At 36.4% G+C, this 72089-nt stretch overlaps 2 protein-coding genes and 1 pseudogene across 2 annotated transcripts; 1 reads left to right on the top strand and 2 right to left on the bottom strand.

The window, feature by feature from the left end:
* Positions 1–12966: 12966 nt before the first annotated feature.
* On the bottom strand, positions 12967–13064 carry LOC132310796 (small nucleolar RNA R71; annotated as a pseudogene).
* Positions 13065–28631: 15567 nt separating this feature from the next.
* Positions 28632–43991, top strand: LOC132306342 (methyl-CpG-binding domain-containing protein 11-like). Its single transcript, XM_059803700.1, has 3 exons — positions 28632–28874; positions 42549–42705; positions 42843–43991. Exons 1-3 carry the CDS (start codon positions 28770–28772, stop codon positions 43691–43693), a joined length of 1113 nt encoding a protein of 370 aa, XP_059659683.1. The 5' UTR covers positions 28632–28769; the 3' UTR covers positions 43694–43991.
* Positions 43992–45385: 1394 nt separating this feature from the next.
* On the bottom strand, positions 45386–48426 carry LOC132306341 (dnaJ protein homolog). The gene is made up of 6 exons (XM_059803699.1): positions 47923–48426; positions 46942–47107; positions 46671–46812; positions 46288–46564; positions 45989–46187; positions 45386–45879 (listed from the first exon to the last, which is right to left on the bottom strand). Exons 1-6 carry the CDS (start codon positions 48070–48072, stop codon positions 45560–45562), a joined length of 1254 nt encoding a protein of 417 aa, XP_059659682.1. The 5' UTR covers positions 48073–48426; the 3' UTR covers positions 45386–45559.
* Between the last annotated feature and the right edge of the window lie 23663 nt (positions 48427–72089).

Below are 72089 nucleotides of genomic sequence, written 5' to 3'. Positions count from 1 at the left end.
ATCATCCTTTTCCTCTTGGAATAAAGGTGTATCCTCTTCCTCTTGGAACAAAGGTGTCTACTGCCTCTCTACAGCTTGTCGATGTCGCAAACAATTCTTATGCTTACGCTCCGCCTTCCTTTGTTGCCTCTCCCATCTTCTTCCAGCGTTAACCATTCGGTTAACATAGAAAGATAGACGTCAATACGATTTAAGCGAACCGTAAAGGAATACAATAAATCCTAAACTTAAGCTCTAAATAAAAGAATATGCTACACGGAAGTCAAATAACGATAGATCCCTAGAGACACTTGAACCTAGAGTGCTCTACTACCAACTGTGATACCCCTCGATTCTAGAGCCATGGGTGATCAAGTCCGAGCACAGAACTGAAGGATACAAAAAACAATTAGGTAATTTAACAAGTATAGAATACAAAAGAAATAAGAATAAATAAAGAAGCTGAAAGAAACTAATTAATAAAATCCTCCATTAATAAATCCAATAAAATAATTCTCCAAACAGATCCTTATCCTCTGATAACAGTAACCTTATAGATTACAACTCGAGAATCCATCATGTGGACCCCTTATCCATCACCCAACTAAAACTAAAATAAAATAGAATCCAAATACTAAAACATAAAAAAGAAATCCTATGTGGAATCGAAAGAGTGAATAAACTCTCTGCTCAGCATGAACAATGTCTAAGTTTGGAACTGACGAACACCTGTAAAATAATGGTGGGTTAGGCCCACAAACAAGTTCTAATCTATTACATCGCAAATAGAGACCCGATACACGTATACATCCTAGTTAACTTAACAATAACTAATATAGTCTGTATATATATACACACACACATACACACTAAGAAACCACACTAGACTATATGGTTGCCTTAACCTGAATAGTAGGCAACATGTAAAATGAACATATAGTGGGCATGAGTACCTAGACCTACCAGGGCACACAACTATGCACTATATCTAGGTACACATCCCTGGCAATATACGCACCCTAACTACTAATCCTGAGGCTCAAACTCATATCATGGTATATAACTATATACATATATAATGTCCATCCTATCCAAACATAAATTAAACTATCCAACCATATATTTCAATAGTATGTCATCCAACTATTATGTTGACCTGACAAGAAAAAGTAGGACTTAACTCTATGGTTAATCCGTTCCCTTATAAGTATAAATAGGTAAGATTTAACTTATAAGTTAATCTGTCCCTAATATGTCCCCATCCTATAATGGTGCATTAATCCATAACATAACCAAATAAAGGTTCCCAATCCAAGAATGATGCAAATAATATTTACATCTAATAATTCAAAATAAACATGATATAAATATTATATACATCATTTGCATTTAATTGAGCTAAAATAACAATTCTAAGTAGCATGCATTTAATTTATATCATAAATAATTAACATGCATCTTAATCAAATTGTTCACCTCCATACTCTGATTAAATTCATTTAAATCTAAACAATTGATCAAAATAATTTAATCCAACCATATTCAACCATTAAATTAATCTTTTAAATTAATTAAATTCCATACCTAGCATATAAACTTTAAATCATGCATTTAAATCATCCATGAATCTAATTAAACAATTTAAAATATGTAATAACAGATTCAAAGCTTTAATTCAACATCTCAGAATGTCCCAACAATGACAATACAATATATAAACATGATGTCAACATTGTAGAACCCAATTCATGCATCAATTCATTAAATCATGCAAAAATTACACAAACCCATTAACATATAATCATACTTTATAAATCTGATTTTTACATGTAATTAGGTTTATTAATTAAATTTAAAAATCCTAGAATTCATTTAGACATTTATAGAATACGAATCATAGGAGAAGAGTTCGAAAAGAACTTACCTTATGATTTTCAGATTGAAAACCTAAGCCTCCTTCTTCCTTGTTTTAGCCTCCTTCTTTTCCAAAACCTTCTTTTTTCTCTCTCTAAAACTCCTTCTAATATTTTGTACGTGAAAAAAGTTTTCTAACCTTTTTACAAACCCCCAATACCCATATATATAGATAACTATAAAATCCTATTCCCATTCTAACTTATAAAATATAAAATTATATTTACAATCCAACTTTTCTTAATTAAAATAAAGGAAAAGGAAAATATAAAATCCAATTCCCAATCCAACTTACCTTAATTAAAATAAAGGAAAAGGGAAATAGAAAATATAAATATAAATATACCAAATCTGTTACATATATGTATATAATATATTTAATTATAGTACATATAATTCTAACTTTCCATAAAAATAATAATAACAACACATATAATTCTAACTTTCCATAAATACAATAATAACAATACATATAATTCTAACTTTCCATAAAAATAATAATAAGAATAGTAATTCTTAAAACTATATATATATATATATTATCATAAATATATAAATACAACTATTCATGGGTAAATATTCATACCCATTAAATCTCCTATCCAAATAGTCCAGGGGACCCAAATGGTTGGTCCATTACTACTATCCATATCCAACTCCTTTTAAAATAAATTAAAATTAAACAAATAATTTAAATACAAATAAACACATAGCATGTAAACAAATAAATACACATCATCACTTAGCATTTAAACAAATCAATTCATACCAAGAATTAATTAAAATAACATTTAAGCAGATAAATTAATTTAAACAAATAATTCAATTAAAAACACATAAACAAATAGTCACGTAATCAAATAAATTATTTAATCAATTAAAAATGTAATAAAATAATAAATTAAATACAGAGACTATCTTTTTAAAATTAGAGGTATTACAGGTACCGTCTCTATCCAATCATCGATCGGAAGATCTACACCGGCACTTCTAATTCGGACAAAAATTGGAAGAAAAATCCTATTGTCATTAGGGGCAATTGGAAGTCACCTCAGACCCCCCTGCCTATCATACCTAGAGAGTTTGGGATGAGTGCCCTTCCAACCTTCACTCCTTACAAAACACATACCTATGAATGCATATGTGAAGAGTGTCTTCCACACTTTTGTGGTTTTCTTACCCATCACTTGGGATTTTCTTCTAACTTCTTTGATTTCGAGATTTGCAGAGCAAAGCTTAGGATTCTACGGTCGTCCGTTTGGAACAACATTCCTAAAGCCTCCACTCTCTTAACAGAAGAAGCTTTAAGGAGAATTGCAGTTGCAACAGGCCCAATCTTACCAATGGAAGATACTTCAATTCCTACCTTTAGTAGAGCATGGAGAATGAAAGGCTTGCACTCATTAACCTGAATGGCTTTCCTACCCTCCATCTCTTCCTGCATCCACCCACACCACCTCTACTTCGGCTACCGTCCCTCCTTCTGCCATTTCTAATAAAGCCCTGGGCAAGAGGGTTGCTGAAGGAGATGTGAGGGGTGATGACAGAGGGCCAACCCAAAGGTAGAGGGGGAGTCAAGAGACAGTGATAAGAGAGAGCCGTTCGAACGAACCCCCTCGAGATCCCAATGTCGTCTATCCCAACAACCAAACTTTGAGGATAATGTTTTTAATGTCATCGAATAATGTCGTGTTATGAAACTCTCATTTGGCAATATGTCAGTCGCGCTTAATGTTTTTAACATCATCCAATAATTACCAGACTCTGAGGATACGTATGATGTAAATGTAATAGAGAGTCTAGATCAGGATACTTGTATCGATGCAACATATAAGGACCAAATGATGGAAACTAGTGACAAAAGTATTCTTTAGAAAACTTTTTCACCTGGTCAAAAAGTCCTCCTTAATAATTCTTGATTGAAGTTATTCCCAAGTAAGTTGAAATCTCAATGGTCTAATCCATTCATTGCTTATGTTAATCTTTATGGGGCCATTGATATTAAAAATCAGAAATATGGTGAGGACTTTAAAGTGAATGGTCAGAATTTAAAACCGTTTTTGGAGGTACACTCCCCAGAAGGAGCAATCCTTTTGGGAGATCTTAGTTAACTTATTTGGTCATTGGTGTACATTAGTAGTTTTAGGATTTCTTTTTCTTGAGTCTTTTTATTTTTAGTTTGTGTCAGTCATTTTTCTTTACATTTTTTTCCAAAAGGAACAATCCTTTTGGGAGATCCTAGTTGACTTATTTGGTCATTGGTGTACATTAGTAATTTTAGGATTTCTTTTTCTTGAGTCTTTTTACTTTTAGTTTGTGCCAGTCCTTTTTCTTTACATTTTTTTCATACTTCATATTGAACTTCCTGTGTGGTTACTAACGATTCATTTTGATTTGATGAAGTGTGTTAGACCAAGAGGGGGAGGGGGTGAATTGGTCTAAGTGAATTCTCTTCCTTTTTCACTTAAGTACAAACATGTTGAATATAGGAAATATCAACAATAAAGTTAACCAAACCACAGGAACACAAGGTATATAAGGAAACCCTCTCAATAAGGAAAAACCTTGGTTTTTGGCCTTAGCCAATAAAAGCTCCAGTAGCTGTATGCAAGTAGTTACACACTCAGTTGTCTCACACTCTTCAGACACCCTTATACAATTTGAAACGCTGGTTTTCACAGCCTCTACGCACACACAAGCTCAACACAGTGCACTCATGCACTCCTCATGTCCTAAGCAACCTTGCTTGGACTCAATAAGCTCTCATAGCTCTCTCAACAAAAGAATAAAGGTGTCAACATACCAAGTACAACTTACTTAAGTTATTACACAATATAAGATTGAATACACAGCTCTAAGTACACACAGTATGAAACCCTAGTTTACACATCTCTGCAATAAGTGGGATATAACTGTCAAATACCAGTGCAGCTTTAATTATAGCTCAAACTAGGTTTCCACAACCTTATCTCAATTAAATACACTTACTTGAATGGAGTACAAAATCAAATAAGCAAGGTAGTACAGTGTTAGTACACAGAAGGCTTAAACTCCAAAACTGAGGGCAAAATAGTCAATTCACAATAAAGCTTCAATTCAGACCAGCAATTGACTTCCACAGCCTTGTATCACAAAATTACACTTGCTCAATTGATAAGGATAATTCAAATAGCAAGGTATAACAATATAACCCCTAATTAGGCTTGAACCCCAATAAACCTTAGCTTTCAAGCTCTGATCGGTAAAAATGTAATGTAGCTTCAATGGGAACCCAAACTTCACATTCACAGTCTTGTATAGCCTAGATACACTTACTTAATAGATAAACTCAGTATAACCAGCAAGGTATAACAATGTAAGTACTTAACAGCCTTGAGTTCTTCCAAAACCCTAGTTTCAGCCTCTTAAGGTTAAAACTGGAATTTCACCAGAAATTAAGGTAGAACTTGATTATCACAGTCTTGATTCAGTTTTATAATCTTGCTCAATAAATAATAAACATGAATATAGCAAATTATGAACATATGAGTGCAAATCAACAATTAAAAACTAAACCCTAGCTTTTCAAGGTAAAACAAGCACAGCCTTGTACAGCTTCAAAATCTTTTCAATCAATTACTCCCACAGCTTCAGTTCAATGATTATCACTTACTCAAATGAATAATCAAGATACATAGACAAGGATAGAACAATATAGCTTAAAACAAAAACCAAATGCGCACTGCAGGTTCTGTATTGCTGCAACTGAAATAGCTCTGGGTATAAATGTAATTCTGCAATGTCTCAGGCTTGAACAATGCTCTCACAGTTTTGAAACATCATTATACAGATGCTCAGATGTCAAGTACAATGATGTAAACATGATATATCAAGTTCAGTTCTCAAATCACTTAAATTAGGCTCAAAACCCTAATTAGTGAGGTTCACTATACCAGAAATTGAAATGGTCACTTTCTTGGTCAAGTCTCAGCTTGATTAGCTTCAAATCATTGAATCAAATATGCTCAGATGATGGACAGCCAATGTATAGCATGTTTCTAACAAGGTATGCTTAGATTCAAAGACTTAAACTAGAAAATCAGTTTATACTAGAGGTTTGAGATATGAAAATTGAGACCAGTTTCAATGTGCAGTTTTAGGCACCTTATGTAGTTGTGAAATAAATGAATACACTTGCTCAAACCTTGCTCCAACTCCAAAAGAGACCACAGCAACTTTGGACCTCCTTAACCTCCCTTTGCACCAGAAAATTAAAATTTGTAAACTCCACATGATCTGTCAAGACAAAGATCTTCAATACAAGTAATCTGAGATGGATGATAAGCTTCAAATCAACAATAAGAGCTCAGATTTACTTGGCTCGTTCTTCCCGCTCATAGCCTTTACATATTGCAACTTAATTTTTACTCTAGAGGCTTTTTTTTTGTGCACACCTTTTACAGCAGTTATAGCAGTATATTTATATTGCAGTCTTGTTGCCCTAGTGTGGATAAGTATGAGTCATCATCAACCAATCATCATATGGAAATAATTTTACATTCCAAAAGGTGAATTAACCAAAGTACCCCTATATAGCTTTTAGAAACTGTCCTTTGTGGACTGCCTTTACGTACATTGACAACTCACTCACAGTTGGATAATATCATAAATATATTGCTTTATTTGACCAAAGCAATACACACAAGACCTCACTCATCATTTCAGGACCACATAGCCACATGTCAGTGCACTATTCATTAGACTAACTAGACCAAAATGCCCTTATAGTGAATATATCAGAAAGTATTTACTACGGCTTGTATAAGAGCAATTTAACATTGAGTATGAGCACTGAAGAGTAATGTAGTACTCTAAGCATATTGATGAGCGCTGAAAAATGTGCATATAAACCCCTTAAGCTTAGATATTCTAGGACCTATATCTATCTTATTTTCCCGTCTTAGGCTAATTTCATGTTATTGCCCTTTTTAGGTATTTATCCCAAAAATAAGTTAATTCAGCCAAATAAAAGCTTAAAAGAAGCAATCTCAAGCTCAATGGAAGAAATGAGCAAAGTGGAAGCAAAGTGTGGAAAAGCAGTAAGTTCGATCGATCTCAACATTCATTCGATCAATCAAATCAACATTGATATAGACATATCAAGATGGATCTAAGCAATTGTCCTTAGCCAAAAGATCTCCCCATCTTCGATCGATCCAACATTTCTCAGATCAATCGAAATTATTCGATCTTATCCACACCTACCACCCCACCTACCACTCTTGTCTCTTTCCCAAAATATCCTAGAGATTTGTCTTTATTCAAAAAGGCGCCGCCAAGAATGATCAGTCTCTGCAGCATTCGATGGATCTCAACTCAGTTCGATCATTCGAACCTCCTCAAGTTCGAGTTAAAACAAATTCCAGCTCATTAAAAGTTGGCTCATGGTATAATCATTGCAAGGACCCTAGTGCACGAATCCAGACCATTGGGTGTGACATTTGAGCCTCCTATATAAGGATTTGAAGCCATTTTAAGAGCAAGATTGAACATATCTTCATTACACATATCATATCTCATATCTTGGAGAGGAGGCTAGAGAATAGAGAGCTTTTACACATCTTTGAGAGTTCTTCCATTCTTCTAGGGCTTCCATCAAGAAGGAGTTCATTCCTTGTAATACCCCTAGTTTCAAAAGGATATAATTGGCAATTAATTATTTTATTTTATTATATTTTAGTTATTTGTGTGTGCTTAAGTTTTTTTAATTAATTGTTTAAACGCAGTGTTTTGTATTTTGTATTATTTAATTAATTGGATTTCTTGTTCAATTATTTTAATTTAATAGTATTGCGTTTTATTTAATTCATTGGCTTACTTGTTTATTTGTTTTAATTTAATTCACTGTTGAAATTTACTTCACTGTTTTAATAGGTTTTCCTGTAAAAGTCAGGGTAATATATTTAAGTTAGAGTTATAGCTTTGGAAAACTATTCACGTATAGACAGCCGTGTATATTATAACCTAGGTTATTATATGGGCCGACTAAGGTTTATGTTAGGGCTATGGCTCTAATTAAACAAGGATTAGGGTTTAGTGTGTTATGTTTATAAATACAGTGATCACGTTGGTTAGGGGTTGGAAAAACAGAGCATCGTCAAGGTCTGTCAAGGAGGGGAAAGCTAGGTTAGACCATGGAGGAGGAAGGAGAGGTTGCTCATAGGTGAAACCAAGAGCAACAGAGATGAAACTGTAGTCTAAAACAGTAACAGCACATTCAGAGACGGTGGAATTAGAGTTTCAAATCTGAAACTCAAGGCAAGTTCTTTCCTTTCTCTCTCCCGTTGCCTGTGTTCTGTGCATCCTTAGACTATCTCTAGGGTTTTAATTGATCATTAATTAAATTATACATGCTTGTTATATGCTAAATCAGATGTCTATATGTGTGGAATTATTCTGTTAAAGTTCTTGTGCCTCTGGTTTGCAGTTTGGAGTAGAAGCATGTTTAATCGGTTAAGGTTTTAAACACGGTAATTGAATTGAACTATTATGAACAAGTCATGGGGATGATATTGGGTGTAAATAGGATTCTTAAACTCAGTATTAAAGATGAACCGAAGGTTGGGAATAGCCGGAGATGAAGCTAATAATCAAAACGAAGCAACAGAGCAAGAAAAAGTGGGCGAAGAAGGCTCTCAGAGAGGGAGAGCCGGCTCTGGGAGCAAAGAGCCGGCTCCCACTCTATTAGAGCCGGCTCCAAGGGTTGTAGGAGCCAGCTCTAGGCAGGTTAGAGCCTGCTCCAATTATTTGGAGAAGGCTCTGTGGTCCTTTAGGTGTTCTGAAGCAGTTTGGGGCTTGTTTGGTTCAACTGTGGGTTTCAGAACTGCGTTTAGGCTACTGAGATGGTTTTAAACACTAAACATTGGAATTTTAATGCCCTAGGATGTATAAACTTATTTATATGCTAAGGTTTTAAACTGTAGGAAAAACCTAAGGCAAGTCGCAACAGTTTACGGACTTGACGGACCAGAAGGATTTAATGGTGCAAATGGTGTCTAGAAATTAAAAAAGGATAGAACATGGATTCTAATCATTGTACCATGCTACATTAGTGCCACACTTGATAAATTAATGTCTCTGAACTCATGGATTTAACTGTAGGAATGTATACAGCAGTGCAGGTTGTTAACGGATGGAAGAGGTTTAATTGCTTAATTTAGTTTTAGCAATTTAATGGAGTATGTATATATTTATAAATTTGGTTGTAGGTGCATGCTAGGATCATTTAATTAACAAGTGTGATCTATGCATATCGTAGATGTTAGTTGTTGAAATATATAATATTTCCCTCCAATACATGGATTTGAGTTAGGGATTTTAATTACCGTAATATTAAACACTACTCTGCAATTATTTGGATTATGGTTTTTAAACTAAATCATGTTTTGGATGTTAATTGTTGAAATCTGATATATTATTCTACAAATTAACTGGAGTATGGTTTTGAACCTTAATTGTTGAAATATTATATAAATTATTCTACAATTAATCTGGATTCTGGTTTTGGATATTAAAATTGTTGTACTATTATTCATAGTCTGTAATTTACATAGTTTTGGATTTAAATTGCTGAAATACTCTTCTGCAATTATTTGGAATGGTTATGGACTGTAAATTGCTAAACTATTATTGAATTGTTGTAATTTACACGGATATGGAGGATTGTATGCATCGGTATGAGACGGTGACATACTAGGTATGGTTTAGCTCAAAACGCTAATTCTTACCTTATGGATTTTAATTGGTGAACAGTTTTACCTGTTCAATCAATTATATGGATTTTGTGGATTGTATGCATCGGTATGGGACGGTGGCATACTAGGGTCAGACTGATTCAAAATACTCAGTCCTACCTATTTTGGAATAAGGGTACGGGTTGTTAAATAAAATCCTCCTTATATATATGAGTCGGTGCGGTTGAATACGCCGAATGACTTACTGGATTTCTTATGGATGAATGTGAATGGATTTTATATATATTGTTATGGCATCGTGACATGAGCTTGAGTCTCATAGTCGACGGTTAGGGAACGTATATGCAGTAGGATGCATAGCTAGCTATGTTGGTTGAGGTATATCCTGTTAGGCTTAGGTAGTCATGCCCACTCAAGTGCGTATTGCATGTTGCCTTCTATTTAGGTTGAGACCTTCAGCATAGTTTAGTGAGAGTCCTGTAGTGTGGATATATATTTATCTATTACGGACTATATAGATATGGTTGGGACATCTATGATGTATCTGCGTATCAGGTCTCCGTTTGGATTGTAGTTAGGATAGAACTTGTTCGTGGGCCTGACCCACTATTATTTTCAGGTAACGGACAGTTCCAGGTTTTAGAGCTTGTTCGTGCTAAGCAGAGACGACTACTCATTCTACCGACGACGTAGGAGGTTTCTTCATGGTTTAACAGTGGACTTCTTTTCAGTTGTTCGCTTTCCAGTTTTGGTTTTGATTAGGGGTCCACCAGATGGGTTCCCGAGTTGTATTGGAATTGGAAAAGTTGGATGTATCAGATTAATACTTTATTTATAAAATTTTATTTTGAGGTTTTCAGTTTTGAATTATCATTCTAGTTTCTTTCCAGCAAATTTTTGTTTATTCTTGTTATCTTAATTGTATTCTGTATTCATTTATTGCTAATTGGTTTGATATCCTCGGGTAGTCGAGTGTGGGCCGAGCCAACCCACATCCGAAAATCCGGGGGTATCACATTCCTACCATGGAGATAACCTTTGAGGGTTGGATGACTACTTCCATAAGTGGCTAGACATCTACTTGGAGCTAGAGTAGCCCCTAAGTTTGCTTCCTAGACCTAGTGTTTTGTATATTTTTGGGGATTTACTTGTAATAAATGTTTTGATCTTGGATTTATATATGTATCTTGTAGTTTTTACTTGATATGTTTGGATTAATGCTTTCAATTGATTATCTACTTCTAACCATATGCCTATGTAGGCTAGAATGGATGATTCATGTGTTTTTCTCTAGATTTAGTGAAGTTTATGCATGTCTACGTGTATAGATGAAGTTAATCTAGAGATGGTCAAAACATAGTGCTTAATTGAACACTCTTGTAATTTATTTGATAGTTCACACTTGTTTCTTGATGGATTGTGCCACACCTTTAGCTTACTTAGTTTAATTTCCAAGTCTTTAGTGTAGATGTAGTGTAATTGCTTTAGATTCTTAAATAGGTGGACAATCTATTCTTGTTCCTTGGTGTTCCATACTTATGAATACAAAGGGTGTATGTTTCTAGATAGTTGTGTGTGCATAAATTGTGGTTTCATTGAATGGATTTTGGTCTCATTTGATAGGTTGTGTTTTCCATTTGAATTGGCTAGACAATCTATACTTATTTCCCATCGATGCCTAGTTTCAATTAATGTCACACACATACACAAGTTACAATTCAATTTTCCCCATTGTTATACAATTGCTAGTGTCTAGTGAAATCAAGCTTAGTGGTGAGCTCTAGTAACCCAAGTCCTCTCCTCTATATCTTTTACCTACATTCTAAATTGTTACCTTTTACTTGTTTTAATTTCAATTGCATTATAGTTTAATCAACCAAACAAACCATCTTTTGATCACTTGACCTGCTAACCCTATACATTGTTTCCATTGCAAGCACGCCCATAATCCCTTGGGACGATCCTTACTCACCCTAGCTATATTTTTAGTTAGAGGTAATAGTGGCTTTTATAAATTTAAAACTTGGCCACATTGCACATTCACATTCTTAGCACATTTTTAAGTGTTAGTGCCCTCGACACACCAAGTTTTTGGCGTCGTTGTCGGGGATTCAATTGGCAACACCATGTTTTGGAAATAAATAGGAATTAGCACTCTTTTGATCGTGTCTTTACTTTATTTTCTTTTTAAATACTTATTGTGTTTGTTCTTGATTGGCTAGGTGCATTAAGCTAAGAGAGCCAAGCAAAGGGAATTAAAGAGCAAAGGAAGTAAGGAAGCCAAGTGAAGTTAAGCAAAAGCAAAAAGGAGTTAAAATCTAAAAATTTGCAAAGCACAGCAAGGCTTGGAAATTGAAAATGAATTGAAGTTGCTTAAGGATCCTTTATAAGATCTTTTTAACTCAATCTCTTGTTAAATCGTCGGCCCGCGTAGTGGCGAGTTTTTCATTTTATAGATAAATCGTGAGCCCGCATGGAGGCAATTTACTTTTACTTTGCATAATGTTCAAACATGGGAGTATGGGACCAATGTATGTGGAGAATGTTTGTTGATTGATTTGTTGTGGGGGCGAAGTAGTTATTATTTGATTAATTGCTTGTTACTCGTTTTGCTAGTGCATGCATGGTCGTAGGTCATTGAATCCTACTCTTGTCCTTCCTAATTTGCATCTTGAATCGGTTGTTTGTAATCCTAGGGGAAGAGGTAGTTCGCATCACTCCATTTCACCAATGGAGGAGTTGAATGACGACCATGTGGAGGACCTTGGTCACATAGACCAACAAGGCATCCTCCACCTTAACATGCATCATGAAAATATTCAAGTACCATTAAGCATGCCAAGATCATTCATCCCACCACAACAACAAGGCTAAATTCCATTAGGAATGCCTCGGCCAATTTTTGCTCCACAACCTCCCATTATGCAAGGCAACCACGATGTTCGAGTAACACCACCGGTTGTGAATCCTCCCATTGTTTTAAGAGACCATTATGTGCCTAATGAATATAATGCACCTACATGCATTCAATTGCCCCCATTTAGAGCACATCACTATAAGATTAAACTGCAAACCATTCAAATGCTTCCTAACTATCATGGACTTCCAAGTGAAGAACCTTACAAGCATTTGGATGAGTTTCTTGAAGTGTGTTCCACCGTAAAATACACGGATATGCTAGAAGAAGTTTTAAGACTCAAACTTTTTTCCTTTTACCCTTAAGGACAAGGCAAAATATTGGTTCAATAATCTTAGACCTTTTTCGATAACTTCTTGGGCAGAAATGCAACAAGAGTTCTTAAAGAAGTAATATCCGGTTTCGAAGACCAATGCCATGAGAAATTTCATTCGTGAATTTTCTCAAGGGGATGGGGAGATGTTTCATGAGGCATGGGAAAGGTTTAATGACTTGCTTAGGAAGTGCCCACATCATGACATACCTAAGTGACAACTAGTTCAATATTTCTTTGAAAGTTTACCGGATAATCACAAGGGTATGGTTGATGCATCTATGGGTGGTTCTTATCTTGACAAGCATGAAAATGATGTATGGCAATTGTATGAAAACATGAGTGAGAATTCAATGCATAGATCTTTGCCCTCTAAAAATGGTAGAAATTTAGGTGGAAGGAAGAATGTTGGCTTATATCAAGTTGACAATTCCAATGACATAGCTGCCGAGATGAAATCTTTATCTCAAAGGCTTGATTAATTCTTGATCAATAAAAATTCAGTGAATCAAGTATCTTCCTCCCCTAATCATGTTCATCATCATACATCTAATGAATCTTGCATGACTTGTTCAAGTGTTTTACATTCTACTTCCAATTGTCCCCATGGACATATGCAAAGCGAGAACCATGAACAAGCAAATGCTGTCTTTGTTAACCAAGGGAATAATCCCTATGGCTCACACTATAATCCAGGGTGGAGGAACCATCCAAACTTCTCTTGGAAAAGCCAAGGGGAAGGTTCAAATCCTCCCCAATGTGGTTTTCAAAACAAGCATGTTCCACCTCCAATGCAAAGCCAAGGTTCCCAAGGTTTTAGATCTTCTTTTCAATCATCACATAGACATCAATTCTCCAATTCTCATTTCCCTAACCAATCATCGTATTCTCAAGGAAACTCAAGGAGTCCCGCTTTTGAGGAGAAAGTGTTGACCGCTCTAGGCACTCTAGAGGGAAACACTCAATTGCTTCATCCCCATTCCCAATCCATTGCTAAGCTAGAAACCCAAGTCAGGCAAATAGGTAGTACTTTGAATGCTAGAGAGAAAGAGAAGATGTCTTTGAATGCACCACCGAAGCAACAATGGGTTATAGAGACTCATTCTTCATCGGAAGGTCACACAATTGAGCATGTCAATGCGGTGACAACCTTGAGAAGTGGGAGAAGTGTTGATAACCAAATAGGTATTCCTAATGAAAATAGTGAATCGGTGCAACCCAAAGTTAATACCCGTCCCGTTTCACATTTTATTCCTCCTTCATTGCATGTACATGATCATCTTATTGAGAAAGTTGTGAAAAATGATGATTTGAAGCATGATTTGAAAAATGATTCTAACAATTCTTGTGTTGAAGATTCTTCAAAGAAAGATTTTGAAAAAGCTTTTGAGCCTAGAGCTCCATATCCGGATGCCTTGAAATGATTCATTTCTCTTAACAAACAAAAGACCAAAACCAATGACATCATTGAAATGTTTAAGCAAGTGAAGATCAATCTTCCACTTTTGGATGCAATCAAGTAAGTTCCAGCTTATGCCAAGTTCTTAAAAGATCTTTAAACCCAAAAGAAGAAGAACAAGAGCCAAGCACTAAGAAAAGTGGTCTTAACCGAGCAAGTGAGCTCTATTTTGCAACATAACACTTTCCCAAAGTTTAAGGACCCTGGTTCACCTACTACATCTTGCATCATTAGTGACCATGTCATTAATCGGGCTCTCTTAGATTTAGGAGCAAGTGTTAACTTTCTTCCATATTCAGTATATGTCAAATTGGGCATAACAGACTTGAACCGACGTCGGTGGTTTTACAACTTGCCGACCGATCCATCAAAAAGCCCCGGGGTATCATTGAGGATGTTTTGATTAAGATTGATAAGTTCTTCTTCCCTGTTGATTTCGTTGTCATTGACACGGAACCGGTTCCAAATCCCAAGAGCCAAATTCCTGTTATCCTTGGCCGTTTTTTCTTGGCAACCGCAAATGCCAACATTAATTGTAGGACGGGGATAATGAAAATCTCATTTGGCCACATGAAGGTGAAGTTAAACATCTTTAATCCAACCCCGAATTCAATGGAGAAACATGAAGAGGTGTGTATTGTAGAAAAGTGCATTGACAATGAACTTGAAAAACATGAGTTTTTGCTTGAGAATGGAATTTCTAAAAGTTCACCTTCCAATTTGATTTCCAAGAAAGTGGTTTTGAAACCAAGTGTTCCAAGGGCATGGAAGCCCAAGAGTTGCATAGACCAAGGACCATCAATTCCTTTTGGATCAAATATAACAAGTTCTCTAAAGAACTATTTGTTGGGTGGGGTTCAAGGTGTTTTTCACCCTGTCAAGGAGGGGATGCATAATAAGAAATTTGATCCGGGCTAAAAGAGTTCAACGTCTTGCCAGAGACGTTAAAGACTAGCAATGCTTCGTAGGGTTTACAACCCTATTCCTCCCTCATTTCTATTTTACCTTTCATTTCTTGCGTCGTCTAGATATATTCTGGGTTTATACACATGGTTAGGAACTGTGATTGAGAATGCATACACTTTCATTTTGAAAATAGGCATTTCGCACTTGTTCGATCGATCTCAAAAGATGTTCGATCAATCGAACATTCATCCATGCATCCAATCATCTCTCAGTCCCATCGATCGAGAATTTCCTACATATTTCAACTCTCTATGTATCGAGCGAACTTTAGTTCAGATCGATCTGAGTGTTCCAAGATCGATCGAAATTTCCCTCAGATTGATCTTCATTCCATACTTAGAAAAAATTTGAAACCCATGAAAAAGGCCTCTCTGTATATCGATCAAACTTGTCTGCAGGTTTTCACCTATTCGATCGATTGAAGTATCTTCCAGATCGATCTTGGAATGATCGATCTGTGTCCCTTTGTTGACTTTGACTTTGACTGCCCTTTTTAAATTTTGAATTTATTTTTAAAAAAAATAAAACATAAACAAAAATATTTTCAATTTTCATTTTATTTTATCCTCAAAAACATAAAAATATTTTTCTTTTATTTTAGTTTGTTTTATTTTTATTTTTTTAAAAAAAAAAAATTCAAAAATACTGTGCTATGTTTCTTCAAGATCGATCTATGTTCGATCGATCTGAGATTTTTCCAGATCGATCGAACATGTCGGAAACAGTTATTAAAAATAGAAGCCAAGGGTCATTTTGATCGATTTACACATCGATCTCAACCCTAGCTCCCTTTCGCTGCTGCACACCTTCTTCCCAACCTCCGACGAGCTTCCAGAGCTTCGAATCCCTCTTCCTCATCTCAGATCTCATCTCTCTCTCTCGATCCACTTCTCTCCCCGATTTGGTAAGTTTGAGTTTTATCTTTGATTTCGAGCTTCAATCTTGATATTTTCCATGTTTCCATGCTAGATTTGAGATTCTATGTTGGATTTGTTGCCATTGTTGATGATTTTGAGCTTGTATATATATATGTATATATTTGTATATATTTTGATTTCGATTTAGATTTTGGGGGTCACGTGCCTATTCAAGTAACCATTCTTGTGTTGTTGAGGTGCAGAGAGACCCACAAGCTTGCTTGGGTGCCCCCCGTGTCATCCACATCACAGATCTATGATTTTTTGAATTTCTCACAGCAGTTCGATCGATCGAAGTTTTCTCTGATCGATCAGAGAAAAATCAATTGAACTTAGTCCTAATCGATCTGAGAGAGATCGATCTCACTCAAGTCATGATCGATCGAACTTCACAGATTTACATATGCACACTTCACACACCATCCATAGTGTTCATACTAGTTTTTTGATGCCCAATGCCTATGTTTTCCATATTGGATGCATTCTATACTTACACTATTTAGCATGCCTCACTTAGTCATTGTTTACTTGTCTGCGTCATTACTTGCATAGATTCATGTCAATTACTCTAAGTTATCTATCTTACTTGACATACATGTTTCTATATACTATGCTTTAATTCTCTATTATCTGTTACTAACTTATTTTGCAAGTGTCTTTTTTGTTTTGCAGGCCATGGCACGGGTTAAGACAGTCGTCCGTCGACAGTATGAGAGAAGAGTCCGACAGTGAGTAGAGGATCTAGTAGAGCTTTCTCATGCCCAGGATCCAGAGCAGGCTGAGCAGCATGAGCAGTTATAAGAGTATGAGAAGCTAGCCCCAGCTCAGTCTGACCGCTCTGCCTCTACCGCTTCTGCAGATGAGCATATATCTTCTCCTTCTCCACCACCGGCATAGCCCGGCCAGAACAGAGATAGACCTATCTACTATGAGTCTGTATTTGACATAGCTTTCTTTTCCTGATCAGTCTTGACCTGGGCAACTTTTGACGATATTGAGCGGCGCGTCATTTCAGCCATTCTGGCACCAGTTACTTATCATGTCGCGGCTTGTTCGGATGTTCTACCAGAACCTCCGGCCGGCCCCGGGTAATTTGTCAGAGCTGCAGACTACCATTAATGGATATCCCATCCGCATTACAGTTAATACATTGGCCACATCTTCTCAATGCCCACATGTTTGCCCTCTAGGTCTTAATTATCCTATTCTGAGGAAGCCTTCTGATGCAGACATGGCCGTTGCCCTTACTAGCTATTACCCAGATGGTGAGACTTTCGCCACTCGGACTTATTTGCCCGATGATTTCTGGTTTTTTAATTCGGTTCTATACCGAAATGTATTTATGGCAGGCCATATGATCCAGAGATGTTCAGACTTTTTGGCAGCTCTTTATGCATTCTACACCGGGCACTGGTTCTCCATTCCTACACTCTACTGGAGTGTCATGATGAAGTTGTATACAGATTATATTAGCAAGCTTAAGCCCAAGCAGGCTAAGTATCTACCCTTCGCTCATCTTATTACTTAGATCCTCCGGGACCAGCGCTACCCTTTCCATCCACATGAGTGTTCTGAGTCAGGAACTTGCCACTACAGTAAGAAGGACTAGAATAAGAGCTACAATGCTCTTATCAAGAGCTTGGAGGAGGACGCTATCTTAGTAGTAGAGGAGGCTGTAAAGGCTGAGGAGGCAGAGATAGCAGCAGCAGCGGACGATCTAGCAGACACACCGGCGGCAACAGTACATATAGATATAGACCTGGAGCAATGGCCTCCAGAGGAGTTACAACATCACTCTCCAATTGGGTTGCCAGTTTATTTCTAGGAGCAGGGTCAGGATATACCACAGTTTCATGATCTAGTCATACCTGAGGCTCCAGTTCCGACACCTGGCCTAGGAGAGCGTGTCCAGTCATTGGAGGATGCAATAGTCTCTATTAGAGGAGACATTTTTACTCTCCGTACGGATGTCTTAGCTGCGCTACGTGACATACCCAGAGATATCCAGGGATCACGCCCCGCTTGCCCTACCTCCTCTGCCTGATTTCTCTATCTCTTTACTCTCCTCATTTGATATATCAGTGATACATTACTGTTACATTGCTACTGTTATGATATTTTTGCGGCCAGTCTGTTGGCCCTGATACTGTGATGTGCTATAAATTATTTCGCTTTTTCTATGCATGATATTTTTGGATGTCTGGATTTTATATTGATACATTTATTTGTGATTGACTGCATTTATCAAGTACATCCCAGTGACTTCAGTAAGAAAGAGTGCTGCCCAATTTTTTTTCAGGACTACCCTTATTCCTCTCTCTTTACTTCATTTACTATCCCACTTACACTTACATGTCCACTGTGCACTGTTATTATCCCTTTGTTATCTGATGAGTTTTATCCAAGTGCCATCTTTTTAGGACCGCAGTCAATTCCAAGTTTTGGGTGGTTGTACCACCCACTTTGGATATTTGTGTCCTGGCCATTCTTTGCCTTAGTTGCACTGGTATACTTTTTCTTTTTGTTCTCCCTGTATATTAAGGACACTGTGCCATTTAAGTTTGGGGGTAATGGGTGTTAATTGCAGTGTTTGCTTTCAATTCAAAATTTTAAGCATGACTTGTGTATTTGAGGGATTTTCTATGATTGGTCCATAACTAGCTGTGATTTTAATCTTTTGAGGACTATATTGCTTAAAATTTAAAAATTGCTTGACTTGAGAATCCAATACTCCTTGTATGCCTTGTGGATGCCATTTAGGAGTAAATTTTTCGAAAAATTGATATCTTGCTTGCACTTGTGGTCCACATTATCTTAATTTTGTGATTGTTTTGAGATTCACTCTAGGATTCTACACTAGCACAGGCACACACTAGCATTCATTTGTGGGGTACATGCTTTGTTGATTATTGAATTGGTTATATCCCAATTGAGCTAGTAGTGCATTGAAAGCTTTTATTTTAATAAAGGTGGATAACAAACCCTTTTTATTGAGTAGCCGGGATTCTAGCCTTATCAAGCACTGAATTTCTCACGCCAAAAGGTGGAGAGCCCAAACTTTAGGTTAATAATTGGATTTAAAAAAAAAAAAGTTACAAAAGCAAATAAAAAAAGTGAGGACTTTTCCCAAAGGGTGAGAAGATGGAAATGATTAGATGGAGGTTGTTTTGATTTGTAGCCTAGTTGATTTGAGCTTGTAAGTCCTTAGGGGTGTTTTAACACCTAATGCCCTAAAGCCGTCTGGTTTGGGAGTCATTGACCTAACGTTCGACCTCATGGATCGCTAGAAAGCTTAATAGATCGACACATTGCACCATGCTTCAATCTTTGATCCTTAGGGATGGAAAAAAAAATCGAGTGAAAAGAATAAGCGCACCTAGTTGAATAAAGCTTTAATAAAAGGTCCACTCTTTATCTTGATGATCGGTACTAGATTTGTGTGCTAGTTTGAGGGTAAGAATGTGATCATTTCTTTAGTTGGCTTAGATAGCAACATACTTGATGTCGATCCACTCAAAAAGGATTCTAGAGTTGTTTTGATTTACATGATCATTTCCTTGATGTGTGGAGGACCATATTGCTTGCTTGATGTTGAAATTTTGGGAGATTGCTTGTAAATGGTTGAAAAATTGCATACTTGAGGTAGTTTTCTCCCAATGCTTGTTTGCAACATTGGTGCCTCTTTTGTGATAATGAGCTTAATGTTTGTGGGTATCATTTCTGGAAACCCTTACGAGATTTCACTCGTCCACTAGGGGTAACCTAGGGTTTTAAAAGGCTTGTTGCATATGCTAAATGCAATCGTGTTCCCTACGAAAGTGGCGTTATCTATTTATTACTTTCTAGTTCATAGTTGTATAGTCGTTCATTTCATTCCATTACTTCGTAGTTCATTGCTAGGGACTAGCAATATTTAAGTTTGGGGGTGTGATGAGCGCTGAAAAGTGCGCATATAAACCCCTTAAGCTTAGGTATTCTGGGACCTGTATCTATCTTATTTTCCCGTCTTAGACTAATTTCATGTTATTGCGCTTTTTAGGTACTTATCCCAAAAATAAGTTAATTCAGCCAAATAACAGCTTAAAAGAAGCAATCTCAAGCTGAATAGAAGAAAGGAGCAAAGTGGAAACAAAGTGTGGAAAAGCAGCAAGTTCGATCGATCTCAACATTCCTTCGATCAATTAGAGCAACATCGATCTAGACATACCAAGATGGATCTAAGCAATTGTCCTTAGCCAAAAGATCTCACCATCTTCGATCGATCCAACCTTTCTCAGATCGATCGAAATTATTCGATCTTATCCACACCTACCACCCCACCTACCACTCTTGTTTCTTTCCCAAAATATCCCAGAGATTTGTCTTTATTCAAAAAGGCGCCGCCAAAGATGATCGGTCTTTGTAGCATTCGATGGATCTCACCTCAGTTCGATTGATCGAACCTCCTTAAGTTCGAGTTAAAACAAATTCCAGCTCATTAAAAGTTGGCTCATGGTGCAATCATTGCAAGGACTCTAGTGCACGAATCCAGACCATTGGGTGTGACACTTGAGCCTCCTATATAAGGATTTAGAGCCATTATAAGAGCAAGACTGAACATATCTTCATTACACATATCATATCTCATATCTTGGAGAGAATGCTAGAGAATAGAGAGCTTTTACACATCTTTGGGAGTTCTTCCATTATTCTAGGGTTTCCATCAAGAAGGAGGTCATTCCTACCATGGAGATAGCCCTTGAGGGTTGAATGACTACTTCAATGAGTGGCTAGACATCTACTTGGGGCTAGAGTAGCCCCTAAGTTTGCTTCCTAGACCTAGTGTTTTGTATATTTTTGGGGATTTGCTTGCAATAAATGTTTTGATCTTGGATTTATATATATATCTTGTAGTTTTTACTTGATGTGTTTGGATTAATGATTTCAATTGATTATCTACTTCTAACCATATGTCTATGTATGCTAGAATGGATGATTCATATGTTTTTCTCTAGATTTAGTGGAGTTTATGCATGTCTATGTGTATGGATGAAGTTAATCTAGAGATGGTCAAAACATAGTGCTTAATTGAACACTCTTGTAATTTATTTGATAGTTCACACTTGTCTCTTGATGGATTGTGCCACACCTTTAGCTTACTTAGTTTAATTTCCAAGTCTTTAGTGTAGATGTAGTGTAATTGTTTTAGATTCTTAAATAGGTGGACAATCTATTCTTGTTCCTTGGTGTTCCATACTTATGAATGCAAAAGGTGTATGTTTCTAGATAGTTGTGTGTGCATAAATTGTGGTTTCATTGAATGAATTTTGGTCTCATTTGATAGGTTGTGCTTTCCATTTGAATTGGCTAAACAATCTATACTTATTTGCCATCCATGCTTAGTTTCAATTAATGTCACACACATACACAAGTTACAATTCAATTTTCCCCATTGTTATACAATTGCTAGTGTCTAGTGAAGTTAAGCTTAGTGGTGACCTCTAGTACCCCAAGTCCTCTCCTTTATATCTTTTACCTACATTCTAAATTGTTACCTTTTACTTACTTTAATTTCAATTACATTGTAGTTTAATCAACCAAACAAATCATCTTTTGATCACTTGACCTACTAACCCTATACATTGTTTCCATTGCAAGCACGCCCATAATCCCTTGGGACGATCCCTACTCACCCTAGCTATATTTTTAGTTAGAGGTAGCAGTGGCTTTTATAAATTTAAAACTTGGCCACATTACACACTCATATTCTTAGCACATTTTTAAGCGTTGGTGCCCGCGACACACCACATATGTCGTAAGGCTGTATACACATGTGAAAAAACCAAATTGCCCTTTATACTTTGTCATTAAAAAAGCAAACATATCAACAAAGTGAAATATCAACCCATCATGATTAGGGTGATATTTTTCCAACCTTATCTCTTTGTGTTCCATTGTGGTTTTATCCAACATTAAAGACAATGTTGACTTTAGGTTTGGGGGTTGATGTAGTGTCAAGCATGTGCACAAAATAATGCACAACACTTTGAGTTTAGAAATTAGTGTCAAATGGGCATCATACTTTAAATTTATAAACTGCCAAACACCTATACTATGTAGTATGAGTGAGAAGGGATCGTCCCGAGAGATTGAACGCGTTGGAATTTAATTTCGACTCTAATGTATCAATTGATTGCAAAGGAGGGTTGGATTGTTGATTAAACTAAGATTCAATTAATTAAAATGCAAGTAAAATAAAACTAAGTTGAGATAGGAATTTAAGAGATGAGAAGTGAGGTCTTGGGGTGCATTGGAATCGCCACCAAGCTCGTTCACCAAACCACATACTTTTAACTAATTTGGGGAAAACATTCTTGTGAACAAAATGCAACTACCAATTGTGATATTAAGCATGGACCATCAAATTAAAGAATGAATTGTCTACCTAACTGACAAATAAACTAATGTGTAGCACAACTCATCAATTCTAAGCATGACCCATCAAAGTAGTCAACAATTGTAGCACACATCAATCTAAAAAATCATGGAATTTGCAATAAGACTTTTATGATGACACTTTTATGATAGATAAAGATACAGTAAAGCAGGTTGATGAAGTAAGAAATAATGAAGATGCAACTAAAGTGAATGAGGTCAAAAATGATGAACATCAAGCAGATGAGGTAACTGAGGATACACAATCTGAGATTGAATCTGATAAAGATGATGGTAGTTATCAAGCTTCTGAATACACACCAAGTGAGGAGTTGATGAGTTTGATATATTCAAGTGGTGAAGAATATAAGGATGATGCCACAAGTGGGCCATCTTTTCCAAATTTCAATGTTCGTACAAACTTGGGAAATAAAAAACTTGAAATAAGCATGAAGTTTGGTTCTCCAGCTGAATTTAGAGAAGCAGTAAATGATATAACTATAAAAGGCAAGTTTGACCTAACATTTGTGAAGAATGTTGGAGAAAGAATCACAGTGATATGCAAGGCTAAATGTGGGTGGAGGATTCATGCCTCTAAAAATGTTAAAGATAAATCATTCCAAATAAAGACGTTCAATGATAATCACAATTGTACTGGTGTAAGACACAACAGTCAGTTAACATATAGTTATATAGCAAAACATTATACTAAAAAAATTATGGCTGATCTAACTTGCTCATTGAAAGGTTTTGTGTAGATAGTTGAAAGTGAATTTAATGTTGAAGTGAGCAAACAAAAAGTGGCTAGAGTAAAGAAGTTGGCTTTAGTAATGATTGAAGGTGATTATTCAAAGCAATTTGTAAGAGCTAAGGACTATTATGGCTTAGTCCTAGAAACAAATCCTCGGCGTGTTACTAATGTAAGAACAATACCCTATAGTGATAAAGGTACTTCATTCTATAGGTTGTTCTATTCTGTAGAGGCTGTGTGGAAAAGATTCTTAGAGGGTTGTAGACCATTTATTGGTCTAGATGGATGTTTCTTGGAAGGTTGGGGACACTTATTGTGTGATGTTGGTAGGGATGGCAACAATAACTTTTATCCAATTACAATCGGTTGTGTTGAGGCAGAATTTAAGGACTCTTGAGAATGGTTCTTAGATGAATTGATGTGGTTAGTTGGCAATTATCATAAGTACATATTTATCTCAGATTGACAGAAGGTATAGATGTTTATCTTTGAATGTATATGGTCATTTATTATCTTATTTTAATGTTTTATATATTTACAATATTTTGTTCTAAATTTTCAGGGTCTACTTGAGGTATTTGAGCATAAATATCCTGGAGCAGATATTAGATTTTGTATTAAACACACGTATGATAATTTCAAGCAGAAATACAGAGGCAGGATACTAAGGACCATATTCTGGAATGCATCCACGGGTAACACAAAATTTGATTTTGTGCTACATATGTAAGAGATGAAGGCAGTTAACAAGGATGCACATGACTAGTTAATAAAGATTCTTTTAAAGGTCTGGGCAAGGTCAGCATACACTATAAAGAGTAGGAAAAATCTATGTGTAAATAACATGGAAGGCAAGGGAAAAGCCTTTAATTTACATGTTTGAGAAGATCAGAAAACAATTGATGCTAAGGTATCAAAGCAATAGAGAGACGATGGATAAGGTTAAGGGACTGTTGTGTCCAAAAATTAAAGAGAAATTAGATAAAATTTCTGAAGTTGTAAGAAGACTGCACGTGAGTTATACAGGAAATGACAAGTATGAGGTGGAAAACATGACATGGAATGAAGTTGGGGTTAGTGATTATGTGAATCTTGCTACAAGAACTTGTACATATAAGTATTGTGACATAACTGGCATACCTTGCAAACATGCAGTGGCAGCAATTTTGGATAAGAGGTTTGATCTAGAACTGTTTGTTAACCCTTAGTACTATAGAGAGACATACTTCAAGTCTTATAGATATGTCATAACTCCAATGTCTTTGAGGAATATGAAAAGAGAAGTTGGTACTGCACCAATATTGCCACCACTTCATAGGACTAGACTTGGAAGACCTAAAAAGAACAGGAAAAGAGGTCTAGATGAGGGTCCTTCAAAAGGTCCAGTGGTGAAGAGGTCAAAATTGAGATGCACTAAATTTCTTGTCATGGGTCATAATGTAAAGACTTGTAAAGCACCTAAGCATGTTAGAAGACCACCAATAATAAGAGGTATAGGTGGTGTAGGTGATGGTAGGAATGTGAGAAATTCTACTACAGAAGGTAGGAGAGCTGCTAACAGAGGTGGTGGGAGAGGTGATGTAAGAGCTAACAGAGGTGGTGGGAGAGTTAACTGAGGTAGACAAGGAGCTAGGGTGGTATAGATGATAGAGATGTTACTAGAGGTGGTGGTGTTCACATAGGTGGTGGTGGTAGACCTGCTATAGGTGGTGGCAGTGGTGGCAGAGTTGCTAGAGGTGGTGGCAGTGGTAGCAGTGCTGCTAGAGGTGGTGGCATTGGTGGCAAAGCTACTAGAGGTTGTGGGTAGAACGGGTAAGAGACCTGTTGTACTTCATTCAGAGGTAAAAATTATAATTTATTATTTCATATTTATTATACATTATAAACACATGTATGTTGACATTTATTGCTTTATTTAATAGCCATCAACATCTACCCAACATTATGGTCTAAATGGAAGAGCTGTTGTTGGTCATTCAAAGGTATTATTATTGAATCTCTTATTATTTTCTTTTAGGTTACATTAAACAAAACAAAACTAACACAAACTTCAATCCATTGAATAGACATCAACATCCAACCAATATCAAATGGTTCATATGGACTTTCCATCCACACTTAACACACAATAATGATGACATGTTGATGAAAATGGTGGCAAATTTTTTGTGCAGCTTTTTTTATGGACAAAGTGAAGATTTTGAAGAAATGGTTGACTGTATATAACTATTTTCTTATGTGTTTTATTGTAAAGCTCAGTAATGACAGTGGTGAGTTTATTTTGGACAGTGGTGGGTTTTTTGTATTAATGGTGTAATGTAGATGGTTTATTTTGGACAGTAGTGGGTTTTTGTATTAATAGTGTAATGTGGGTGGTTTATTTTGGACAGTGGTGAGTTTTTGTATTAATGGTGTAATGACAGTGGATAGTTTATTTTGGACAATGGTGGCTTATTTTGGATAGTGGATGGTTTTTTTTGACAATGCATGGCAATATATGTATGGCTATAATGAAGGTGTTGGTTTGAATATATAAGGATAATGTTTTTTTGGGAAATTATATGTGCATGTGTTATGTATGTTTTCACAAGATTTATGACAATGTATGTATGCTATAGGGTTTGTATGTTTTCACAAGATTTATGACAATATATGTATGCTATAGGGTTTGTATGTTTTCACAAGATTCTACCATTTTTGGCACATTTATTATGGTCCAATGCACTTTTTCTCAACATGCACTTTTCCTCAAAATGCAACTTTTCCTCAAATGCACAATGCACTTAAAATGTAACTTTACTCATGCACTTATCACTTTGATTTTGTTCATACAACTTTCCCTCAAATGCACTTTTCCTCTTCAATTTTTTCACTTACATTTTGTTCATACAATTCAAAATACACATAAACACAAGACAAGAACACTTTCAATTCTACAATTTCACTTCAAAATATACTTTTACTTATGCACTTGACAATTCAGAAAATGTATTGCATACACTCTTCATAGGGCATCAAAATACATTTTGCATACACACAGGCTCATATTAAAACCAACTCACTACTTTCTTCCTAAAGCTATCAAACATGCAACACCAGAAAACATAAAAAATGCTACAACTAATTGCTTCAGATTTTTTTTTTTTTTTTTTGATTTCTTCCATACTTTTTCCCATGGCGTCCAAACGGGAACTAACTGTATCATACCGGAACTTCAATTTAGCAAATGCTAGCATTGTACAAATCGGATCACACCACGCCCATAAAGAGTATTTTTTTTGTACCACAAGAATAATATTTCTTCCCTTTGTTGTTATACTCATCTGAACCTCTCACTCTCACAATAGTTAGATAGCCACAACCACATATTATGCTGTTATACCTGAAATCTTGCCGATTAACAGATTGTGTGGTGGAAGAAGATATTTGGGCTTCGACTGATTGTGGTTTAGGACTTCAAATAATCCTTTTAGGGCAGACACTGGTTGCGATTTAGGGCTTCAAATCATCAATTGGGGACTTCAATAGATCAATTAGGGCTTTAAATCATCAATTGGGGGGACTTTAATCGATCAAATGTCTTCTGTTACTATTGCTATGGAGGAATCCTCAAACCACTTAAACAACAGATAAGAAGAAGAGAAGAGAGAAGAAAAGAAGATACCTGAGATCTTACTGCCGATTACTGCTATGCTATGGAGAAATCCTCACACCAATTCAATGAGAGAGAATAAGAAGAAGATAACAAAACTTAACTAAATGATAGTTTATGTAGTTGAGGGGGTTAGTTGGATAACAAAACAGAAGGGTAATTTCGTCATTTCAAGAGAACAAGGTATTTTGGTCATTATATTGGAGTATATGGTGCACGTGATAAAAAGACGTTAATTTTAGACGGTCAACTAACGGGGAGAGGGTGATATGATATATCTTTAAAAACATGAAATGGTATTATGATAGATTCTGTAGTTGAGGGGGTTAGTAGATAGTTTTTTTTTTTTATAAACAACAGAAGTTTTAAGTTTTTAGCCCTAATAAAAATTTCATTTCAAAATGCTTTTAAATAAACGTGTTTAAGTCCCTAAATTAATTTTGATATGAAATTCTGATACAACAATTAAGAGCCCAATCTGCACTTGTGCCCCAATCTCACGAGAAAAACTTGTGTGTGCCGACCTTATGATGCACCTCACTCACAAAACAAGTGAACCCACCCACCATAAACAAGTTTTTCTCGTGAGATTGGGGCACAAGTGCAGATTGGGCTCTTAATTGTTGTATCAGAAAGATTATGACAAGGATACATGCTAGTGGGAGATTTAATGATAAAAAAATAAAATAAAATAAAAATTCAAATCCAATCATGCAAATCTCGTGTAGCTCCATGGTCCCAACCATCAATTCCACATGTGCATTATTTTAATTTTACCTCATAACTCACAAGTAACTAATAATTTTACCTCACAAATAACTTATACTCACTTGTTCTTATAAAAATTACTCTCTTCAAATACACACTCGGTTTTTTTTTTTTTTTTTTTTTCATCATCAAATACACATTCAGTTCTGGAAGTTAAACACTCTACCAATTAGGCTAATTGATAATTATGAGAAATGATTATCATTCAAATGATATGATTTTCAAAAAGAGGTTGGTTGTTTTAATTTTATTAGAGGAAATATTGTGAGTAAGTGTTTTCTTGAACTTTTTGAAAAATTAAAAAAATTAAATGTAAAAGAGATATATGGCTAGTTTGTAAGTGCACTGTTAATTTTTTATTTTATTTTTATAAATAGATAAAAAAATAATAGGGACAATTATACTTACTGTAGATTGTCTAAATGATATGAATCTTTTTTATAGTTTTAGAAATAACATTGACCTTCCTTGTCAGAATTGACTTTGACTCGAATTTGTTAAATGATTATTATAATTATTGTAATTTTGCATTATAATATATGGGCAAAATAGTCTTTTCAAGCCTTTTAAGGGTATTTCTAGATTTTAAATAAATTTTGAGCATGACATAAACAAATAAAAGTGTCAGATTTTACAAAAAAATGGGAGGTTAGTTATATATTTGAAATTAGAGAGGAGTTCCTGTTATTTGTTAATCTGTAGAGGAGGTAAGTGTAATCAATGTACACGACTTTGAACTATCCCATCTTGTCCTTTTTCAAAACTATCGGACGCCATCTTAATATTCCAATCCAGTTTCGGATTTTCGTGACGTCCACGGTCTCTCGACGTATACACATGTGTATCGATCTCGCTTACTTTAAAGGGCCCAATTTTCTTATTTCGCGCAATTGTTTTTCTTTTTCCTTTTTGGATTTCATTTTAGACAGAGAGAGGAGAGAGAGAGAGAGTGAGCGAGAGAGCGGGAAGCTCTGAAGGTTTCGAAAATGGCGAGCGGAGCAGTGAGAGAAGAGATGGGGACGAACAATCAGGAGAAACGAGACGACGTCGTAGCTATAGATCTTCCAGCTCCCGATGGCTGGAGGAAGAAGGTTTGAGCCCTCTCTCTCCCTCCTCTGTTCTCGATTTCTAATCTCTTTTCACAAATTTGTTTCCCCAATTTGCTGTTCGAATTGGTTAATTACATGTCATTCATACGTATTTTGCTTCATTTGTCGCTTAATTTGTTTTTTTTATTGAGGCTAGGGCTTTTCGGTAGAGGTCTCTGAATGTTTGGAACTACTTAGTGTATTTATTAGTGTATAAAATCTTGTATATAGTTTAATTCTTGCATTTTTGTACCGTATAATTTTGGTGCATTTTCTTGGAGAATTTCAAATTTTATACACGTTGATTCACTGACCTTTCTGATGTATTTATTATTCTGCTTCTTAGGGTTTTTTTCTTGTAATTTATTTATTTTATTATTATTTTTTTTTATGTAGGTTTTATGTGCTTGTGTCTAATTGTGTTGGCTTATTAAGGTAGTCCATATTGAGGGATAGGTAACTTGCTCGTTGTGATATGATAGTTGACAGAGCTTGGGTTGATATTTTCTTTCTTGCGTTATTCCAGCCTAAATTGCATAAGGATTGATTTCCAAGCATAAAACTACTACCTAGTACAAACCAAGTTGACTGATTCTTATGAAGAAAACTGGTTAAATTCCTCATTAGTGATGGTTATTTTGGTCAATTTTGTTACTACAATAGTGACAGTATTTAGCTTGGGAAATTTTCTTGTTACATAAATTATCAAAGCAAGATGATACAAGAATCCACTATCTAAAGTAAAATGGTAAATCCGGTGGCTTAGATATATATATATGAAAAGTAAAATATGAGTAAATTAGCTTAGCTCTTAATGAGAGTAGCCACTCTTTATATATACACACTAAATGAGTACATCAAGCCTTAACATAAGGAGTACATCAAGTCTTAACATAAGGACAAATAAAAGAAAGATAAAAATAAAGTCTGATTTCCTGCAATATGTTTCAACAGGTTTCTTCTAGACAACTAGTTCAAGAGCTTGGCATATTTTACAAAGAAAATAAATGGAATATTTTCCAAGTTTGTGAATCATTTAGGCATGTACTTGGGTCTGGTTGGTGATAATACTCTTATGGCGGCTTTGTGGTGCATTCATATTCATTAATCTTGATTTGAGGTTGAGCCGCTTTGTTCATTTTTCGTCCTTCTGTGTTCAGTGGAATTAGGAAAAGACTATATGGAACTTAAGATTTATGCATCTATTGATTTGAAAAAGTTTTATTATTAAACATTATCAAGGAAAAAAGAATCTTTAAGCTTTGTTGGAAACTTGACCAGGATTTCTGGAAAAACTTGTGTCTAATTTGAATAGCTAAACCAACTTTCATCATACTAAATATTTAACCAATTTACATATCTGGAAAGAACACTGTTGCTTGGTGCTAATAATAACTTAGTTTGACAGGAGCAAAATTGCAATTCCATTGCAATTCCAAGGAAGCTAATGTGTTTGAAAAAAGCTTTATAATAGGTTCATAATCCGCCGCACCCATCTTCGTGCATTGATGGGAATCGAAACCATCATTATTTGAGCGCCTTTCCATGAAATATTTTTACTTATCCAAAAAAAAAATTCTTAATTTTTTTTTTTACTTTCTTCTAGATACAATGATATATACTTGTATGGATCCTTAATTCTAAAAGGCAATAATGTACACACATATAAGATCTTAAAATTTTCTCTTCATTTGGGGTTCTTGCATGGGCCAAATACGGAATTATGTTTTATATGCTGCTGCATGGATGATACATTATGGTGACAGTTGCACTAACATGCAACCAGGAACGGCGTGTATAAACACATACCATCTTGTGTCTCATTGTTAACAATGGTTATTTATACCACTGATGGGAAATTTTTTCCGCATGTATTCTTATTCCCTATAAAAGCTATTCTATGATTATCTCTTTCAATTTCTAATTAATATAATTCCTTTTCTGTTTTTTCTTTTTATTTATTTATTTATTTTTATTTATATTATTATTATTACCTTTAAAGGCTTGCATGTTCCATTTAATATTGATATCTAGAATATGGTTATTTTTTATTTTTTTTTCTTGGATAAGTGGAAAATTTATAGATAAAACATTAATGTACATGGATACAAACAAGGGCATCCCCTTTTAGAGAGCAAGCTGGAAAGAAGAAAAATAAAAACATTAAAATAGCACAGCACAGCAACAGGAGAGACTGTCTCTCAAAATAGAAGATCAAGATAAGCATCAGCAAGATCAACAATATGCCACCAAGCAGACCTAGCCAAATCCTCTGCAACCTTTGATTTGTTGTGTTGGAGTCTCGTGTTCGTCTCTGTACAAAGGTGCCAAATAACTGAGGAGAAAACCAAATTCTGATATCTCTGTTTGGAAATTTAAGCAATAAACCGATTGGTTAATTGCTGAAGATTATAGCAAATAGGAATATTCCATGACAGCAAGTCTGAAAACCATATCCAAACAGACCAAAAGATGATCAAGATCATCGGAAGAAGACCAACAATTATGACAGATAGACACTAAGGTGATGCCTTTCCTCTTCAAGTTTTTATAGCAGAACAATCTGTTCTGAATTGCCAAACAGGTAGATATTGATGCTCTTGGCCTACCACCACTCCAACAAACCTTGAACCAAGAAACTGAATCTTGACGAGCTCTACAAGTGTCCCAGGCAGATTTGAATGTGAAAAGACCATGATTCCATTTAATACGAATTCTAATTAATATAATTCTTTTTTTTTGTTCTTTATTACCTTTAAATGCTCAGCTCACATGTTTCATTTAGTATGTATATTTAGAATTTTTTAGGACTTACATTATATAATATATATGAATAGGTAAAGACATAAGAACAATAATTGTGTATTGTAGGTGGGGTGTTCATATGTCAAGTGTTACAACTAGACAAGTTCATTCTGTTTCACAGGATAGACCTACTCTTGCTTATCATAAGTGCTGAAATAATAGTGATTAGATGATTTTGAACCATGGCTCTGATGATATACTCTATTACACAGTACAACAATGCGACACATGGGTTCAAAGCCATTTGGGATTTATGACTGTATATTCCCTGTGTAATCTTAGATAGGAAAGAATGGACAAAAATTTTCTTACACTGTTCTTTTAATGGGATTTGGTGAAGTACATTTCCTAAATCGTGGGGATAATTCAAATTGCTGGAGGCACATTATTTAGTGTTCCCACCAAACAAAATCCTGTCCATTTGGTGTCATGGTAGGCTTCTGTCTTCCAAATGTTCCAAATTACTTGAATCTTTGTAAGTCCACTGATAAAAAAACCTGTTATTCTTATGCCATGGTGGTTGAACGTTTGACTCTTAATTTATTCTCCTCCTTTGTACACAACTAATATGCTTTGAATATTTTTTCCCATCCAAAGTTTTTAACCGTACACCACATCAAATGTAAAATTCTTTCTAACAGCAGCTTTACTCATTCTCAACTCCAAAAGGAACCTCAGCTAAGTAGATTGTCTCAGGAGTGGTATAATTTGTAGTCTTCACAGCTTGTCTTAATTTTATCTGCAGTATGTTGCCAGTTTTGGGGATCAAGGAATTTCTTGGAGTCTCAGGGAATTGTGATATTCCCTTCCTGTCCTGATTGTCTCAGAAATTATTAATTCTGATAGTGTTGTCGTTCAGGACTTATTAGGGCTTTGGATAAATAATCAATTTTGGCTGGGATGGACAAGGCAGTTTTCAACTACTTCCTTCATCTCCTTCAATCATATGTTTTGTAGTGTCTTCGACTCGTCATAGCTTATCTTAATTTTATCTGGAGTAACCCCAAGGGGATGGCTGAAATGGGTAAGTTACTTGGCCTTGGTGCCTCAGGAAGCATCAGGTTTGAGGTTCGACTCCTCTTGGGTGCAAACAATTCCTTGGAGTGGGGTGTGTGAGTACCAACTAGGAAAAAAAAGAAAAAATTTCTTAGGGGCTCAGGGAATTGTGAACTTCACTTTTTGTCTTGATTGCCTCAGAAATTATTAATTCTGATAGTGTTTGTCATTTAGGACTTCTTAGGGCTTTGGATAAATAATCAATTTTGGCTAGGACAAGGCAGTTTTAAGCTACTTTCTTTATCTCCTTCAATCATATATTTTGATATCTGTTGAAGGATATAAATATTAAAGTTACACCCTCTCCAACAGCTTAAGCTTTTGGAGTAGATGGTTGTTAACATGGTATCAAAGCCAAAGGTCTAGAGTTCAAACCTCGCCGTCACCCTAATTTAAAAATTGAGAAAGCACGTGTTGGACCAAAAGAAGGCCACATGTGAGGGGGGCGTGTTGAAGGATATAAATATTAAAGTTACACCTTCTCCAACAGCTTAAGCTTTTGGAGTAGATGGTTGTTAACAATATCTAAGGAATTAATAAAATTACTATGTACTAACTTTAAGACTTCAATCTATGTAGCCCATTACAAATTAGAGTTGTAACCTTGGGCTGGTCAATTTGAGAATTAAAACAATGCGTACCTTCATTAATTGGTTTGGTTTGATTATACAAAGTAACAAATCACTTGGTTGGGTCATGAGTTTTTTGAAGAAAGAATTGACTAATGACCTGTTGGTAAACCAGAGCAACTAAAGAATCGACTCCTATGTGAAATATATATGTTTTATTTATTTATGAATTTGTAAAAGGTCTTCCAGAGCAACTGGAGAATTGACTTCTATGTGATAAATAAATGTTTCATTTATATGAAAATTTATTTTTCTAATACAATGTACATAATGTAATGTAACATATAATTGTGTAGAATTAATCACAGGTCTTTCTGTGGAGAATAAGTGTCGGATTGTTCGTATCCTCATCCATTTTTTGGAATTTTTGGGCTGTTAATGGCTAACAAACAGAAATGAATGCTGCCAAAAATACAGCAATAAAATAATTTTTCCACATATTCAGTTTTGCCGTGTTTACTAGTCTTTTGTGGGTTGATTGGAATCCTGATTTAAAGGAAAATTTTCATCAGCTGAAGGCCTTATGGTTATGCCTAAGAAATTCAGTTCTTCATATTCTATTTAAAAGTTTTTTACTTCCTAATCTTTAATACTTTCTGATTTGGTATTTTGCTGAAAATGTTGGTGTCTTCGGTTTCTAAGATTAATTTTTATATCTTTGTAATGCATATTCTTTGTTGGATGTTCTGATAAATGTTGCTGAGTGAATCTGTTGTCAACGGTTATAGAGCACCTGTTTTTTCCCTCTCATTTTCTTATCAAAGCAAACCAACTAAAACTAGACTATTTACATTGATGTGGTTTGGGTCCAAACACGGATCGGGCAATTCCAGTTCATTATTGTCAAAACTGAGAATGATGGGTTTTGTTTTCTGCACGTGCTTGCATGTTCCATTTGAACTGATCTCCTCTCCTTGTCTATAGTCACCCGTAATTATATCCGAATGATGCTTCTTGTCTTATCTGTGTATTAGATCACTTGCCGTAAATAACATCCTTCATCATATTCAGTCTTACTGTATAAGTATTGACTCGAGGAATCAGTTGTGGTGTCGTGGACTGATATTGAGTGAGACACAAGGATACACTAGACGTAGGACTCGAGCATTTATGAAACAAAAAATCTAATTCAGTCCAAAAACATGAGGATGTTGTAAATTGTGCGAAATAGATACAAATCGATCATCATCCTTATTGTCCTTATCATCATTATTACTAGATAAACCTTTACATGCCGAGATTATTTCATCTTACTTGTTTGTTGTCAGTCTGAGACACAAACCGAGACTATTTGACCTAGTATCTGCAGTCTTGGGCATGACTTTGAGACCTGCATTTTTTTGTTTATTGTTCATTTTTAGTGTCATATGATGAATTAGCACACTCGTGAGCTGCTTGGTTTTTGCTCATTAATGTCCTCATCAAGTTTCTTAACAAATTAAAGAAACTACAATGATCAATGAAGGCTTTGTCAGCCTCCATTGTCAATTCTTTCCAATTCAGTTGGATATCAACCCAACTTTTGTGTCTTTTTCGTTTTCTTTTCTCTAGGGCTCTCGCATTCTTCACCATCATTGATATTCCACCTTGGAAGCTGAAGGTGATTGTTTCCTCCACAAAGGTTTCACGTTTGTGTTTGTTATGTCATGCAGACAATTAAAAAAAAAAAAAAAAAAAAACCTTTCTTGATACATGTTCGACTCATATCACATATCGTAGTACTTATCGATATATTTATTTTACTCATGGCAATCAATCTGACAATAGTGGACACCCACTGGACATGTAGTAGATATTTTTTTTCAGTTTGAATATTGAGAAAATAAAAATGAGGATGTAATTAAAATGGGTTATGATGAAATATATAGGGAGTTTGGTTCATGTTCAAGAAATAGAAGAGAGGGAAAGAATCCAGTTAGAGTAGTCAAACTATTTATAATTGTAGCCGTTGGTTTGCCCTTTGTAGTATTTGTTGGAAGATTCGTCTTCTCTCTCATCTTGTTGTCAATGTTTTGGATGTGCTCCTTTTTTATTTTTTGTGGATACGGATATCATAGTACTTGATACCCTTATATATTTTACAAAGGAGTTCTCCAATGGTAGATAGGGAGGTGAACTTTAATTTCAGATGCCTTTTGTGTATGTCACGGACTTCGTGAAAATTCAAGGGGATTTTGATGTTCAGAGTAAGGGAATAGAGTTACCTTGATTTGTAAAACGGAAGCTATTATCTCACATTTCAATCTATAGCATTCAACTCTCTCTCTCTTGAATGAGTGCAAAATAAAACTTTTTTGAGACACCTTGAAACTGGAGCTGGATGTGTTAATTTTAAGCGAGACTCCTAAGAAAAGTACGGCTTTTATGGCTATGGTGATGGTGAAAGTGCAAAGGCAAATTTTTGATCGATGCATGCTAGAGCACAAAATTATTGACGTACCTTTATTAGGGTTTTTAAAAATAAAGCAGAAAAGTCTTTGGAGAAGGGGTAAATAAAGAGGTATGGAATTTCAAGAGAGAGAAAATAGATATGAGATTGAGAATATTGACAGAGATAATAGAGAGAGTCCAGAGAAGAGAGAAATGGAAAGAAATAGAGCTAAATAGAATTAACTAAATAGAAAATAGAGATGGAGATATAAGAGATGAGAAAAGGAGGAAAGATTTCAAAGAGGGGGGAGTTGAGGGATGACAAGAAGGGGGGAGAGAGTAAAGCTCTTTTCAATTCCCTCCAATTATTAGTCATCTTTGGGTATTCATCCCATTCTCCATTCATTAGGCTCATTTGTAGACTTGTTAAAGCTTAGAAATGACAAGAGATCTTGAACTCTTCCTATTAGTAGTAGACTAGTAGTATTAGAATAAGAGCTGACTATCTTTCCTGTGACCCTAAAATTTTTCCATACTTTCTAAGCTCAGGCTGATAAGTATAAGGACACGACTCACGAGCTCTGGTCTAAGAGCAAACACTTTATGTAAAATAATGACAAAATTAGGTTTGTGTTTAGTTTTCTCCTCCCAGCATGCCTCTTAGGCAGGTCCATGGTCATTAGTGGAAATGATACTTCTATATGTTAGAAAAAGGAAAGACTAATCCTAAAATCATAAATAAGTATTTATTTCATCTTTATGTTTTTGGGGTTCAGGTAGGCTTTGTTCCTCACCGGAGGAGATGATTGATTTTATTTCTTCTTTGGGACCTTAGGCTCCCTTTGTTGTTTATGGGACACGTTCCCCTTTTGAACGTTTTTTGAATGAATTTGCTTTTTAATCCCAAAAATAAATAAAAATAAAAATAAAAATCCGTAAATAAGTAAAAATATTTTAGCTATATTTGCTCTTAATTTGACTAGTACCATGAAACAATGCCAAAAAGTCGTTCGATCTTCATGTGGTTCCCAAAATTTCTTAGCCGTAGCATGATAACAAGGCCCAGATAGGAAGGTGTGTCCATTTTGCCCTTTTTATTCTAATAATGAGCTACCTGTAGTTTGTATTCTAAAACTAACCACAATTAATAGTTTCTTTGGGTTTCTTTGGTAAGTTGATGACAGATTGTGGGGGCTATGATTTTCTCCTACTTTGAATGCTTTTCTCCCCATGCATTTGTTGGCCGAATTTGAGGCTTATGCTTCCAGTTTCTCTCTCTCCGAATTGATATTCATTTTCTTATTTCCCTTTTTGTCTTTGTTTTACTTTTTAGTTGAAATCATTGATTCAATTTTCATTATTAGTTTGAGGATTAGCTATTTATTTTATTATTATTATTATTTTTGGCTTTGGATTTCAGTTATAATCTATAATTACAATATTCTCTCCTATTTTCAGTTGCTTTTAATTTCTTTCGTTTTCGTTGTGTTTTTTTTTTATTTTTTAACCTAAGATGGGTTTGGTGTTTTAGATTCTTTCTCCCATTTATCTCCAATTGGTACTACTACAATCATTTCAGGAATGTATTCATTTTTAGTTTATCCTTTCTTGTCTTGCCTTGCATGCATTTCAGCCACACTTACTTTATACAGATGTCATTTTTTAGCTATCCAACATTCTTTCCATTAAAGTACGACCGGTCTAGTAGCTTTTTATAAAATTTATCTTTCAAACTTAGTAGGATACACATTCACACAATATTCTATATATTCTCTTCCATTTAATCCAATGATTTTAAATTTATTTGATATCTATTATTTTTTCATTTACTATTATTATTATTATTTTTTATATGATTTTTAAATATGGAATCTAAAACTTAAAAATATACACATCAATGCCTTGAGGCTTGCGCTTACCTCACAGGTTGGAAGCACACTTCTTCTTTTAAATACTGTAGTTGTGTGTGTGCACACATTTCTATCTTGCTCTTCTAGGTAAAGCTGTGCATATTTAGTATACCTTACTGCACTTTTGTACCATAGCTGCCTTCTTGTAGAGAGGAAATGATTTATCGAAAAGTCTCGACTCATGAGATCCTATTGTCAGGGTCACATTCAATCCTTTGAGACTTAATGCTGTTGGAAATGATAATTAGGGGATGCAGAGTAAAATTGATGGGGATTGAGACTCTTATTTTAAGAGGAATAGTGACTGGACCTTTGGGGAGAACACACATACTAACATTGTACTTCTAGAACTTGCCATACGGTTAATATGTTTTTGGGACCTGCATCTGATGAGGAAATGATTTATTCGAAATGTCTCGACTCATGAGTTCCTATTGTCAGGGTCACATTCAATCCTTTGAGACTTAATACTGTTGGAATGAATCATTATGAATTAGTGGATGCAGAGTAACATTGATGGGGATTGGAGACTCTTAGTCTTTTAAGAGGAATAGTGACTGGACCCTTGGGGAGAACACACATACTAACATTGTACTTCTAAAACTTGCCATACGGTTAATATGTTTTTGGGACCTGCATCTGATGTGCATGTGATGTCTTTGAATAGACTGCTTAGCTATTTTAGGAATGAGTTTAGCATGCTTGAATACTGGCTAGAGAATTTTACTCAAGGGCGGCTAAAATCTTGCCACGGGAAGAAAAGAAAAAATCAGAAAACTTGTAAACTATGCCAAATGTAATACATCTTTTGAGATTTGTACAGTGGGTCCATGGTTTTTGTTTATATTTAAGTCAAGGTGGGCTCTTTCGCTTTCTTATGCCCCAAATGTTGGCATATTTGCTACTTGATAGTGGATGGGTTGAAACTGCCTAAATGGATTCCACAGATTTCCTTGGGATTTGTTGCCGCTCAGAAGTCCTTGTGCTAAGTGCAAATTAGTTCCAGTCATTAGATATAAGGTATTTAATGTGTTCATGAAGCTTTGGAGTTGAGCAATGAATGCAAGATTTTTTTCCCCTGTAAGGAACAATGAATGCATGTTGAGTGAAGGATATGATGTACTTTTAATGGAGTAGGTACTGTTTTGTTGGGCATCCCCCTGAAGGCATGTTTGGTTGAATTGTTTTGTTATTATAAGATGTTAGGAGCCAACTTTTATAACATTTCTGAACCCAGTTGCCCTAAGTGTCTATCAACATGTGGATCATGTATGTTTTGTCTATTTATATTGGGAATTGATGTGGTTTGTAATTTTGATGACATGAGTCAATTTCCAAAAGATTTATGAACCCTGACAAACTGTCTATGAACATGTAGATCATGTTTGTTTTAGCCTACTTCTATTGGGAACTGGATCACTTTTAGGCTTCATAGCTCATAATAAGCAGCTTTTGGTAAAACATACAAATTAAAATGCTTTATCTCTAGCAATTGGGGACCCAATATCTTTATAAGGTTTCTGAACTAACTTGATTTTATCGTAATCATAAAGCACCCCTGTTGCCTTTTTTACTGCTGCAAGTTTACCCCCACGGCATCTGCTTGAACTCGAAATATAGATGGAATGGCAATACTGATGGCTGGACTGCAATACCATGGACAACTATTAGAGTAATGTTTTGGTTTAATAGGCTTCACCAATTGGAAATCTGGTCCTTATCTCAGTTTGATGGGTGATTGCTGGATAGTTGAAGAAATATGAGAAATTGTGGTCATATACATTATGTAGGATTTTAGCTATGGTGTTCTGTATGTCGATATGTTGGTGGTCTATGACGTTACTGTTTTAGAAATATTCAAAACCCTAGCTAGGTGCCCTGCCTGAGTTTTATTTTATTTATTTATTTATTTTTATTTTACTTGAGGTTGTTTTCAATAAACTTAATATGATCATTTTTATTTCAATGCACTGACACAGATTAGTTTCTTTGAGTCCATAAGGTGCTGGGCCGCCGAAACATATGGTGATTGAGTTCTTAAATGGGATTTAATGTAAGTGTTTTTATGGAGGTCACATGTTGGCATTCTTGGATCTCAAGTCATATAGTTGTCAGAACTTTAATGATGATTTTCTTATGGCACAAAGAATTCGACAATGTCTATTGGATTTTTATCGAAAACATACCTTAGTTAGCGTTGCTTTGTACTGTTTTTGGCGGACTAGGATATTGATTACTAACTATGGTCTTATTCTGTCATGTGATGTATAAAATAAAATATCATTGTATATTTTCAACTGCTCTAATAGTGGCTCGATGATGCTATTACTCCAATGCTTGTCTTGGGAATGGATGGCAAAACATATAGGAAAATTACTAGCCTTCAGATGGGAGCTGACTCGAGAGGTAACTCACTGTTTATCCATTTTATGTACTGAAATGTACTGTTGGCTTTGATATTTGTCAAAATATCATTTTTAGCTTTATTGTCCAGTGCTGCATTTTCTTTGGTGGGTGATGATTTGTCACCATCTGGTAACTGGTAAAATTAGTTTTCATTTGTTAGAGAAGTTGAATGATGGGCTGATTTTGAGAACCGAGTCCCAAGTCACCTAGATGAGTAGGCATTTGTCAAACATGAGCATTAGTATTCCCAGTGAGCTTTACAGTGTTGCCTGGTTTTTCTAGGAGTTTCCTAGTAGCGATCTAGGAAATCCTTTAAACTGATGACTAAAAGTACTATCTGTTTAATTCTCAAAATTGAGTTTATATGCAATTTAGGGATTCCACTGATCCGTTAATTCCTCAAAGTAGGGGTTTGAGGTCCTCTACCATTTCGTAGGAAACACATATATGTTAGTGCCATGTGCTCCCCAGCCAACTCCTCTCCTCGTGTCACAGATTTTGACGAGGAGAGCAGATGTAAAAGAAAAGCCATGGAAGGAGAGCCAAAATGAAGTCAAGGACTCTTCAGATATGAGAAAAGGAGGGCAAGGAGGAACAAACTCTTAAATTTTCAAGGGAAAAAGCTCAGTTTGATTCCTAGCTGATGTCATGCATGATTCATGGGAAAACCCTGGCTGTTTAGCTTCACTATGGGTATGCATTTATATTTTTTTCAGATGTATGAGTTGAGGACTTAGAGGCCCATTGTGTGGTGCAATAGTAAAAGACTGGGCTTCCAAGTATGAGAATACATGTATGAGTATGAGGAGAGCCATTTTGGGCAAATAACGTCAAAGGGTACGTTTATTCCCATCAGAGTACTCTCAATTAATAGAGATACATTGGGTAATGACCCCACTCTATTTTTCAATTCCGTGTTATAAGTGGAGATTGGGATCGTAATGGAATTGTGTGAATGAGTGGGATTTACAATTTCACAAAACAGTCCAAAATTCCTCTTGGTTATTATCAGAAATTGAAGACATTTCGGTTCATGAACCCTTTTTTGTAATAATATTAATTTACTTTAGTTGTATCTTGTGGGTTATGTGTCCTCGGTAAGCACACATAATCTGGTCAGGCAATAAGCCAACTTCTTGGTAGTGGAACAAATATGACAGTTAATGGAGAATTCTTTCTGATTTCTGGAGAGGGAGAAGAACAATTCCAAATGTATTAAAGAATCATCTGAAATGGAATTCTGTAGGGAGATTTATGTGAGATCTGTCCTAGAAGTGCTTCTGCATGTAATTTGTCCTTTATTTGCTCAAATAAACCGTTCACAATAGCAGATACTTTTGCAGTTGGAAGAACTGGATTTGGTAATAGAGTTGTTTTCTTACAGCTCTCAAAAGTGACATGGAAGTGTCATCCTCAAATAGTCAGTAGATAACATTTTCCTCCATATCCCAGTCGCCGCAGCTTTTTGTCACCATTTTTTTATTTACTTGTTAATACCATATTCAGAGAATTTATTAGTTCTTTGACCTTTAAAGCTTGTAGTAGAATTGGTTAAAAATGTTGGTAATGCTCCTTTGTTTCATGTGCATTTTGGAAGGAAAGCAATTACATTCTTTGGCAATACTGAGGCTTTGGTGGACTGGAAATGATTATATAATCGCTATTTATACCTGATAACTAGTTCACATTCTTATAAATGAGATTGCCTAGATCTACTTCTCTTTAGGTATGATGAAATTTGGGACTGGCTACCCTTAGGTTCGATTTGATTCGCGGAAAAGGAAAAGACAACATGAAAGGAATCACATTTCCGTGTTCGCTTATCTCGGAAAATAGGAGGCAGAAAGAAAATGCTATTGGAAAGTAAAGGACAATTTTAAGATTTTACTTGTCATTTCCCTTTCCCTTCTCTTGATTCCAAACTATTTTTGAGGAGTTATGTTGATTTCTAATTTTATCATGTATGAGAGGAATTATGAAGGAAATTGTTTCCCTTTTACTTTTCCTTTCCTTTCCTTCACTATATGTGTGAGCTAAGCAGAGTCTGGTTTAATATGTCTCTTGAGAAGATTATTATTATTATTATTGTTTGGTAGAACACACTGGATATATTTGAATGGTGAATTTCCTTTTTAGTTCGGAATATTTGAGGCGAAGGAAAAGGAAGCAAGAAGGGCAAAGGATATGTGCAAACCAAACAAAGCCTTAGTGTTTGTTATTGTTTAATTTGTTTTTGTTGGAATCTTTCTTCTAAGGAGTTTGTTTTAGTTCTTGGCTACCATGTTGTATTGCTTATCGTGCGGATGTTTCAAGATGCAAGTGTTATCCCATGTTGTGGTTGCTATATTTACTCGGGTTTGCAAAATAAGTGATGGATCAGAGCATTTTACCAGCCTGTATTCTTTTGATATGATTCCTGAGTAACTATAAACTCTTTCCTTTAATTTGGATTTTCAAATTGCTGTATTGAATTAATGTATGCGTGTATTTTTAACGGACAGTTCACTCCAAAGAAAGGTGGAAGTGGAACTCCTCGGAGAAACGAGATAGTGTTTATTTCTCCTACTGGCGAGGAGATCAGGAACAAGAAACACTTAGACCAGTATCTCAGATCTCACCCTGGAGGTGTTTCTGCCTCTGACTTTGACTGGGGCGCAGGTATGTACCTTTCATCTCTTTGTATGTGTGAACCAAACAAAAGCTCAAAAACATTGAGACTGCGCTGATTATATTATTAAATAAATGCCAGTAACAAATTAATTGAGTTGTATCTGCTGATATACTGCAATGAACAGGTGACACTCCAAGGCGTTCAGCAAGAATAAATGAGAAATCAAAGGCAACTGAAACACCAGAACCTGAGCCTCCTAAGAAAGTGCAGAAAAAATCAAGTTCAAAGAAGGGAGTGAAAAAGGAGGAAGAAAAAATTGGCGGGGAAGGTGAGAATGCAGAAGATAAAGCTGCTTCTGTAGAAGAAACCAAAGGAGTTGCAGAAGTGGAAATGAAAGATGTGGAGGATGCAGGTAACCTTAACAAAGGAAAGGTTGCTAGTGAGGAAGCTATTGCAGCTGAGGATACTGTTAAGGACTCTCAGCAGAAAACCGAGATAAAAACTGACGAGACAGACATGGAGAAGGTGGAGAATCCAGAAGCCAACACCGAGGAAACTTCTGTTGCAAAGGAAGAAGATGCTGAGAATAAGTCACTGCCAATGCCAGGTCTGGAGGAAAATAAGGTGGAGAATCCAGAAGCCAACACCGAGGGAACTTCTGTTGCAAAGGAAGAAGATGCTGAGAATAAGCCACTGCCAATGCCAGGTCTGGAGGAAGCGAAGAAAGAGCAGACACAGCCTGAAGCTCCATCCCAAGCTCTGGTGCCCGGTGAGACTGCAAAGTCCGAGCAAGAAGAGAAAATCATAATGGATGCAGCACCTGAGGTGCCTGATGCAAAGCTTGCCAAGGAGTCTGAGACTGTTGAAGTGGAACAAAAGGAGAGTGCTGCAGAGGAAGTGGGCGATATTGTTGTTAAAGCAGACGGTGACAGCCTGAAGGAGGAGGGCCAAGATGGGGGGAAAACCGTGGAAAGTCACTCAATCAGTTGTGGTGATGCAGCTCATGAGCCCAAGGCATCTCAAGTTAGCTGCTGAAGTCTCTTTAGGCTCCATGTATTCTTATAATTACTAAGCCCACAGAGTCGTTAAGTTCTTTTCATCTACTCTTTTTGTTCAGTTAGGTAACTGACCGATAATGATATATGTGTTCTGCAATCGGCATTAGGTTTCTTAGAGCAATTAATTGATGCTGTATTAACAGTTATTATCGTAGTCAGTTGCACACGTTTAGATAAACTTGTTAACTTGGTATTGCACAATTCTTGACAGTGCTTGCCTGTAATCTTAGTATCTGTTCATCTTGTAAACCTTATGCTATATTTACTTTTTCCTATCTGGATATGTTTTACTTTCGGACCTAATTGCATTTATTTGTTGTCGGCGACGATGGACAGAAGAAACTCAGTGGTCGAATGCAGGATCCCATGAGCTGATATGTGTATTAAGGTGAGTGTTATTGAAGCATGCAGTCTAAAACGTGCTTTGAAAGCGCTCGATTGTATTCTTCTGAGGTCTAGGAGGAGGAAACAACCTTGGTGAGGGATGTGCTGTTAAAGCCAGCGCGGTTGCCCGGTACTTGCTCGCCGGACGGACAACCATATCTTCGTTTGCTAGTAATTTGTTGTTCACTTCGCTTTGTGGGTGATATTGCGTTTGAAACAAGATACAAACCCATGAAATGTTTGAAATATTGATGTTTGATATAAGTTTAATAGATTAACAATCAATGACAATTTGCTGACACTAGCAAGGTTATTTTTAAATGTAAAGAAAATGTTACCCTTAGTTTTAGATATGAAATTACTTTAACACCCTTATTTTAAGAGGAAAATAACCCTGAACAATATTGTTGCAACCCTTTTTTAAATTGTGATACTTTTTAAATATATATTTTTTTACTTGAATACTTTTTGACTTTCTTACCCGAAATTGTAACCTATTAGTACTTTTTCCTTTATCACATCTAATGTAACCAAGTAGTTCTTCTTACCTCTTCAAAATTGAAAGGTGAGGATTCAAGTACTGAAACCCTAGTGGATCAAATTCTCTCTCCGATTTCTTTTATGCAATTCTCTCTATATCTGCCCAACCACTTGTCTTCAACATCTTCTCTCTTCCAATTACATCTGTTTCATTCCCTATTTAACAACTAGACTCCAAAACTTGAAACCCTACCAAAGTTCTCTCTCTAAACATAACCATACATCTCCATATATCTTACTCCTGTGTCCCAAAAATAAGTATCATGTTTTGAGAACCAAAAATAAGTTTCATGTTTTGAGAACCTTATATATCTTATTCCTGTGTCCCAAAAATAAGTGTCGTGTTTTGGAAACCGGAACTCACAATTTGGCTCCCAAAATGACACTTATTATGAGGAGGGATGCTCAATATACGGAATCCTCACAAATGTCACAACAGAACCATTCGTGACGATAGATTAATTCAAGTGTTGGTGGCCATGATGCTCAATATACGGAATCCTCACAAATGTCACAACAGAACCATTCGTGACCATGATGCTCAATATACGGAATCCTCACAAATGTCACAACAGAACCATTCGTGACGATAGATTAATTCAAGTGTTGGTGGCCATGACCATATGACATGTTGAGTGAATTTGTCACCCCGAACTCCGATTAACCATTCCCACATGACTTGCCATACTTTCCTGTGTCTCAACCTAAGTCACATAACTATAACTGATCATTCCAACACAGACAATGCACAACAAACGCAAAATTCTGCTTAACAACACTAATAAAACACAAAATGCCAATGTATGACATTATATTTACCAACAACCAGCAGTTGGCAAGCCCACAATCTGGTTCACATACTGCTGTTTTTGGACTACAACTACAACAACACTAGCCAAAATAACCAAATTTCAAGTCATCACTGCTGGGCACATTGCACCCTCTGAGCTCCTCCAGGCATGTCCTCATCCTCATCATATGCCTCCTGAGCTTGAGCCTGCTTTCGCCGCATCTCGTCTTCGATGTTGACATCAAACAATGTGGGTTCCTCACACTCATCCAACTCCATGTCTGTCAGCTCCATTGACGGTTTCGGTGGTAAGATTGCCTCGAGCGCCGTAACCTGCTCAGGGCTCAGCGAATCCGGGAACTCAACAGTGAAATGGATGTAGAGCTTCCCCTTCATGAATGGCCTTTGGTATATTGGCATACCCTCATCGTTGATCGCCTTATAAGAATCTGCATGTTTGACCCCCAAAAAAATAAAAAAAAATTCAGGCATTAAGCAACATAATAGCTAATAATCAACATAGAACAACACACTAAGAGAAATTTGTCGACCACTAACCAGGCTTCACAACTTCCCCCGGGTTTGATTTAATAAGGAGCTGCCTTCCATCCAAGTGAGTAAGTATGAACTGGAAGCCACACAAAGCCTCAGTAAGAGTCAATGTATGCTCCACAAAGAGGTCATCACCCTTCCTCTTGAACCTGGGATGTTCCTTCTGCTGGATGACGAAGACTATATCCCCAGTGATCGTGTCAGGCTGCAGACAGCGTAAAATACATAAGACCCTAATCAAATCCCGTTACAAACGACTCTTAAACAACGCAGCAGATATACAGTAAAGAATCACAAGCACATACAGCTTCGTCAGCCTCCCCAGGGAATGTTATCTTCTGTCCGTTGTGCATGCCCTTCTCCGCGAAGACTTCAAGCACCTTCTTCTCTTGAACAACCTTCTCACCCTTGCACTGCAGGCATCGGTCTTTTTCGTCAATGACCTCTCCAGTCCCCTTGCATTCATTGCAAGGATGCTGCATTTGCTGCATCATAGAGGGGCCAAGTTGTCTAATTGTGACTTTCATTCCCGATCCTTGACAACCGGAACACTTCATCGAAGCTCCAGATTTAGATCCCTTACTGTCATTCATTCAATTGGAACACAAAGCCATCCACATTAACGACGTTCAGATTAAGTAGCCAAAAAGCATCACATGGTAATAAGATACAGTATAGAGGCACTTACCCATTGCACTTTGGGCATATAACATTTCGGGACAGGGATAGCTTCTTAGTTGTTCCATTGTACAATTCCTCCAAAGTAACCTTCAAGGGGTGGACAACATCTTCTCCCCTCCTCTGCCTTCGTCCCCTTCGGCTACCACCACCTGCTCAAAAACAACAAATTATCAGTCATTGCAGTATATAGCTTTGTATGATAACAAATCAAATCTGTTGAAAACATATCACACAGAAGTCAGTTATATTATTTCAAGCGTACAGCATATACAGCTCACCTTCAAATGGGTTCCCGCCAAAAAATGATTGGAAGATTTCGAACGGGTCATGCATGCCACCGCCACCACCCATTCCTTCCTTGAGTGCATCCTCACCATATTGATCATAAATCTCACGCTTCTCAGGATCACTCAAAACCTCGTATGCCTGAGCAAGCTCCTTAAACTGCAATAAAAATTCCAGCTCCCAAAGTTCAGTTCTACTGCAACCATAATAAACTAACACTAGATTTTGCACAAAAAGAGTGAATTTATATTCATAACACTATCTTGAACATTACAATTAAACCCTAGAGTGCTTGTTTGAAATTAACCCATACAGCAATGATACCTTTCTACATTTCCCTCAAAAAAACAAGTTAGACTCAAAAAGCTAAGGAACCATTTTTTTTTTCTTCTTTGATGAGAGTCAATAAAGCTGAGAACCATTTTCCTTCTTATTTTTCCCTTCGATAAAAGGGAACATCAAACAATCACTATTATCTGAAGTCATTTTCCGAGGTTACCTATAATTTGTTATGTGTTTGTGTATTTCTACACACACACCCCAAGTGCTTGAAAGTTGTTCTCTGAGGCTTTTCTCATATATATATATATATAAATGTGAGGGGTTTTACAGAAAAGCCTAATTTTTTCATGTATCCTATGGACAAAATATACCTCTCTGAGGCTAAGTTAAGTTGCTGAGTAACAGGGCTGACTAATTTAATAATTACTATAACGAAAACAAAAACATAACAAAATAAATAAATTAAAGAAAGAAAAGAAAACAAAAGAAAACCAATTTCTTCTCCTTTCCCTACACACACTCAGCAACCAAACAGAGCATAACAACAGCATAAAAAAATAGAAACATGTTCTTTCAATAGAACTAAAGCAAAACCATATAATGCGAAACAAGTCAACAACACAATCAATTGAACACACACACACACACACACACACAACACAATCAGATGAGCTTTAGAGTCCCAAAAGTACCTTCTCAGGGTCACCACCCTTGTCGGGGTGGTTCTTGATGGCTGCTTTGCGATACGCCTTCTTCAAATCATCCTGAGACGCGTTCTGGGACACACCCAATATCTCATAGTACTTGGTGTTATCACTCTTCTTTGAGCCCCTCCCAAACATCTTCTCTCTTCAACAATTCAACCCAAAACCCTTCCAAATCAAAAACCCTAGTTCCAAATCCTTTCAACAATCGCAACACAATTCAAATCGATTGATATATTTTTGTACAATTCCTGAAACAGATAGAAAATGAGCCCACAGACGTTCAAGAGCATATTATATATTATACATATATAGTACTTTTTGTATGTAGTATCAAATTGACGGTTGAGATTTGTTCACCATAAAGTCGTGTGTGCCTTTAACCGTTGGATTTTGTGAAATATTATGCTACGTGAATAAAGTGGAAGAGTCTAGAATTGTCCTGTTGGGTCGGTCTTTGCGTATTGCTTGGTGGGGAATCCGGACAGTGGATGCTTTATTTGTGGAGCAAGAAGGGTTTGTTCCCGATGCTTCTATAAAGCTCTAGGCTTTTATACATATATATATATATATTATAAAGTCCCACCTCTCACGTGTCAGTAAAGTCGCACCTTCATCCCGAGTTTGTACTCTCGTAGTGTAGTCTGATTGTCTAGAGTTACCAAAGCTTCAAATTGATTCAATATGTTTGGAGCATTAAATATGGAATATATATATTTATAGAAATTGAAATTGGAGAAAAAAATTTCTCTAATTTTAGCTCCAATACTTCAATTCGATGCTCCTAAATGCAACATCAAAGAATATATATATATATATATATATATATATATTATTTCAATTAAATAATGCTGCGTTTGGTATACATGAATGGAGTAGGATTGAATGAGGATGGAAATTTTTACTCTATTGTTTGGTTACAAATATAGAATATATTGGAATGGAATGATAATAACCATTCTAATATTTGATCGGACCAATTTAAAATTTAGAATGGAATAAATTTCAAATTAAAATTTTAAAATATTCCTCTTAGTGACAAATAAATTAAATTAAAAAAATAACATTCTTCTATATATATTTTTTTTAAAAGAAATGACGACGGTGGTAGATAGCGGCAATGGTGGTGGAGGTGGAAAGCGATAGTGGTGTTGGTGGTGGTGTTAGAAGGCGGCAGTGGTGGTGGCGGAAGGCGACAAAGGTCATGGTGGCAGAAGGCAACAGTGGTGTTGGTGGAAGGCGACGACAGTGGTGTTGGTGGAAGCAGTGGTGGTACTGGTGGAAGGCGTTAGTAGTGTAGGTAATGATAGTGGAAAGTAGTGGTGTGGTGGTGGTGGAAGGCGATAATGGTGTAGGTAATGGTGGTGGAAGGTGGCGGTGGTAGAAGGCAATGGAGGTGACGATGGTGGTGGTGGTGGTGGAAAGCAGTGGAGGTGGCAATGGAAGGCGATGGCAGTGGTAGAAGTCGGTGATGGTGGTGGTAGTGATAGAGGTGACAATGACAGTGTGGTGGTGATGGTGGAAGTCGACGTCAGTGGTGGCGGTGGTGGAAGGCGGCAGTGGTGGAGGTGGAAAATGGTAGTGGTGATGGCGGCGATAGTGGTGGTGGTAAAGGTGACGGTTGTGGTGGCAATAACAGTGGTGGAAGGCAATGGAGGTGGCAGTGGTAGAAGGCGGTAGTGGTGGAAGTCGGTGGTGGTGGTGACAACGGTGGTTGAAGGTAGTGGAGGTGGCAGTAATATGGTGGTTGAAAGCGACAACAATGGTGGCGATGGCAGCGATGATGGTGGAAGGTAATGGAGGTGGCGATAGTGAAAGGTGGTGGCGGCGGTAGTGGTGGAAGGCAATGGTGGTGGTGGTGGTTTTTAGACTTCGAACATAAGGGTATTTTGGGGACTTAGTTTTTTTTTAAAAAAAAAACTAAGTCCCCAAAATACCCTTAGGTTTAGTTGTGGAATTGGTTTTCATTTCCAAGAATGGATTTTCATTCCAATAGAATGACTATTCCCACTTTAAATTACATACCAAACAAGGAATGATTGGAATGAGCATTTCATGTAACGATCCTGAATTTTTTAACCCAATGCGTCCTGTGATGACCCGAACCGGATCCAAGATGCGGAAGCAAAAGAAGTTAAAATGGCCTCAAGAGATGTATGTCATCCTTAAGGCACCAAGATGACTCCCTATGAAGCCATGGAACTCAAATGAGCCAAGTAAATGAAGCAAGAATGCCTAACCCGAAAATAAATAAACCAAGGGCAAAATGGGCATTTCACACTGAAATGAGTGCCACCGTGCACACCATTGGAAAGATAATGAAAAATGAACAAAGTTAGACTCAAGAATCGCCTGATTCTAAGTTTGAACGGAAAAGATATGAAATTAAAACAAAGTGGCCTTCTCCGTTAAGAGTTACCACGAACCTATCTCACTAAAACTGAAATAACTCTCACTATAGGTGGAGTTTTGATGAGTGCTTGGTACCATTGGAAAGCTAACTTCAAGCTCTTGAACTTAGACTTAAGAATGACCAGATTTGAATTAAAAATGAAGCAGATAAGTCCCTCTGAAGCCGGTGTAAAGAAACTATCCAAGAAAACTGGAAGGAGAAGGTCCCAGGGAGGAGCGGTCGACTGAAGGCAAGGGTCAGCCGGCCGAACCTCAATCATCAGCCGACCGAACCCCAATGTTCAGCTGACCGAAATGCCATTTTTCAAAAAAAGTCTACTAGAATGGACCCTCGAGGCTTGTCAGCCGGCTGATGGACCCTCATCAGCCAACCGACATATCTGCTGTAGTAGAAAAAGCTGCTGCAACGTGTGTGTAAGGTACTTGGGCCATCTCTAAGGTTCTACATGCATTCTACATGTTCCGAACAAGTTTGAAAACATTTTCTAGCCTCATTCAAGCATCTAAAACATGTCAAAACAAGGAGGAACTCAAATGACACCCCCATGCATGAATTTTTCATAAAAACTCATAAAATCGCCCAAAAATAGGTCAAAAGTTGAAACTCAAGGGTTTTGTGAAATGTGAACATGCACGCAAACGTAAAAAGACATTTAAGACGCGTCCCAATGGTCCGCGGCCTCAAAATAATCCCGATGCAAAATATGACCTCTCAACGGCCAAAAATGCCTTAAAATGCAATAAATGAAGCCACAATGCAAAACCTAGAATGAAATGGTGTTTGGCCCTTAGCCACACCTCAAACATGATCATAGAAACCCTATGAAAGAAAAAAGAATGGAATTCCCACACCCGATGCGAAAGTTATGAAGCAATGACTTAGCATTTTTCAATATTTTCATAGTAACCTTTGAAAACGAAAGTGCATAGAATACAAGATACATGTCACTGGCCTCCGGTCTCATCTTAGACATGTTGAATACAACGAAAAGAGGGTACTTATGCACACTTTACATCTATGGAATCAAAGAATACAAGTTTAGACAAATAAGGCTACAATGAGGCATTTCATGCTAACACTTGCATGGAATGGAAACTAAAAGCTACAAGTCATCCACGAAGCGATGAGCATCATGAACCAAGTCTTCATACCTGAACAAATCCCCCAGTAACTTTGGGGTGGGTAAACAAGTTTACTCGTAGAGAATGAGTATGCATGACTCGATTTCTTTCAGATTTTTAGACTAACATGATACAGTTCAAAAGGGTCATACCACCTAACGTCTATGTCAAGATGACACTCAGGGAGCATCCTAAGCTACTCATGTAATTGAAATGAGATACACAACATACAAGCATACCGGTTACAAGTGTACTAAATGAAGATGAAAACATGCGAGGTAAGTATACAAAACACAGGTATACTAATGAGATTGGAAACACACAAGGCAAGTATACAAGACACGAGTATGCTAAATGGAATCTAGATACAAGAAGTAAGTGCACAGTTTCAAGTATACCGAATAAGGTCTAAATACACGAAGTAAGCAAAATGTGATACCCCTCGGATTCGAGACACGGGTTGATCAGGCCCAGACCCAAACCCGAGGGAATATCAAACAATTAATATTTAAAAAAAACGAACATAGATGATAAAATGAAATAAGAATAAATATTAAAAGCTGAAAGAAACTAAAATAAAATCCTTTAAAAATAAATACTTAAATCCCAATAATCCAAAACCTCCGATACATTAAACAACTCGGGAATCCATCTCCAGTGGACCCCTAATAAAAATCCAAACTGTAATAAAAAAATAATTGATAGAACATCCAGAAGTAAACTATGGAGAGAAGTCTTACGTCGTCGGTAGAGTGAGTAGAAATCTCTGCTCAGCACAATCAAGTCTAAGTCTGGAACTGTCGTGTACCTGAAAAATAGAAGTGGGTCAGGCCCACGCGCAAGTTCTATACTACTACAATCCAAGCAGAGACCCGATACGCATGTACATCCTAAACAATTCGACAATAGCTAATAGTCCGTAAATATATATATAGTCACACTAAAAGATTCTCACTAGACTACAGACAGGTCTCAACCTGAATAAAGGTAACATGCTAAAACGCATACGAAGTGGGCATGCGTACCTAAGCCTAAACAGGGTACACCTCCAACCATCGTATCCAGCTATGCATCCCAATGCATATACGCTCCCTAACCGTCGATCCTAAGACTCAAGCCCATATCGATGTACCATAACAATAAATTTAAAATCCATCATGTATCCTAGTAGTGCCGCTCAACTAGTCGTTGCCATGACACTACAATCAATAGGACTTAATTTTTAGTTAATCCAATTCTTAATCCTGTGCAGGTAGGTTTTGGTATTTTGAAACCCAATCGTCTCTAGTATACCACCGTCCCATACCGGTGTATACTACCCAACCATCCAGCTATTGATAACACAGACACTTAAGGTAAATATAAACTAAATCCATACATCCGTCACTGATACTAACAGTCATCAGGTAAGCATCAATAAGCATAGTTAAACTATGTAAATAAACATGCTCAGTTTAGGTTGTTCCATAAGATCTGATTTAGTGATAAGATTAATTCGAAATATCATTCAACACTCAGCAGTTGATATTACAAACATTTAGAGTAAACATCAACAAAATCCAGACCTCCAACAGCTAATACTAATAGTAATAGTGCAAGCATCAAAACAGAATTACAGTATATATATAGACATACTTAGTTTAGATCGTTTCACAAAATCCAGTTAGTGTTAAGTTTAAAACTTAATATCATTCAGCACTAACACATCCTACACATGTATAATTTAGATACATGATCATGGTATATGGTGAAACATGTTCTAATTCTATTGTACATCTCAGAAAATTACTAATGCAGAGAACTAAACGCTGCAAGTCTTTCAACTCTAAACACAGTGTAAATATCTGATCAAGTCCTCTACTGTCCCAGCTATTCTAAGTGAATAGATTAATTAACACTCCTTCTGGAACCTTAACCTAGACATGAGCCTCTTCTAAACCTTCCACATTCAGTCCTAAACTCATCTGAAAAATTTCCAAAACCATCCATAATGAGCGCTGAAAAATGCGTATTTAAACCCCTTAAGCTTAGGTATTCTTGAACATTTATCTATCTTATTTTCCCGCTTTAGATTGATTTTGTATTATTTCCATTTTCAGGTACTTATCCCCGAAATAAGCTAACTCAGCCAAATAAGAGCAGAAATGAAGCAATTCTGGGATGAATCAAAGAAAGGAGTAAAGTAAAGTAAAAGGAAGCAAAGGGTGGAATTTCAGCAACTCTGATCGATCTCATGAAAAGTTCGATCGATCCAACTTTCATCGATCTCAGCACTTCAAAATGGATCTGAGCCATGTTTGTTCCTATTCAAAAATCTCAAAGTTCGATCGATCCAACCTCATTCTCTGATCGATTGAACCATCTTGTCCTTATCCAAATGATTGATCTTATCCAGTTGTACCACCTTACCAACCACTTTTGTTCTTTTCCCAAAAATATCTTCAAAATATCTCAGATTTGTTTTTATCCAAAAAGCTGCCACCATTGAGGATCGATCCAACTTCAATTCGATATATCTCAGCCATGTTCGATCGATCTCACCTCAAGTTTGATCGATCGAACCTCCCAAATCCCGAGAAAAATCCAAATTCTAGCTCATTAAAAGTTGTCTCATATCCAATCATTAGAGGATTATTGGTGTACTAGCCCATCTCATTTGGGTTGATTTTTGACCTACCTATATAAGGAATATGAGCCACTTTTTGAAGGAGACTTTTGATACACATACCTAGAGAAGATAATACTTAATGAGGAAAAAAAGGAGAGGAGGAGGCTAGAGACACCATTGGAGACTCTTCATCAACCAAGGAGCAGATTTCTTCCATGGAGCTTGCCCTTGAGGGTTGGAGGATATCATCCATGAGTGGCTAGATATCCTCTTGGGGCTAGATTTAGCCCTAAGCATGCTTTATACTTCTTGATTTATGTATTTTTGAGGGGATTTGTATTGTGATTCATGTCTTGACACTTATATATATATATATATATATATATATATATATATATATATCTTGTTTATTCAATGATTTATGTGGTTTAATGCTTCCAATTGATCATTTCATTCTATCCATATGTCTATGTATGCTAAAATAGATGTTCATGTGTTTGTCTCTATTTCTTGTGTTATTGATGCATGTTTATGTGTATTAATGCTATAGATCTAGAGATTGTCAAGACATAGTGCTTAATGGCATGTTCTTGTGGTTTATTTGATGGTTCATACCCATTTCTCGATGGATTGTACCTCTCCCTTAGTTTAATTAATTTAATTTTATGTCATTAACTTAGTTGTAGTATAGTTGTTAAATGGGAGGACAATCCATGTTTGTTGTTGATGTTCCATACTTATGAAAAACAAGTAACATATATCTCTAACCTTGTGATGTGTTTGGATTGTGAGCTTAAAGAAAGGATTAATGACTAAATTTGATATGTTGTGCTATCCACCATATTGTTTAGACAATATATACTTAATTTGTCATCCATGCTTATTGAAACAATCACACACGCACTATTTGTTGCAATGCATGTTCTTTCCCTCATTAATCATTCATTAAAGGTGTAGAAAAGTATGCTTAGTGGTGATCTCTAAACCCCAAGATTTCTCTCTCTTTTATTCTCTCTATTGCATTATTGTTTACCTTAGTTTAATTTGCATCTAGTGTAATCCAACCAACCAATCACTATTTTGATCACTCGACCTACTAACCCTAATTTTGATTCCTCAACCTAATATGACCCTCAATCCCTTGGGACGATCCCTACTCACCCTAGCTATATTTTTAGTAAAAGGTAGTAATGGCAATTTCTAAATATAAAACTTGGCCACATTGCATAAACTTTGGGTTCCAATTGACGGCAAGGAACACACCAATCCACTGCATGAAAAACTGACTGGAAACGAAATAAAAAGAAGATTTGGAGCAAGAGCCTGCTCCAACAAGTGTGGAGCCGGCTTCTTTGCCCTTGGAGCCGGCTCCCACACCTTGGGAGCCGCCTCCCGTCAAAAGGGAGCCTGCTCTCTCCAAGGGAGAGCCGGCTCTCTCCCTCTCTGCCTCGTCTCCTCTTCTCCAACGTCTTCTGCATCCTTTCACCCTCACCGCTATAGATTCCAGATACTGTAACCAAACCCCAGTGTGTTCTCAGTCCATGTTTAAGTTCAATTTACACTACATACATAGCTTTAAACAGAGATTAATGAAAGCAAATATAATGTTTTAACAGTTTTACAAAGCATAAAAACATACTGCTATCTTTCAAGTTTAGCACAACAGAAAACGTTTTTAATTGATTCAATCAATCCTAGAACTGTTTAAGAATGTAAAGAACACGAAGCCTAAGGGAGAGAGTAAGGATAGAACTTGCCTTACACCGACGTCCGTCTCAATTCTCCGTCGAATCCTTTGTTTGTTCTCTGTTTTCTTCCCAGCCGTCTCCAAAACTTCTCTTAACCTTACTATATCGTAATTTTGTTCTACAACCCTAAGCAGACAACTTAGGTGAATATTTATAGGCCACACTAATCCTAGGCTCTCTTAAACCCTAACTAGATTTACTCGACCCATAAAGAAATCTAGGTTAATATCAATGTCGATTGTAAACCTAATGTACAACTATATAACAGTCACGTTGAATACATAATTACATTTAATTAAAACAAGTCCATTTAAAAAATTCAATTAAATAGTTAAACCATTAAATTTAAGTAAATTAATTCAATTAAAACAACCAAATAATTAACTATAATTAAATCAATTAAATTAGAACAATTAAATAAGTATATTCAATTAAACACAACAATGAAAACAATTAACTAATTAACCACAATTAAATCAATAAAATTAACACATATGCATGTCAACAATTAAAAATGCAATTGAAACAATAAAATAAATACTATGACTATCCTTTTTAAAATTAGGGGTATTACACAAAATGTCTATGCAAACTAAACAAGGTAGGAGGTACTCCATATAGTACGACAAGGTCCTTATATCTTCAAGAGATATCCCTTGAAATCTAAGGGTTTAGAGAGTTTGCATGTTGGTATAAATCATTACATGTGGACCATGCCACCTAGAATCTAAGTCATGTTACATGTATAGGATCATTCATAAGTCATGATAACATAAAGTAACACGGAACGAGATAACTAAGAAAATTAACAAGATTGAAACAATTCAATTAACACGACAAGGACAAGGCGTGAAATCAAGGAAAATGCATAATATCTATACGAGTAAACGAGAATGGGACATTCTGATTAACACGATAAGAGTTATACATGAAATCAAGAACAATACATAATATCTATGCAATTAACAAGATTGAAGCATTTCACATAATACGACAAGGTTTGAATCTTCAAGAAATAGTAACTTGAAATTTAAAGAGTGAAATCAACCAATGTGGAAACTCGGATATCGCCCGGATTAAAGTCGTACTCTTGGGATCACTTTAGGGCTACTAACCCATGGGTACCTTCCCCTAGTGCACATTATAGTATAGGGAGCTCTCTATCTCCCGTACCAGAACCAAGTCCTAGTCATGTCAATTCTTGATTGATATCCCAAGTCCCAAAATCAATAAGTTATGAAACCAAGAGTATATCAAGATACAAGAAATGTATTAAACCACATTTCATGCACAACCAAGATTTTGGAACACACAAGTCATGCCCTAAGTTTTCAACTATGATGGCATGTGAAATGTCAAGAAATCATAGATTCATCTAAATAGACTACAAAATTAGGATTTAAAACACAATGAATCCATTGATGTAATTATACCACTAGTATAAGATTAATGATTTAATTATTTGTTTAACAACACTTGAACAATTAAATCATTTCAATGTAAGGGTGCGAGTTCATTAACTACATTAATGAAGTTAAGTTGCAACAAGTCACGATACATGATAAAAAAGCAAAAGCCCCATGAAATACAAGGCTAACTCATTAGAACTCTAAGTAGAAATCAATTAACCTAATTAATTAATTTCTCTAGAAATCAAAGTTGTCCAAAAATTCTCAAAATAATACATGTGAAATCATATGGCATGCACATCAATAATATCAAGTCGAAATTTCATTAGAATGAATAGTGCACATGAAATAATTTAATTAATAAAATTAATTAAATATTACTAGATTTCAAAACATCTCCGATTACTCTCAAATTCACCTATGTTGAAGAGCATGCTAAGGCCTAATATAATATGCTAACACATGTTGATTTCAAGTTAGTTAAGGCCACATGAATTAAATATTTATTCAAGATAAATATTAAATAAAATCTTCAATGCTCGTTCAAATGCTCTCAATATAATATATGTCAATGAATATATCAAGGGGTAATATTCTATCATACCATATGTTTAAAACAAGCTACGGACAACCTAGAAAATTAAATCTTACACAAAGAAACAATAAATTAAAGTTTCTAGATTTGATACAAAGACATGTAAATGAGTTGTATAAGCATAACAAGTATGTAATATAACAAGAAAATAAATTATAACACCCCTACCTCAATTTGAGATGAAAATCTCAAATCCCCACCGAAAGAAAAGTGCTCTGAATCTGCAATACCACGGGGTTTTGTCGGGGACAACACGATGAACAAGAATCCCAAGGAAGCCCCATGAAAATCACAACTTGACTTCAAACCTGAACTCAAGGAATGGTCAGAAATGGATTCTAATAAGCGGGAAAGGTAGAGCACGTCGAGGCCTATGATAAACGTTAAGGCCGAAGACTTTTCAGTAAGGAAATCAAGCGGAGGAGAAGAAAAAGTGAAGGCAGCCCCTTGGGCTCCAATGGCTATAGGCCAAAAGGAGGAAGAAGATGATGGAAATCTAATTTTTTGAATTAAGACCCCCTATTTATAGAAAAAAAAACTCAAAAAGTGCCCCGAACGGGTCCCGCCGGGTCCGAAAAAGTGAATTTTGAGCAGACGTGCTCAAATGGTGAAACTCCGTGAACAAAAAAGATTCAAAATGAGAAAATATGAATAACGGAAGAAAAGGCGTAAAAAACTGAGGCTCGAGCAGAGAGCTATGCCCCGAACAAGTTCGGCGGCAACCGAGGTCAGAATCTTGAAACTGGAGAAAAACGACCAGAAGGAAATTCTAAGAGTGCACGGCTCGACGAAATGTGAAAATGAATCCCGTACGAGGATCCAGGCTCAAAATGAGGTATTTTGTAATAACTTTTTTTAATTGCACAATGGCCCTTCCAAAAAGTGAAAACTACACAATTGCCCCAGAATGAAAATATCTTCCAAAAATATTTTCTTAAAAACCCCAGAAATAAAATATCTTTAAAAGATATTTACGAAAAACACCCCAAGAAAATAAAAAGATTCTGAAGAAAACTATGCATCCATGCCCCTATGGATATCGGGAGCAACCAGAGTACTTTCTTGCAAAAGTAAAGATACGTATTTCGTGGAAACCACTTCGAATGAAGACACGTGAAGTCAGAAACTAACTCTGAGCACGAAAAATGAGGTTGTGCCAAAAAGTGACAAACGAGGAAAAGACAGAATAGGAAAAATGACGAAATAAAAAAAAAAATGACGAAAAGTGAATAGTGTCGAAAAAATGAAAAATGTAGAAATGACTCAATCCTTAAAGGAAGTTGTCAATCCAAACGAAAGAGTCTCAGAAACCATTTCCAAGCATTTGAGACGACACTAAGTGATGAAAAACAGAACTCATAAAAGAAAATTAAATGGAAAAAATTTATCCGTAAAATTTCAGAAAAAGGAAAGGAAGAAAAATGACCGGGTCATTACATTTCATTCCATTCCTAGACACCAAACACAGTAAGAAAAATCTCCTAATAATTTTTCTTTTATAATCGCTCATGTGAAAACTACAAAATAAATAAATAATAGAAGTATGAATGACGGACTTGGATCCCCTCATGTTGAGTAGGTCATGTGGTCTTGTCATATGCCTCAAAATTACAATGTTTTGAGGTACAACAACTCACCCTTATTATAACCTTCCAAAAAATAATAAACTTACTATTATTATATTTATTTTCTTTCTCCTCTCTCTCCTTCCATACCTATCACTTTATTTTCTCCACTTCTTACACCCCCACCCTCTAACCATGGCCATCTCCACCTCTTACACCTCCACCCTCTAACAATGGCCATCACCCCTCCCCTCTCAATCTCTTACCACCACCCCCTCTCCACCAACCACCATATTTATAAACACATATACCTTGAAAGGTTATGCATCCAAACCCATATGTATAAATCTAATTTGAACAAGAACCAATATATCCACGCAAATACACTCGTGAATCAAAACACACACACACACACACACACACACACACATATATATAAATCACACATTGTTCTTCTTTGTTTAAAATTCTTTAATTTTTTTCAATTAGTTTCATCATGTTAATTAATTTTGAGGGCCGATTAATATTCCAAAAACAAAACAAGCTATTTAAAAGAATGGACACATATCGCCTTAATTAGTTTTAAGTGACTGCCAACTATACCTCCAAACATCAACGTTTTAAGTGACATAATAGGTTCTGTGATTTCCACCATAGGAGGGGATCCGAATCCATAAATGACATACTATAATGCTTTCAAATTACTTGAGATTTGAGTATAAGAATCGTCCATCCCAATTATAATATTTTAGATTTTCTTAATTTTCTCGTATAATTTGAGCTTTTTGGATTTAAAGTTTTCATAATTCTAGTCAAATTTCACTAATTGTTTTTGGTCAATTTAGTAAGAATATCAAATAGTTGAGATTTTTTATATTTTACTAAAATAAAAAAATAATAAATAAAAAAAAATCACATTTTGTTCATTTAAATATTTTGGTAAATTTCATGTGAAGCATGATATTATGTTCTATGTGATATAAGGTGTTGAATTACATGCTTATGTGAGCTATTGTAAAGTTGTGTGTTTAATTGAAATTGCTTTATGATTTACTTGCTTTAAATGCCATGAATTGCAAGGTTGATTATATGGAAAATTGTTGTGTTAATTATCTCCTAAGCATACAAGTATTATTGTAGTGATGTATGAATTTTTATACTGGTATAATGTGCAAGTCATGAAACATTCATACATTAGCATTGGGTGAGTAATGGGAATTTGATCTTTAAAAGAGAAATTGATTTTGGCAAAGGATTTGGAAAGATGTTTGCGAAAACCAGATGGCAAAGAGTCGTCTTATGTCCGTGGCGTTAATGGAACCTAGAGGGAACGTAGGGAGTCTGCCCTATGCGTGGTTGAGTTACCTAGGCTCCAAATAACGCTAAGGAGTTACCTTAGCTCAGGGATAGTTAGCCAATCCTTCTCTAGCGACGCTGGGAGTCACCTCGGGCCGGGTTACATTAACGGTTTAACGGTTGTTGCGTAGCGTAACGGTTTTGAAAGGGGATTAGGCAAATGCATTGCATTGGCATTGCATTGGTCTTGCTTGGATTTGTGTGATGATGAGCATGTTAATTATTTTCCACAAAGTTGGCATGATCCCATTTCTAAATCACATTCTTTGTGTGTGATTTACGGGATCATTAAGGAGTGCGTTTTAGGCAACACCTACTGAGCCATTTTGCTCACCCATTTTTCATCATTTTCAGGTCATGGCAAGGATATAGTTAATCAAGGACCCTCACATGGGTAGTTAGGGTTAATGAATGTAATTTTTTTGTAGATTATTGTGATCATTGTTTAATCTTATGTAAAAGTATTGTATTAGAGGTGTTAAGAGCCCAAACTTGTAATTATATTCTTTTGATATTATTTTGATGTAAACTTGAGTTTTGTAATGACTACCAATGCAAATATTAGCTATATTATTACCTTGGGATATTTAAATTGATAAATGAACTGTTTAATATTTTTATTGATACTTATGGTTATGAAAGGTTATTTTGTGCTTGTTTTGAGTTGGGACAGGGTATTTAAGGTCTTAATGGCCAATTGGAGGTATTGGGAACAGGTTTCGGGGACCAAAAAGGGTAAGAGCCCATTTTCAGGGGAACCCCGAGCGTTCGGAGCAGGGGTTCGAGAGCTCAGCTGGCATGCCTTGCGCTCGCAGTATGCTTCATGAGGGCGCAAGTAGGCGTCGGGGGTGCCCTACAAGCGCTCGGAGGGCTTGTCCGAGCGCTCGCAATTAAAATCCACACACTAGTTTTTTACTTCCTCTGTTTACTCCGAGCCTCACCACATGGGTCCTATATGGCCTTTAGGATGTACGGAACCCTATGGTCACGTCCGGTTATGAGTAAAACGGTTCAAAAAGGTCATTTTTACCATTTTTAGTTTTAAAACGGGCGACTTTGAACCAAATTGTTTTCTTACAATTTCATGTGACCTCAAATGATTATTTATGGCTTAGAAGGCAGTTAGAAGGTTCCCAAATCGTTACACGATCCAAAATGACCAAATTACCCTTTAACCCTAGTTGGACCGGTTTAAAATTAAAGTCAATTCTTTCATCCGTAAGTGAACCAAATTAATTTGTAATGATTATTATAACATTATTGTGACCCTTAGTACACAATATTGGTCAAAAAGACCATTTGTGCTCCCAGGTTAGGTCATGACCCAATTAAAGATCCAGACCCCGGATTCGGGTCGTTACATATTGCCATGTGGACTCATGAATTGAGTAATAATCAAGAAGGAATCTGCTCTCCAATCAGAAGGAAGATGTGACGAGTTCTATGGAACTTGCCATATTAGATCATTATTTCAACAAACTTGGAAGGGAAGGCTGCACTATGATGTTACAATAAATGTGACCTTACTTGGTAGTTGAAGTCATAAACCTTCGAATCATTCAGGTTCTGACGTGTAGAATATATAAATTAAATCAGAGGCAAAAAATGGTGTAAAACCAATAAAGAAATAACACGTGGCTAGTTCAATAAGATTTGCCATATCATATTGGTTCCTAAAGGATTGGAAAGGAAACCTTGATACCCTTTATGCGATTCCACGTGATAAATAAAGGAGGAATCCATTTGGATAAAGCCACATGGCACCAAAAGAATAAAAGCCTACATGGCATATAATTGCTACATGAAAGATATTAAAATCTTTTTGTTAGACTAAGAGGGGGAGGGGGTGAATTGGTCTAAGTAAATTCTTCTTTCAATACGTGAGTAGATATATAATACACATAGGAGATATCTACAATGAGGTCAACTAATTCACAAGCATTCCACAAAAACACAAGGTATACGAGGAAAACCCTTTCGATAGGGAAAAACCTTGGTTCTTAGCCTCAGTCAATAAATTTCTCCAATAGTTGTATGTAAGTAGTTACACACTCAGCTATCTCTCACTTTGCACACACCCTTGTACAAGATAAAGCACTAGTTTTCACAGCCTCTACATACATACTAGCTCCACTAAGTGTACATAGCACTCCCCTTGTCCACAACACCTTTGCTTGGACCTTCAAGAGCTCTCACAGCTCACTTAACATAAAATAAAGGTGTCAACACACCAAGTACATCATATACAAGCTGTTATAAATGATAAGAGTGCAACCACGGCTCTAAGATGTAATACAAATGAAACCCTAGTTCACAGATTCTGCAATAGTTGAATATAACTCTCATTCTTTTCTGTAGCTTCAATAGTAGCTTACACTAGGTTTCCACGGCCTCTACTCAACATGATAGACTTACTCAAAACAATAACAGTCAATGTACAGCAAGCAGAAACCAGATCATAACTCAAACATACTTGAACTAAATTTAAAGGGTAGATAGGACATTTCACAATACAGCTTCAATACCAACCCTTCTTTTACTTCCAAAAATTTAACACCTCAAAATACATTTTCTCAAATGAAATACACCATCAGATTAGCAAGGTAATGCAATATCTATACTCAACAGGCTTAAATCAGTAATAAACTATAATAGTCATGGTTTAAGATACCATTCTTCAATGTAGCTTCAAAACATATTCAAACTTGTATTCTCTAGTCTTCAAATAACATGTAATTCTTATTTAAATAATAAGCATCACAAAGTATAGCTGTGAAGACCTGTCCCTTTTTCATTTTTTGGTAGTTTATTTTTTCGTTTATTTTTTAGGATCGGGTCTATTCAGACTGAATCAAGTTAAGTGCTCGGGAGTAGTTCACGATACTTCTTTTACTTTATACTTGCGTATTTGACCCTCGTGTCAAATTGGATTTGTGTTGTACTTGTTTATGTTTTGCGTTTTGGTGCTCAGGGGTATTTGTGCAATTTTATTTGGTTGGTACTCCTATTTTAAGGGTCTTTGTGTGGATATCTTTTGGAGATATTTTCATTGAGGGTTTTAGTGCGATTATATTTTGGAGATATTTTTATTTTTTAGAGTTTTTATGCGATTATCTTTTAGAGATATTTTTATTCTAGGGCAATAGTGCAATTATCTTTTAGAATATTTTCCATGGGAGAACTTTTGTGCAATTAGTGGAAGTTAGGGTAATGTGTCTTATTTTGGTTAGGATGCTTGAACGGGATTCTTTTCAGTTTTTCTTCGAGCCATGGACTCTTAAAAATACTCTTCGGACCTTTTTCCCCGTTTTAGGGTTTTTAACCAGGGAAGTCGTCGTTTCAGTCCGGGACGGATTCTGGGTACGTGATTCATTTTTTGATGATGTTTCTATCATTGTTCATTATTTTGGCCTCCTATGTTTTTACATTTACGGTTTCTATCTGTTTGAGTGCGTTTTGACAACTTTTACTTTTCGGGGTTGCGAGGGCCTGCTTTGGCGATCTTTTTACCCTGGAGCAACTTCAGCAAGCCTTCAAAGGATTGAAAAGCTACCTGGCTAACCCTCCAGTAATGATGCCTCCAATTAAAAAGCGGCATTTAAGGTTATACTTATCAGCCGTAGATTAATCAATTGGAACTCTCTTAGCCCAAAATAATGAATGCGGTAAAGAACATGCTATTTATTACCAAAGTAGGGGTTTCACTCTAGTAGAATGTAGGTACACTTCTATTGAAAAGTTTTGTCTTTCCTTGTATTTTTTGGCTATGAAATTAAGAACCTACATATTGCTAATTGCGGTGTATATCATCTCTCAAACCGATTTGATTAAGTATATGCTTTCAAGGCCATTGATCAATGGACGGATTAGGAAGTGGTCATTGGTGATAAGCGCTGAAAAGTGCTCATTTAAACCCCTTAAGCTTGAGTGTTCTAGGACCTTATTATATCTTATTTTTTCGTTTTAGTCTAACTTCATATTATGTCATTTGTCAGGCACTTATCCCCAAAATAAGTCAATTCAGCTGAATTAAAGCATAAAAGAAGCAATCTCAAGCTTAGTGGAAGATATGAGAAAAGTGGAAGCAAAGTGATGAAAAGAAGCCCTCTTTGATCGATCGAATCAAGCTCCAATCGATCACACTGTGATCGCTCCAACCATGCCATAATAGATCGAGCCTTTTGTCCTTATCTGTAGGAAAATTCCCTTTTCGATCGATCTAACCTCTCCTTCGATCGATCGAACATGTTTCATCTTATCCTCACCTACCACTTTTGTACTTTTCCTAAAAATATCCCAAAAATATCTCAGCTTTGGCATTATTCAAAAAGGTTCCGCCATAGTTCGATCGATCTAAGCACCCTTGTGATCGATCGAACTACCTCAAGTGCGTGAAAAACATAGTTCCAGCCAACTTAAAGGTGTGCTTGTGGTGCAATCATTTGGAAGCCCTAGTGCACGAGGTCTGACCATTGGGTATGACATTTGAGCTACTTATATAAGGATTTTGGCTATTTTTGATACAATATACAATATAGAGGCTAGAGATTAGAGGGGAGATATACACCACTTGGGAAAGTTCTTCCACTCATCTAGGGTTTCTACCATGAAGAGGAAGATCATTTCTACCATGGAGATAGCCCTTGAGGGTTGGATGACAGCATCAGTGAGTGGCTAAACCATTCTCTTGGGGCTAGAGATAGTCCTAAGCATGCCTCCTAGACTTTGATGTTTTGTAATTAAAGGGGATTTATGTTGTAATTCTTGTCTTGACATCTTATACATATATGAATCATGTTTCTATAATGATTTGTGCTGCTTAGTACTTCCAATTGATCTTTTAATTTTATCCATATGTCTATGTATGCTAAAGTGAATGTTTATGTGTTTATTTCTAGATTTTGTGACATTGATGCATGTCTATGTGTGTTGATATTATGAATCTAGTGATGGTCAAGGCATGGTGCTTAAATAGATTACTCTTGTGGTTTGTTTGATGGTACATACTTATTTCTTGATGGATTGTGCCTCCTCCTTAGTTTAATTAGTTTAATTTTCATGTCACTAGCTTAGTTGTGGTGTAATTGCCTTACTTTCTTAGATAGGAGGACAATCCATGCTTCTTGTTTGATATTCCATGCTTATGAATGCAAGTAGTATATTTCTCTAATTTAATGGATGTGCATTAATTGTGGACTTATGGAAGGATTAATGGCTTAATTTGATATGTTGTGTTAGTCACTAGATTTGTTAGACAATGCATGTTTACGTGGCCATCCATGCTTGATATTCAATTAATGGCACGCACTTCCATTTACAACACACAATCCCCCTAATCCATCAAATATTAAATGTCTAGAAAGGTAATGCTTAGTGGTGAACTCTATGACCCAAGACCCTTCTCTCATATTCTCTACACCTCATACTTGCTTTAGTTATTTTACATTGCATCTGTTTAGTTTGAATCATAGTTTAAGTTCACAACCAACCATCTTTTGATCATTTGACTTACTAGTCCAACAATGATTTCCAATCAAAAATACGCCTCATTTCTCTTGAGACGTGTGACGACCTTGTGGGCGGGTGTGCCATGGGCGGGTGCGAGAGACACTGTCAAGCTACCACACTGGCGAGCTACGGGTGCACAGTCCCACATCGCCTGGGTAGAGGAAAGGTGAAGTGCTTATATGTAAGTGTCACCTCCAATTGGTATGAGGCCTTTTAGGGTGAAGCCCAAGAGCAAAACCGTGCGGGCTCAGGCCCAAAGCAGACAATATCATACCATGTGATGGAGTGGGTCGTTACAAATGGTATCAGAGCCTGACCCAGCCGGAAGTGTGCCGACGGGGACGTCGGGCCTCCAAGAGGGGTGTATTATGACGACCTTGTGGGCGGGTGTGCCATGGGCGGGTGCGAGAGACACTGTCAGACTACCACACTGGCGAGCTACGGGTGTACAGTCCCACATCGCCTGGGTAGAGGAAAGGTGAAGTGCTTATATGTAAGTGTGTCACCTCCAATTGGTATGAGGCCTTTTGGGGTGAAGCCCAAGAGCAAAACCGTGCGGGCTCAGGCCCAAAGCGAACAATATCATACCATGTGGTGGAGTGGGTCATTACAGGACGATCCCTACTTACTCTAGCTACATTAATAGTTAGTAATGGTGGTGGCACTCTATAAATTTAAACTTGGCAACACTACACACTTTTGAGCAACTTGGTACAAGATACACCAAGTTTTGGCGCCGTTGCCGGGGATTGGCATCGTCATATTTTGGAAATCAATTAGGAATTAGTACTCTTTTGATCTTGACTTTATTTGTATATTATTTTGGTTACTTATTGTGTTTATTCTTGATTGGCTAGGTGCATTAAGTAAGAGAGTGAAGCAAAGGGAAATTATAAAGCAAAAGGGGCAAGCTAAGCAAAAACATAGAAAGCTAAAAATACAAAAAATTGCAAAACAAAGCATGGAAAAGAAAAAAATTGAAAAATAATTTGAAGTTGTTTAAGGACCCTTTGTGAGCTTTTCTAAACTCTCTCCCTAGTTAAATCGTCGGCCCACGTGGTGGCAAATTTTTAATTTCTTAGATAAATCGTGAGCCTGCGTGGAAGCAATTTACTTTTCTTGCATATTGTTGAAAGCATAGGAGTATGGGATCAATGTATGTGGAGGATTATTGTTGATTGACTTGTTACGAAGGAGAAGTGCTTGTTTTTGTTGGTGTGTTGCTTAAACTTTGTGCGGTCCAAGCCCACCCTCTGTCATAACCATATCAATGGAAAATCTAGAGGTTCATCTTGGTTATCTAGACCCGAATTTCATGGAACATCCTCCCCTTGCTCCAATTCCTCCAATAATACTTCGTAATCATTACAATTTCCATGAGTACTATGCACTAACGTGTATCATGCTCCCTAATTTTAGGGCCGATCAATATAAAATTAAGCCCGAGACTATTCAAATGTGTCCACTTTTCTATGGCTTAAATGATGAGGAACCATATAAACATTTTGATGAATTTCTTGAAATATGCTCCACTGTAAAGTACATGAATGTCCCGGAAGAAGTCCTTAGGTTACTCCTTTTCCCCTTTACTCTTAAAAATAAAGCGAAACATTGGTTCAACAACTTGGGGGCAAATTCAATAACTTCTTTGATACAAATGCAAAACGAATTTTTGAAAAAAATTTACCCCGTAAGTTTGACCAATTCAATAAGAACCGCAATTAGAGAATTTTCTCATGGAGAAGGAGAACTTTTGCATGAGGCTTGGGAAAGATTGAATGACTTACTAAGGAAATGTCCACATTATGGCATTCCAAAATGGCAAGTGGTTCAATATTTCTATGAAAGCCTATCCACCACTCACAAAGACATCGTTGATACATCATATGGAGTTTCATATTTTGGAAAGCATGACGATGATGTTTGGCACCTTTTTGAAAAAATGAGTGAAAATTCATTGCATAAATGCACACTTCTCGATGAGTCATGATTCTAATAAATTTAAAAGTGTGTCAAATTGAAAGTCCAATAAAGATTGTAGTCGAGGTTAAAACTCTTTCTCAAAGACTTGATCAATTCTTATTGAGTCAAAAATCAGTTATCAAATCATTTCATTTTTATCACTCCCATAATTCTTGTGAGCCTTGCAAGACATGTTCTGGTGTTTTACATTCTACTTCCAATTGTCCCCATGGACATGTGTTTGATGAACACTTTGAACAAGTCAATGGTACATTTGCTCACCTCATTCAAATGTTTATATTCCAATGTGGAATGAAAATTTAAGTCCTTTTCAAGCTAAAAATTTTCAAAATCGATATGTTCTTCCTCATAAAAAAATTGAAGATTCTTAAGGATTTGTTTCATCTTCTTCTTATCATCAAAGAATGAACCACTATTCGCATCCTTAAGTTTATGAACCTCAAAATTGTTTTCATTATCCTCATGCACTTTCTAGTAATTCCACATTTGAAGATAAGGTGTTGGTGGCTTTAAGTAGTTTAGAAATGAATACTAAATTATTATATTCTCATTTTCAATCGATATCGAAGCTTGAATCCCAAATTGGGATGATAGCTAATTCATTGAATATGAAAGAACTTAGTAAACTACCTAGCCAACCCAAAAGGAACCCAAAAGCTCAACACTTTGTGGAAGCAAACTCTAAATCGGGGTGCCCTTCCCAAGAACAAGTGCAAGCCATTACTACTTTGAAAAATGGTAAGCAAATTGACAATGGGGTTGAAAAACCAAGTGAAGATAGTGAACCGGTGCAACCCAAAGTTAGCACCCGTCCCGTTTCCAATCATATTCCTACTTCCTTGGAGGAAAATGTTCCCATTGAGAATTCTCAATCTTCTTCATCATCTCCTCAGGTTAAAAAATCTTATGAGCCAAAAGCTCCATTTCCATATGCTATGAGAGAGACTTCACCCTTTGGGAGGCAAGAAGGGAAAATTCATGACATGATGGAGGTGTTTAAACAAGTTAACATAAATCTTCCTCTCTTGGATGTAATTAGGAAAATTCCACCTTATGCAAAATTTTTGAAAGATCTTTGCACACAAAAGAGAAAGAACAAGGGATAAGGCCCTAAAAAAGTATTCCTCACGGAGCAAGTGAGTTCCATCATTCAACATAACACTCCACCTAAGTTTAAAGATCCCGATTCTCTGACCATCTCATGTGTGATTGGAAACCATGAAGTTCGTAGAGCTCTTCTTGACTTAGGAGCGAGTGTTAATTTGATTCCCTACTCGTGTATGTCCAACTAGGTTTGAATGATTTGAAACCAATTTCGGTGGTGCTTCAATTAGCCGATAGATCCATCAAAACACCTAGGGGCATGGTTGAGGACATACTCATCAAGGTAGATAAGTTCTATTTCCCAGTTGATTTTATGGTTCTTGATACCGAACCGGTTGCCAACCCTACCAATCACATCCCAATTATCTTAGGAAGGCCATTCCTTGCCACCACAAATGCAACCATTAATTGTAGATTCGTGGTTATGGACCTTTCTTTTGGTAACATGATGGTCAAGGTTAATATTTTCAATGCAAGTCGACATCCTATCGATGAAGGCCAGTGTTGTCTCATAGTTGTCTTGGATGAGGTTATTGAAGAGTCCAATGCAAGTCGACATCTTATCGATAAATGCCTTGGATGGTTAAGCTTAATGTTTTCAATGCAAGTCGACATCCTATCGATGAAGGCGAGTGTTGTCTTATAGATGTCTTGGATGATTATGAAAAAGTCAACCGAAGACAATCTTTCATCTTTTATCTTCGAGGATCCTCTTGCATCTTATCTCCTTGAAATGTATGGGAATTGTGGGTTTGACAATGAGGGGTCAATGAGTGAGGTAAGCGATTTAATGGAATCCGTTGCAAGCTTGAATTTTCCACCTTGGAAAGCTCCAAAAGAACCTATTCCTCCACTCTCTAACACTCCACCAGTTCCATCTTTAGTCTCCCCACCTATTCTTGAACTTAAAACTCTTCCTTCCAATCTTAAGTATGCTTTCTTGGGCCCAAAAGAGACTCTTCTGGTCATCATTTCTTTAAGCCTTGAAGAGGACCAAGAGAATAATCTCTTAAATGTGCTTAAAGAAAATAAGGAAGCTATTGGATGGAGTGTGGCCGATCTAAATGGAATTGACCCTTCTATTTGTATGCATCACATTCTTATGGAAGAGGATGCAAAACCTTTTAGAGATGCCCAAAGGAGATTGAATCCAAACATGAAAGAGGTAGTTAAGAAAGAAGTTGTTAAGCTTTTAGATGTTGGTATAGTTTATCCAATCTCTTATAGCAAATGGGTGAGTCCAACTCAAGTAGTTCTCAAGAAATCAGGAATTACGGTGGTTGAAAATTCAAAAGGTGAGGAAATCTCTAAGCGTGCCACCAATTCATGGCGTGTATGCATTGATTACCGAAAATTAAATACCGCCACTAAAAAAGATCACTTTCCTTTGCCCTTTATTGATCAAATTCTAGAGAGATTGGCCGGGCAACAATATTATTACTTTCTTGATGGCTATTCGGGTTACAATATAGTAGCCCTTGACCCTTTAGACCAAGAGAAAACCACATTTACTTGTCCTTTCGGCACATTTACCTATAGACGGATGCCATTTGGTTTGTGCAATGCTCCATTCACATTTGAAATGTGTATAATGTCAATTTTCTCGAACATGGTGGAAGAGTATCTAGAGGTTTTTATGGATGATTTTTCAGTATTTGGGTCTTCATTTGATACATGCCTTAAAAATCTATCTTTGGTGCTTAAAAGATGTCATGAAACAAACCTTGTTCTTAGTTGGGAAAAGAGCCATTTTATGGTTCAAGAATGTATTGTTTTGGGTTATGTCATCTCAAAAAGGGGTATTGAGGTTGATAAAGCAAAAGTTAAGCTCATTTCTAAATTGTCTCCACCTTCTATTGTGAGAGAGGTCCGTTCCTTTTTAGGTCATGCCGGATTCTATTGCCGTTTCATCAAAGACTTTAGCAAAATTGCTAGACCCTCGTGCAATCTTTTTGGCAAGTAGACACCATTCGTCTTTGATCAAACATACCTTGATGCCTTTCATACCCTTTGTGGTTTGTTGTCATCTGCCTCTATTATGCAACCTCCCGATAGGTCATTACCGTTTGAAATCATATGTGATGCTTCTGATTATGCCATGGGAGCAGTTTTAGGACAAAGGGTAGGAAATCTTCCACGCACTATATACTATGCAACCATCTCTCTATACAACTTTAGGACAACTTGAAAAATCATTTCCAATTCAAAAGGTTTGGTAATCCCTTCTCACTTCTCTTCATAGTTTACTGAACATTTCCTTTCCATCTCCATGATTGTTAATTTGTTACATTGTGCCAACTTAAAAGTGTTTTCTTTATATTTGTGCTCAAAATCTTATGGCAGATGCTGCAACAACATTCCTCTTTCTGCCCCACATAGGAAGGAACTTCACCGGACAGTTCAATGTGGCATTTATGGCCATGAGATGCTACTTCTTTGAAGGACTGTGTATGGCCACTACTCGCCATGCAATTCTTGTTTTCATCGTTCCAATTATCATCAACTTTCTTGAATTGATGTACCAAGGGAAGGATAAATCTCCATTTGAAACACACCCCAAGAGCATGCAGGTGGGCATTGTTAGTTTGCTCGTATATGGATTGGCATACGATGCTAAGTCGAGATTTTCTTCTACTCATCCAACTTATGCCCTTGTTCTTCGGCATAGTATAGTGGTGTTTGGTTCGCTGGCAGTGGTGTCTCTGACATCGGTCCTCTTTGTAGACTCTATTAGGCTAGTTCTAT

This window comes from Cornus florida, unplaced genomic scaffold (genome assembly GCF_030987335.1).
Source record: "Cornus florida cultivar Cherokee Brave unplaced genomic scaffold, ASM3098733v1 CherokeeBrave_3.0.0_Hap2_Chr05, whole genome shotgun sequence".
NCBI classification, from domain to species: domain Eukaryota; kingdom Viridiplantae; phylum Streptophyta; class Magnoliopsida; order Cornales; family Cornaceae; genus Cornus; species Cornus florida.
The sequence above is the reverse complement of the archived record's forward strand: the minus strand, read 5'-3'. Positions and strand labels throughout refer to the sequence as shown.

Bases quoted from the DNA above. Each gene is read 5' to 3' on its own strand.
- LOC132306342 (XM_059803700.1), top strand. From the start codon at position 28,770: ATGGCGAGCGGAGCAGTGAGAGAAGAGATGGGGACGAACAATCAGGAG. The intron at 28,875-42,548 runs GTTTGAGCCCTC...TTTAACGGACAG, and splicing joins CCGATGGCTGGAGGAAGAAG to TTCACTCCAAAGAAAGGTGG. The intron at 42,706-42,842 runs GTATGTACCTTT...TGCAATGAACAG, and splicing joins TGACTTTGACTGGGGCGCAG to GTGACACTCCAAGGCGTTCA.
- LOC132306341 (XM_059803699.1), bottom strand. From the start codon at position 48,072: ATGTTTGGGAGGGGCTCAAAGAAGAGTGATAACACCAAGTACTATGAG. The intron at 47,108-47,922 runs GTACTTTTGGGA...TTTTTATTGCAG, and splicing joins AGGGTGGTGACCCTGAGAAG to TTTAAGGAGCTTGCTCAGGC. The intron at 46,565-46,670 runs GTAAGTGCCTCT...AATGAATGACAG, and splicing joins ATATGCCCAAAGTGCAATGG to TAAGGGATCTAAATCTGGAG.